General features: G+C 31.9%; 1 pseudogene; it reads right to left on the bottom strand.

Moving 5' to 3' along the window:
• Positions 1-12548: 12548 nt before the first annotated feature.
• Positions 12549-43781, bottom strand: LOC149550853 (agamous-like MADS-box protein AGL66; annotated as a pseudogene).
• Between the last annotated feature and the right edge of the window lie 27177 nt (positions 43782-70958).

Genomic DNA, 70958 nt, shown 5'->3' with positions numbered 1-70958 from the left:
TGAGAGATGATAATTTTTTATTAGTTAAATCATTAAATCAGTGAAGGAAATGATAAATCTGTGCATTGAAAAGGTAATGCATTTTGACTATTCCAACTTATAGACAAGGAAATTGAGTTGAAGGTTGATTAAGGATAAATCATATTGCAACATTGAGAAATGTGAAATGCTTGAGGATAATGAGTTTTAAGATTATGATTTGAATGAATGGTCAAGATTAAGAGGAAAAAATTGATCTTAATAGAACAATTATTATAGAAAGTTTGTAATGAAAAAGGTTATTGTTTTTGCACTTGAGAAGAGATTTAATAATGCTAAGATTGGCATCAAGACATTAATAAAAGAAGATTACAGAGAAGTTGAAGAAGAGAAGAATACTAATTAGATTTGATAGGAAAGGAGGGCCATAACTAGATCAAATATTTAGTTGCTTCCTAACAGTTACAACAATTAAATCCTTGAATCAGGTAAGCCCTAATAGGATCACCATTTGGACCATAATAGGGAGGAGGTTGAGAAGGGTTTTCTAAAGGGAATAATGGGTAACCCACAGTCAATTTTGAAGGAGATTGGGACCCTTAAACAACAAATGCAAGTGATTTCAAAGGATTTTGAGTAGCTTAATAAGATGACAAGGAGGGGGGGGGGGGGGGGGCATGTTGGGCCAACATATTGATAGGCTTTCATAAGTCATTGGTAATGCAGAGGAAGTTAAAAAATTAATGAAAAGGGTGCCTCCAATTGAAACCAAAAATAGGAATTTCAAACAGGTTAATAAAGATATCCAAAAAAGGATGGAGAGCCTAGAAGCTAGAGTGAGCAATATGGAAAAAATGATCAAGAATTTGGGTGACAAAAATTGTAACATTCTTAAAACTATGGCTGATAACTTCAATACATTGCTGACTAAGATGGATCAAGCTAGAGGACTTGACTCCTCTATTGTGAATGAGGATTAGGGGCCAACCAAGTACACTAGGACCAACTCCAAGAAGAATGCAGGTGGGGGAGTGAAAAACCTGGAGGAAATGACAACCACTGCAGAAAATATGAGCATTCTAGAAGAGCAAGTAGTGAACCTGTTGAAAACTCTGCAGCTGTCTACGTGTTGTCCTTTTGCTTTCTTTTTGCTATCTTTTTATGCATAGCTGTACTTGGCCTCATGTTTATGTGTTAGTTTATCTGTTCACTAAGGCCTTTTATTTTCTGAACTCTTTAGTTAGTTTCTCTTTGGTACTTTGTTAAAGGTTTTAGGTCCTTTAAAACCTACTTTTACGTAATCAAAACAAGTTCTAGTTGTAAATCCCCTAATAGGGTAAGATCTTAGAAGAGTTTTGTAAATCCCCTAAAAAAGTAGATCCTAGCAAATCTATTGTACTTCTAACAAGGTGCACATCACTCCTAATAGGGTAAACCCTCATAAAGAGTAATTTTATGCTCCTAACTAGCCAACTCATTTACTATAATAGTGAGCTTGTGGGTATCATCCCCACCATGGTCTTCACCCTCTAATAAGGGTTTCCATGATACCAAAATCATGGTGTCATGTGTGATGAATGTGTAGTGGTTTGATATTGTTATGCTTTATTTAATGGCAGTGACCATATGCTTTATTATTTGGAAGTTAATATTGTATTTTGTTAGATCAGTGTTAAAAGTTTTAAATTACCAGCTTGTACTAATTCAACCCTTACTAGTACCTAATAATCCTAACACTTGATTTCTACATCATTTTCATGAAGATAAGGGAATATAAAATATTAGCATCAAAATCCATAAGAGAAAGGATGTATGCTCTCAAGGGATATGTCATCACTACTAACCATGATGAGATTTTAAGACTAACACATGAAGACAAATGAAAATTAAAAAATAGGTCAACATAGAAGGAGTGCCTAGATGGCCCCAACACTTTGCATCATCCCAAAATATTAGAAAAAAAACACAAAAGGATAAGATGAAAAATAGAAGAAGGTTAAAAATACAAAGCATACCATTTCTAAGTATTAATGGAGTCCTCCAAGAGGGAACACCATTTAAATACAAGTACTAGTGAACACAAACAATCATTCGCTAATCTAAAGGTGTAGAAGTAGACAGTTGCCTCACAAAGTGATCATTACCAATCGTCATCCTCCAAAAATTAATCACATGGAGAGGGAGGTAAAGATTTAAATGGTTTGACCATAGTTGTAGCCCTAGTCCCACCAATAGTAAGAGCCAAGGATGAAGCAACCTCAACATTATCATTCAACAACTCAACTATGACGAGTGAGATAGATCATGTGAAGATCATTGCCAATGTTAGAATATCCTCCAATGAGTTAGAGATACACGCCTCATAGATTGTAGGAGACACATGAGGAGCTACAGATAAAGATGACTCTCCACCAACCTGTACAAAAGGGACAAATACATACTGAAAAGAATATTGAGCTTTATGTACTACAAGGAAGAACACAAAAAGAGGATTTTCTAGAGCATATTTATGATTCCTAAACTTTGGGATAGGTCGCTTCTTAAACTTCCTCTTAAAATATAGAGAAGAAGATCTATGATCAACTGTAGCATCCTTCAAGACATTAAAAGGAAGCTGGCATGATATTGTTGAGATGTGACACACACGAATTGGTTGGAAATTATTGCATTGGATACCACTTGGGTGTGCAACATATTCATTGGTTCAACTAATGGTAAGACATATAGAATAAAAATGATTAAATGTAACCCTGTCAATTGGGATATGAACACTAAGACATGTTTGGATTAGGGTTCAGTGATTACTCCTCCTGTGCAACATGAAGCATGATAAATGTATTAATAGGATGAGGATCTAATGTAGCTTCAATTAAAGTGGGAGAAAATATGGAGGAAGAGGCTAAACTAGAAAAAAAGAAGAAGCTCTTTCTCCTCATGGTGGCCTTATATGTTAAAGTCCTCTCCTATCAATAATGGTTATTCTTGCATGCAAGATGATCTCAACATAGATATAAGTCAACTAAGAATCATACAAGGGTACAAAACCATCCTTTTCTATGGGGGTATCATACATGTCATCATAAAAAATGAGATGGCCCTATTGATGGAGTAGGAGGTGGATTTGATGTAGGCACTTATGGTTTGGTTATGTGTGACCTTCCTCTTTTAGCCATATAGGTAGCTAGAGGAACAAATAGTTCTCTTAAAGGATGAGAAGTAGGTGTCAAAGAAGATTAAATGGTCTCAAAAGTTCTCTTATTTTTTTTCCATAAATAATAGGGAGAGGTATTTGTTGAATTATGGTATAGGAGGAGGCATACACCTTGAGAATAGAAAACATAGGTTCCTTCCTTTTCCTACATTAGATGTGGACATAGGAAAATAATATACTTGTGAAGGATACATGTCATGAGGCATGTAAGGAGGTTTCTCATGGGGAAAACACTTTTCTTGATCCCATGGTGAGGAAGAGAAAAAATATGAAGCATACAAGACCCATGAGAGGGTTGAGAAGGAGAAGGTACTACAAAATTTTAGATTAAGTTGTTTGACCTTATACTTCTAATAAGAGAGGAAAATTAATCTACCAAGGATGTAGTGTTGACAAAATATTCAATGCTCCTTGCAATATTTATGATAAGGTCTTAACCATATCTTATGTACTATAAGTTGAGTGCTTGTACCAGGCACTGACAGATTGATCATTTGGTGCAACAACAACCCCATTCTAATAAGTGGTATAAGATAAGTTCAAATCCTTAGACCCTCAAGTAACATTTAGGGGGAGATTATTGAAAAAATATTCAGTGCTCCCCTTAGGATTTGTGACAAGGGCTTAACTACCTCCTATGTACTATAAGTTGAGTGGTTGTATTGGATATTGACAAATCGATCTTTTGGTGCAACGCCAACCCCATTCTAACACCTAGAGGCCCTATTAAATTAGGACACAAATGGTCAAGGGATAATCCCCATGGGACACCAAATCATGATAATCATGATATAGAGCATCTTGAATGGTATGAATAGTCCCCTCATGGGGAAAATTCAAACATTTATCAATTACTGATGGAACATCTCCCATAAAATTCAACAAGAGGATTCCTAATTTGAACTAGAAGAGGTTTGATTTAGGATTCACCATGAATGTCATGAAAATAATTTTTGGCTCTACTTCGACCATAAAAATGGTGGAACCCAAAGGGGGAATAAACACTTTTTTCATGTGTCCTATTGATAGAAGAATACTCATCATACTTTCCCCAATTTAAGCCATTAACAAATATGGTCTCCTTTGTAATCACATCTATCTAATGAGTAGGATTAACCATAAATTCTAACAAAGATGTCATTGATCAAGTTCATGACATAAATAAGAGAATGCTCTTTGTTGTATGATTCATTAAGATGGGAAAATGTAATAGTCAACATAGACACTCTTCAAGAAGGTGTGAAAATAAGAGTGATAGTCACCATATTCAAGACAAGACTACAGAGGTTGATGGTTCTCATCGGGCTCAACAAAACATGAAGAAGACAAAAGTATACCAACTTAGAGGCTGATTAAAGTATCAAGAGATGGACCCTAGCTTGCACCATCTCACTTCAACTAGCATGCTGAGCTAGGGCTGTATATATTAGAATACAATTTATATTAAATGCAAGTGGATTTAATTAAATAAGAACCAAGTGTAGATAAACGCTAATATTTAAAGTAAACTAACAAACAATGGTAAATAGATTATAGAAATTGAAAGAGATAATTATGGCAAACAAACTTTCAACTTCCCAATAAGCTCACTACTCTAGATATTTGTGCAAGTCATGGATGAAAAAATGGGTACATGGTGATAGTGTAATGAGATAGTGTCCCATATATATAGTGTACATAAACAACTACATAAATTTAATAAAACTAATAGAAACTAATATAATATTCAAAATGAAAAATAATGCATAAAAAAAGTGATAAAGATTGTTATTATACAATGAATATAACATAAAATGAAGAAGGAGACTATGACACAAGATTCAATGTCCAATGAAGTTGATATGTTAAAATTGTTACTCCACAAATATTGCACACCTAGAAATAATGAGAAGTTTTGGGATAGCTTTTTGGAGAGTAGCCTTAGTGAAATCACCTCTTTAGTGTTTCCACCTTTGCAACAGTAAAATAGACATAAAATCAATGATAGATATTTGTATATAGAGAGCATTTAATGATATAATTCAAGAAGAATGATAAAGATATTCTAATATGCTCACAAGACACAAGTGAGTGAAGTAGAGAGACTCCACTCAAAGAGATGGAATCCTAGCATAAATGATAAGACATGACAATAGGATTGAGAATACACCAAGTATGGAGTGATGCAGATGTAGATATGACGAAGGATATCAAACTAGAGAAGACCAAAAATGACATTATATCCATGTAGGGTTAAATCTTACATCGATGAGTGTAGACACCTAAATTTGATACCATCCTCATTGGGAGAGCCATTCCATGGCTCATATTCTCATTTGAGGGTTTCACTTTGTCTCTCATATATGTTATGATTTTTATGCTACTTAATGCTTTGTTCTCTTGATAGATTAGTGTTTCTTGCTAACATATTTCTCATATACAATGAGTAGTAGTATTGGGTGTTAAAATGATAGGTTGGTAATTTTCAATGCCTTTATGAAAAACTAAATGTCAATAGCTTCGTAAATTTATATTCACTATAGGGACTTGAATCTACATGGTGCACATGAATCTTGTTCCATCTAGGTCATTGAGCTAGGATGAAGAAGTAGGCAATGATAGAAAATATTGAATGAATGTGCATAGATGACATGGTTTTTTAGTCTCAGGCTAATATAAGGGTTATTATAATTGTAATTCCCATAAAGATGAAAATTTAAGTCATTATAGGTGTACACTTTCTCTAGTTGGCATCACCATATTCTATTTGTGATATCTTGACATTAAACAATTGGGGATAATGCAAAGCATTGGGGAAAACTCAATATTGTATCCTCATTTGTTTTTCTTCAAATCCAAAATTTTTGGGACCATGACGAGTAACTCACACATACTAATTATTTTTTACTACAATGGGCTTTTCTAATGCCAAATAATTGGATCCCCATACCTCTTTGTATGTTTTGATGTTGAGGATATCATATGCCACCTATTGTAAAGTGTCATTTTATTGGAAACATGTTCTCATATAAACATGCCACAACATATTGTCTCCTCATAATGAGTCATACTCCCTTATGTGAAACATATTCCATTCTCATGGGGCTTATAATATTTATAGAATCTTCATTTCTATATATATATCTTTGTTTCTTTTGTGGGGGTCCACCCAATATCTTGTTTTATCATCCTTTTGTGGGGTCCAAATTACTTCATCCTATTGTATGACTATATAGCATAACTTGCTACCCATACTGATTTGTTCTCATTAATCATTATCTTGTGTGTATCTAACATGTTATTATGAATCTTAACATGATCTCATGAAGGTTTAATTCTTTTCCAGGGTAGAACTCTTTATGAACAAAATATTTTGCCTCTCCTTCGTATCTTAGTATAACATATCTAACCCTCATGTCTCTAATTTAGCTTGCATCTCACTAATGATATGATTTCTAAAGAGGGGGAACAATGTAGTGTCACAAGTTGCACCCTACATAATTATTTATCACATGACATCTGCATTTGATTGAAATGAAATCTCCATAAGTCTTCAGATCACCCCAATAGGCATATTCATCACTTCCTTTGTCTAAAAAACTAACCATGTAGAATAGATGAATTAGGGCATATGCATGTTGTGGAGGCACAAGTGCAACATGCACTCATTTTGCAAACTAGAGGTGGTTATTGGTGCATTATACTTGTTGTGCATGGTAGTTTAACACCTCCTATGATAGGAAATCAATGTCAATATTATTCTTAGACCCTTTTAACCTTACATTCACATCTTTTACCTCTCATTGGGCCATTTTTATTTCTTCTATATCATGTTCATAGAATTGTTGTAGCCCCTTTGTGATATTTTAGTTTAACCATCATCTTTGTGCACCAATATTTTATCACCTTGAAAACTCCAGCTTCTTGAATTCAAAGGGGATTTATCTCACACCTCATACTTTATTGTTTTCATTTGATAAAGCATATCTATAGTGTTAACAATCTTTCATATTTTATTTATATATCACTTTTACCATATTGTCATTTATCATATCTTAATCTTGGTTATTTATGCAGATGAAAACACCAAAATAGGGTTTGATTTCAAAAGATCTCTAAAATAAACAACCCCAATATTTCTCTTGGCATTGTTTGTAAAGGTTAAAGGAGTGGAACAAAGTTACATTTTGAGAGGTTCTCACAAGGGTTGGGAGATCTAGTTTTTTCATTCTCTTATGATTCTAGTATTGTTAGTTTTATCTTTTAGTTTACATTCTATTATTTGTATACAAGTGTACCTTGTATTTTACTAAGCTAGTTCATTGCCTTATAATCCTCCCATAAACTGTTTTGTACCATATCTATATAATATGAATGAATTTTACTATTAGATCCTAGCATCTACAATATTATCCTTAAAACTCCAACTTATCACATCCACATTGTAATCCTTTACCCACACAAGATAGAGAGTTAATAGTGTCTATAGATTAATCTTGATTATATTCTCCTATTTTATTTTTATTTATTTTTCCAGTCTAAATGTTTTTATCATTTGGTATTGTTAATTTATTTTGATTTCTATGATTGATCATTATAGCTACTTATTTTTCTATATCTCATTAAATCTCCCCACTTCATTAGAGTGTAAGTAAGGTGACATTACACTAAGTTGTCTCTTGAGGCTCCATCAATAACAAAGATAAAAAATTTCCTTTTCCATAATACTCCATTTTCTCTTGAAAGGTGTTTGAGTGGGGGGTGTGGGAGGCGGCGGGGGGGGGGGGGGGGGTGGTGATATTAGGAAAATGATGTACCAATATTGCATTTATGTAAGGTTGATATTTATTTTAAATTTGCATTTGACCATGGATCAATTATTTTTTTCCCCAAAGCCCTAGATTAGTAAATAAGTATGTTGGTAATTTTAATTGCAATATGGTGTCTAGATTTGAAGATATTAAATATTTAATTTTAAAAGTTTTTGAAAAAAGTGTGAAGTAAATTTCAAAGTCCTTAGAGGATCTTAAATGCCCCAAAAAGTGTCCATAACAAGTGTCACAAGTTCTAGCTCGATAGAGCACATCATGAGCTTTCATATAAAAATGCATTGGACACATAAATGAGTTGTAAAAGGTACCTACATGTGTTGGTATGTATTTTGACACATCATAGGGAATCTTAGATTGGTGATAAAATGGGTGCCATTTTTGGGTGATTTTAGCACATAGTTTTGTAATATCATTTGGTATTTAATATATTATATCTCCTGTACATTAGGTGTGTGAGATGGAGTTTGTGTGATAGAATCTTATAGCTTTTGAGTTTCCTCCCAATATGTGGTTGGTGATAATCCAAGGATAATTTTTCTCTAGAAGTATATTATATTTTGCTTTTTATTTATAAATAATATTTTTTAGGTGAAAAATGGAAACGTTCAATAGGGTAAGGCCTCCACTTTTTACTAACATTCAATACAAGAGAAAGAGGGGATTCCAAACATAACTCTCAATATAAGTCAAATTAGATTAGCAAAAACTAAGGATACGAAGGGATTCTAATGCTAAACCCAAATTATATAAAGGAAGTATGCAAGTAAGTTCTCTTGCATACAATGTAAGTTTGATTAAGAATGTGTAAATGTAAAAGTGCAATTGAGATAATCGATCTCAACGGAAAGTAAGATAGGTCTAGGTGCTAAAAGTAAGCAATCAAACCAATAAAGATATTGTTAGTTTTAGGTAGCTTGGACAACTATTCGTCCTTATGTGATTAATTGACAAATAATTGCTAAGAGTTATGATAATTATTTGTTAATTAATTGACTCCTTCTAGAAGCCTCTAGTAACCTATTGGTTAGGTTGTTTTAATTGAGAAGCGAAGCAACTAGAAACTTCTTGGCTAGGAAGTAGCTAGAAACTTCTTGGTTGAGTTGTCTTGATCAAGAAGCAACTAGAAACCTCTTGGTTAAGTAGTATAAAAGGAGGTCAAGGGAGGCATTTTGAGAATAGAACAATATAGAGAACAACAAGAGTTGAAGCATTTGCAGTGTTAGCAAATAGTCTTACAGTGTTAGCAAGGGAACAATGATAGCGTTGGGGATAGCAGTGGGGAATATTAGCAAGAGAAATTAGGAGGTTGTCTGAATTTTGCTAGTGAGAGGCAAGGAATTTTATATCTCTTGATTTGCTGAAGTTAATATATTTTCCATCTGCAAAACTAGTTTTCCCATAGGGGTTTTCTAGGGATGATTTGTCCACAAATTTTGTGTTCTTTGTGTTCTAAATTTCTTTCTATATTTTATTGGTGAAGTTGTAGTTGTGTTATTTTTTGATATTAGCTGTGAATTTATTTTTTGCAGTTTAATAATCATTTAAGATAGTAGATTAAATAATCAGTGACTGCAACAGTGTTAATTTTCACAAATATTAAAATAGGTCTAGACTAAAATGAAATAAATGATAAAGTGTGAGCCTTGGTGTAGAGGAATGTGTTTTTTTGTTGTGAAATCATGGATTTGAAACTATGAGGGAGCTTTCAATTGCAAATTTGTAATTACAATTGAAAACCTTGAAAATGCTATTTTATGAGGACCTTAGGAAGACGTCAACCAGGTTACTGTATTCCAAACACTTTACCACAAAGTCAACATGTTCCCAAGACACAATAGCAACTTCAACCCAACTTCTTTGGAAATGGTTCAGCGATTTTTTTTCATATATGTGGTTGTGATTCTGCTATCTTGCTCCTGCACATAGACAATCTTGTTCCTTGTTTTGGGTAGATGAGGTCTTTCTTTGGTTAAGCCCTAGATTGAGGAGCCAACCTTGAAATGGAGATGTAGATATGTAAAGGAAATAAATAAAAATGTAACTATTCACTTTGCTTGGAAAAAACCCTTGTTAGTAAGTATTTGCAAGACTTGTATGTTGATGATGTTGAACTTGCAATAAAGGATGTAGGAAATCTCCACAAATGCAATGGATCTACCAAAACCACATCATGGAGCCATGAATGTAATTGTGCATCAACAAAGAAGATTATGAATGCCTCAATATTTATGGCCAACACAATATTAGAGCTTGAAGAGGAAATGCATCAACAAACAAGAGAATCTAGTCAAGGGTGGAGAGTTGACTTTTGCATGATCCACGTGCACAATTGTTTCCACCAATCACAAATAGTTGACTTTTGTGTTTCCATGTGAGAAAAAAAGAATTTTCTTTTATTTTTAAAGTGGGAAAATGCTTTTATGTGTGCAACTTAGGATAAGAGATGAGTGAGGTCTTTTATTTAATTAAAGGGGGGAAATGTTCCTTTTGATTAAATAAGAACTTAGGATATAGTGGTCAAACCATAAGATAAGATAGGATAGGACAAAATCAAATAAATTGATTTTTGAAGATTTGGTAAAAATAAATGATTTAATAATTTTAGCAAAAATGTTGAGAAGGGGGTTAATAGTCTAGATGACCATTTTTGGGTGATTACAGTTTCAAGGTTCTTTCTCATCTTTATTTGCATGAAACAAATAAATTTCACCATTTCAGGAGTACTTCTAATATAAACCTCTGAAATTACAAAAATACACTTACCAAGGTTAAAAATTTATAGTGCAATTTAGTATGGAAATTTTCAAGGTCTACCATGTTACATGTTTTTTCATGTTTATTGTTCCATGCTACAACATGAAATATATACATGAGGTTTACTCTGATACTTGGTATATGAAGTTAAAAAAGTTTGAATTGGTTTATAATTGTAAAGTTTGATCTGTTTATTGAGCTAGTTGATTAAAAGTTAAAAAATTGTTAAGTTTATGAAAAAGTGTTTAAGGACCTAATGATAATTGATTCACTCCCCCTCTCTCAACAATCTAACAAATGCATCCTCCATTCCATGATCATTGAATAATTTTTTGTACTTGTGCAATGATAGTTCATTATTTGATTAAGAGTACTCCCCAACAAAATTAGTACACTCTCACTCAATTTAAGACTGTCAAAATTGAACAAACCCTTTAGTCTGTGTTTTGTAACTAGCCTTATAAATGGGTTATGACACTTCATTACTTTCAAGGTGAAAGACATCTCCATCTAGTAATGACACAATTCCCACTCCAACTCTCTCTACAAAGCAAGGACTTCATTATGCTTATTTTTGAGAAAAATTATCACATTTATCACTACCTCTGATTGACCACCTTCCTATATTTTCAACATACTCTCCACATTAATTGCAATCCTTCATACTATGATGCCAACTTGCCTACCACCTTCTCTTTTTTAGATTTTAATTAAATGAGTTCCTTTAAAACCTCTTTCATAATTAATTAAGGAGATCTATAGTTAAATTTATGAAGTCCTTAACCTTATTTTCATTAATTTTAAAGTAAAGATCCCAATTAGATAAAGTATCTTCCTCCATATTTTGTTTCCTTCTTACTAAAATGAGGCTAATTCCTCAATGATTCAATCAATTTTAATTTTTTCTAGGGCTCCAATCTTGACTTTTTGCTCTAATTCCTTAGCTACGTAACTAGTTCCCTTTACCAATATTTTTCCTTCACACACAATCATGTTTCCCTCCCAATCCATTGTGATAAATCCTACACTTGAAAAGCCAGGGTTACCCTTTGATGCTCCATCAAAATTACATTTCCACTATCCTTATGGTTCTAAACACTTCACCACATCAAGATCTACTGACTCCATATTCATCCATCTCAACGCATTTACAAGGAAATGTAATAGGTTATTAATCTATAAGAAAATTTATAATTATAGTTTAATGTCTATTTTAAAAATATATTAAAATCTTGAGAGACATCATTTCTTAATTGTAAAAATTCTCTAAACTTTTTGGTAGTTGACAAAGTGATTGAAAAATACTTACATTTAGAATGTTATACTATTAATAGATAATATGTACTAAAATCATTCATCCAACTCTAATTTTTTTTAATAAGGGGAGGAAAATGAAAAATTAAATATTTCATTTTTGTATTTTTTATGAAAATTACATCAATTTATATTCTAGGATTTTGAGCTTGCCATAAACTTTGATATCTTCCTTTTTTAAATCAAAGATTTATGTTTATCTCTTCCTATCATTCACAAAAAAAGATGAGAAATAGAGGGTCACTTGATAATAAATTAAGGTGTACATTTAACATATAGATGAAAGAAAGTCAATGTGTATTTTTCTACAACAAAATATGTAATAGTGAACTTGAATAAATATGTCAGCGTGTCATGTTTAAGAAGATAATGATTTTTTTTAAAAAAAGGTAGTGATAATGATTTAAAAAAAATTGATTGTAAAATGAGAAGATAGTAAGATATTCTAATATCTATATAAATAAGGAGACACACCCACCTTAATTAGTAGGAGGTACATCCCCTAAGTTAGAGTGATAGGGTGCATCAATCCCATTATCTTGAGATGATTCTTCATGTTGGTGTTGATGATGATGTGATATCATGCTTGAAACATTGTCTGACATAACCAATGCCTGAACGTATAATTAAAAAAAGTAGATATTAGAGAATTTGAAATTAAAAAATATGTAAACAACAAAATAAATTAAGAATAAATTAGCAAAGAAGAATTTTGACCTAGACAATAAAACTACTAATACACACACACACACACACACACACACACACACACAGACACACACACACAGACACACACACACACACACACACACACACACACACACACACACACACACACACACACACACACACACACACACACACACACACACACACACACACACAACCAATTACTGAAAGGATGTTAGTTGGAGTGTGAGAGGGTGTAAATTACCGATGCTAAAGAGAAATGATTTTGCACAATTGGTAAAGATGGCATCGAGCTATTTCCAAACATTTATTGCCATTGAGAAGAAAGTGTTGTTGTAGAACTATAGTCATTTCCAGTCATATCATGCTCAATATGCTCATCACTAGTGTTTCCTTCCAAAGAAGGATAAACAAACTTCAAATATGATTTATTGGAATTGATTGCATGGCTTTCAAGCTCCATGTTGTCATTGCCTTGTTGAAGGGATGGACAAATATTTATAGGTATGCATTCTTCCACAACATCTCTTCATTTGAGGAAGTGGAACACATATTTAGTTTCAAATTATTTGAAAACACATTCTATGGATGAAATGAAAAACAAAATCTTAATTAAATTCACATATTTTTCAATCATAGAACATACCTCATTCCCAATATGCCATTAGCATTGTTAGGCTCTAAAAAGTTTTGAGCACTTGTTTGTAGGTCTCTGTGATATCCAACTTAGCATATGACTCTCACTTGATCTAGTACAACTTGGATTTCCATTTTGTTGTTGCATATACATCTGTATACAAGAATAAACATAAAAAATTAATTTGCAATTGAAAAAACACTTTATTATGATATATTATATTAAAAACATTATCCAAATACATCTTTTTTTTTTTTTTGATGAATAGTCTTGTTCTATTAAAAAAAAAATACTTAGAATACAATTCACAAAAAAGGTGTCGGGGGATACAAGATCACTCCACAAGAGAGTTCAAACGGCCTAAGTCAAATCTAAACACACGACATCAGCCAGAAATAGCAACTATTCATCTTCATTGGTGGGTGATAAATATGAAAAGGAAATTAAACAAAGAATTTTTATTTCCCATACATGGAACATACCTATATATTTGATTGACCATGTACATTTGCTTGACCATATGGAGCTATTCTAGATTGTTCAAGGTATTGCTGTAACATATTTAAAATTCCTTTAAAATATAATTATTTTAAATTTTAAAAAGAAAATTATTAATAAAATAATAATAATTTTAGTATTCTTAAAATATATATTTATAAATTTTCAATATTTTTACTTTCGCAGATAAATTTGAATATAAAAATTAATTGAATAAAGAGGAATTATTTACCTTTTTAGCTTGAACTCTACTTAAGGATTCTTGAAGAACTCTCTCATAATACTCAACATCTTGTAGTGAGGTTATCATATGAGAATCTGCTTCCAAACACCTAAATTTTACATGGAAATGGTGAGATAATTGTTATGTGCTAGTTAAATCATTTATTGCTGTTAAAATTAATTGAGTAATCTTTCATGATTTGAAACAAGTGCCAACAACACAACAACAACTTGTGAGCCTTTCATGTGGGAGGTCTTGGGTTCAAATCTAGTCAAGTGTAACATAATAATAATTAATTACAACAAAAAAAAATAGCAATTAATCTAGGCTTCGATCCATTATTGATAATTTAAAAAAGAAAAAAATCATTCATGATCCCAAAAGGACAAATATATTATTCAAATGAACACATGTAAGGTTTTCTAATTTAAAATCTTTTCAAATTATGACGTTTTAATGGAAAGCACACAAATACATTGTTGATAAAGATTGATTATGATATACATACATAAATAAAATTCAAAATATAATATTATAATCAATTACAATTAATAAATAATTATATTAAGTAAAACTTAAAAATCTATATAATAATTAAATCAAAACTCCAATGACATCAATGAATATTTTTAGCTATAAACAAACTAATGGGATAAGTAGTGGGTCTCATCTCTAAACCACCAAATTTCTCTCAACTATCTACAATTTCATTTTGTTTTTCTTCACATTTTGGAATTGCAAAATAACTAGAACTATTCTAGGAGTTTACTTTGTGGCAAAATAACCTAACCATCTCTACTCCTAATCATGGTCAAATCCATGTAAAGAGAAGCAAGTGATAAACATGATTCATTTCCCCAACAAAACTATAAAAGTAATTAATCTTCAATTGCAACTTTTCTTTGTGCACTAGTATCTAAAAGTAAAGAAAAAGATGTTACTATCCTAGAACCTTAAAGAAATTTTTATCTAATTTTTTAATACTTTGAACTACAACTAATAAAAAGTTAACATATTAGTATGGGTACCTTATTAATGCATTCTCTTGAATACATTTCTCTATAGAAGAATAAAAAATTCTATTTCACAATCAAATCATGAATATGTATCATAATTTTTTCATGCCTTAAAATAAGGGTTAATTATGTAATTTCAAAAATTTCTACATGCCTAAAGATACATACATATCTCAAGCTAAGGACCCAATGATGAGTAAAAACATATTCAAAACATATTTTTACATTACTATATTAGGAAAATAATGGAAGGCTTAGGTCATATTATCATATTAAAGGGTCTACATAAATGTTATCATGTAGTAAAATCTATGAATGACTAGTCATTTCCCAAGTTACTTCGTACAAAACTTGATTTTTTAAAAATCTAGCAAGAAATTTAGAAAAGAAATTTCTAATAAAATAATTATCCATTTAATATCATGTAGTTTTCTCACCTAAAGAGATTTATTTTAAATTTTCTATCAAGAAAAAAACACATTTTGGGGGTTCTAAGAAAGCTTCAAGTGAAAATATGGTGTTGAAATTAGAAGATTGATTATTTTGGAGAGCTCTACAATTTCCCTTGTGCGTCCATATGCTAGGATTCTTTTCTACGGTTCCCAAAAAATCTTGTTATACCACATTAATTGTGGTTATCCATTTTCTTGTATGCTAGTGTTGAAGCGTTGGCTCTAAGTGATCATGGTTTGCCTATGAAAAAGACCACTAAAAATTGTACCCAAATTTTGATGAAGCTAGTGAAAGGCTTGGAAAATCTACTTTAATTGGATAGTTTGTGGGTCGTGTCCCTTTTGAAAGTGATTTGAAGGATTGGGTCACCAAGGCTTGGCTCCCTCATGGGGTCCTCCTTGATTGGTTCAAAACTTGACCAAAGTAATTTTCCTTTTCCCTTTTGGTAACCCTTTATATGTGGAAGGTTTTTTTTAAAAAGGCCCTTGGTTCATTTGTTCCTCTCTTCTTATTTTTTGGCCATGGTCTCGAGACTTTGTTGTCTTAGATGACAAAAAAACCCAAAGTTGCAACATGGGTCACATTTGTTGGTTTTCCCTTGCCCCACTAACCTTTTTTACAAGAAATCACCCATACTTTAGGTCAAGTAATTTTTATGGAGCCTAAGCATGTTTTCCAGGCCCTCCCTTAGAAAAGGGTTTGAGTTGAAATTGACCTTGCAAAAGATCTTCATGAAACTATTGATTGTTAGTGTAAATAATTAATTATTATTACACTTTACTTAGGTTAAATGCATTATTTTATTAGTTGTCATGTAGACACCTAGGAGTATGCATAGTCATATGAGTTGTCTTGTTGACAACATAGGAGTTTGCAAATTCAATTGAGTTGTTATGTAGACAACATAGTTTTTCGCATTCTAATTAAGCACATGGTGTCTACAACATCTTTTTACGAGATACACCTATGTAAGCTTATCCTCTCATCATCACACAAACTCTAGTGCTTAATGGAGGATAATCCACTCTTGGTGGACATGTGTTTAGTTGTGAGGCTTAACACTTTGCTAACTCCTAGTCATTCTATATGCCTTTATATATAGACACTTCTAGTGTGTATACATCAATTATTCATTTTCATATTGTTATTATGATCATACATTATTGGTCCATATTGTGCCAAGTTCTTGAGCTTTTTGATCTTGGTGTCATTTTTCCCTAAGGAATATTCTTACATGGTATCAGAGATGAGGGAGAGTCATTTCATAGCCATTGGAGACCATTTTTGCTTCACCTCTTGGAGGACCACAATTAGGATCTCGAGTATCTGCAATTATTGGGAGTGTCTAGAGCCAAAGCAGACCTCACCATTGCATCCAGAGCGTCAATTTAGAGAACTTTTTGACTATAAATTTACCTACCCTAAGCCATAGTCAAAGTTGAGGCAAAATGTTTTTGCAAACCAGAACCCAAAGGCCCAATTTGGGGAATTGGTATGATCTTTTCAGATCTATGTATTTAATTTTTGGATCTATATTTTCTATTTCCATCTCTGCATTTTTTTGAATTTGCAATTATTATTTTTTTCTAAAAATTCTTTGGCCTATTAGGCTTGTAGAGGAGTATTTATTATATGCAAACCAGGCAGTCAAATCTTGGTAGCCCATGGTTAGCATTATTTCTCTGCAGATCTGGCACACATTATACCTAGTGAATCATATAAACTAGTGTTCACAACTAGATTCCACATATCGACACACACATTCAATAAACTAGCAACCTTAAGATATTTTAAACATCGGTGCATCCGAGCTTTTATTCACCCAGTATCCTTCCACATGGTGAATGTGGGATTAAAATCCCACATCCACTGCCGCCAACTTCTCTTCCAATGTTGGCTGCTCTGCTAGTGCTTCGTGGCCTCCGCTAATCTGTCATTGCTACTGTTTGACCGACACCACCTCCACCACTCCTCAGCATTGGCAACCTATGGTGACCTTCGACCATCGGTAAAACCTTTGCGTCGCTGCCAACATTACCCTTCTCAACGGCCACATCAGAACGTCTGTGTCATCTATAATATCAGGTCCCTCATAGTGCCATGTTAGGTGCCAACTCAACCTAAGACATGTCATTCATATGACTTTTCTAGGTCACCATCCATACTACCATGTAAGCTAGGGGCTAATTTTTTGCCGATGTCACCATTTTATGGTCTTAAATTTGATAGTCATTTAACCCTCACAAGCAAGTCATAGTCCACTGCCATGACAACCATTTGGACATCAAATTTAACCTAGTAGTTTCCTTTGTAGACCCCTCATCATATGCAGTTTTGATTTTATAGTCCAACTTCAGGAGGCCATATCTTAGTCAGATGGACTCCAAATCAAGTGTAATGTTTTTTGATTTTGGCTAGAATTTCCTAAACTTTTTAGTAGTGTTATTATTTTCTAGTTTTGGTGCATGAATTAGTCAAAATATTCAATTTTTGGTGACTATACCTATCCAATCCTGCATTTTGAAAATTCAAATGCTCCGTACAAGCTCATCTGGACAAATTTTTAGGTTCCATTTTTTTTAAAGTGCATAATTTTTTATCTAATTTCCAGATCTACAATTAGATTATAGGCTTGTTTGGACATAAATACCACTTTCAGAAATAGGTCCTTTTTTGCATTGTATTTCTTTGATCAAACTTCAACATTTTTGTACATCTAAGCTACATTAATGAGTACCAGATTTGAATTCCAAGAGGAGTTTGTAAACAAAAAAGTTAGAACTCCACTTAGGCCCTAAATTGGCAAGTGGCTATTGTAAACACACTAAGTATAAAGTGCAAAAATCATTCATTTCAGGGGGGGGGGTGTGTCTCTTGGTGTTGTGTTCCCATTTTCTTTCTGTTATCTTTTTTTCCTTGCATTATGGGAAACCTTAAGATTCCAACATTAACACCACATAACTATGCCACATGGTCAGTTAAAAAATGGTGTGAATTAATGAATGATGAAGTTTCTCAATATGTAGATGACTCTTTTCCTAAACCAACAGGTGATTAAGTATCTCAAAGTGAAATTCATGCTTGGGAAATAGTAGATAGGAAAGCCCTAGGACTCATTAGGTTAGGGGTTGATGACAAGATCCTTTATCAGATCATAAATATAAAACATCCAAGGAAACTAGGGATGCCCCTAAAAACCTTTATGGGAAAGTGACTAAGGAGGATGTCTACAAGATTGAAGATGAGCTTATCTCCCTAGATCCTAAGAGCTTTGATTCTATCTAGGATATTATCATTAAGGTGAATGAGTTGAGAACAAAACTTAATGATTGTGGTAGTCCCATTAAAGATGATAGATTGATTTATCTAATTCACAATAAGTTGCCATTAGAATACTCCACATTTGCCTCTTCTTTCAATGCAATAAAGACTACTTTAGGGGCTTCGTATAAGAAAATCAATTTTGATGACTATGCTTAATTGTTAGAAGATGAACAATCTAAGTTGATAACAATGGGGATTCTTAAGTCTTACAGTCTAAGGCATTGGTGGCTAAAAATGAGAGCTCTAAAAATTCAACTGGTGAAAGTTCAAACAAAGGCAAGGGCAAAAAGAAGCAGTGGAAAGATAACAAACAAGGGGACATAGAAAAGTCAACACCTAAATCAAATAAAAAACAAGGCAAGTCTTCTCCTAATACCAACAAAAAGGGGGACAATAATCAAGAAAAGAAGAAGTATGCCTATTGCAAAAGAATTGGTCATGATGAACATCAATGTTATCACAAGCAGATTGATAAGTTGAAAAACATCATGAAGAAATAAAATGTTCCATTTCCTAATGCTTATAAGGAAAAAGGATCTTCATCTTCAGATTCTAAGAGCAAAGTGTAAGCTTTACTCACAAACACTGTTACTCAAGGAGAATGGATTATTGACTTAGGTGCCACACATCACATGGGTGCTTCAAAGAGAGATTTTTCTTCCATGACACCTTCTAAGGTACCTCACATCCTTGTAGGGGATGATACAAAAGTGGAATTTGAAGGAAAAGGTGAAGTTGAGATGGAAAATGGAGTATTCAAGGATGTTCTCTATGTTCCTAATCTTACCTCCAACCTTCTTTCAGTCTACCAAATCACTCACTATGGAGGTGGAAATAAGGTTAAATTTCTTCTAGATTTAGTGGTAGTGAAAAGCATCAAAGATGATTCTATGGTTGCAATAGGTGAAGCTAATCATGATTGAAGGCTTTACACTTTCTCTTCCTTTGTGCCTAAATCTAATGCACAAGCCTTTTTAATGCATTCAAATATAGAAAGAAAATTGTGGCATGAGAGATTTGGACATCTCAACTACATATATCTTCAACAGCTTAGCAGAAAGAACATGGTTCATGGTCTACCTCAAGTCTCGTTTCCAGATGGTGTTTGTTCAAGTTGCACACTTGGGAAGCATCCAGGAAAAATGTTTGACAAGGGGAAGTCTTGGAGAACACAAAGTGTTCTTCAACTAGTTCATAGTGATGTAGTGGGTCCATTTTTAGTGTCATCATTTGGTAAGTCTCGCTATGCATTCACCTTTATTGATCACTACTCTCACTATACTTGGGTATTCTTCATGGCTCATAAGAGTGAAGTGTTTGAATGATTTCTCAGCTTCAAGGCTCAAGTAGAAAAGCAGTCAAAGAAAGCCATCATAGTCCTTCAAACAAATAATGGAGGGGAGTATGTGAACTCAAGACTTATAGACTTTTGTACTCAAGAGAGAATTAACCTTCAACATTCAATACCATACAATCCTCAATAGAATGGTGTTGCTGAAAGGAAGAATAGAACCCTCAAGGAGATGACCACTTGCATGCTACTACATAAGTCTCTTGATAAAATATTTTGGGCTAAAGCAATGAATTGTGCAAATTACATCCAGAATAGAAGTCCTGATAAAGCTTTGGATGGTGTAACTCCTTTCGAGCTTGGACTAGAAGGAAATCTTCTATAAAGCACTTTAGAGTCTTTGGTTGTCCAACATGGTCATGAATACCTCCACAGAAACACAATGCATTGGAACCTCAAAGCAAACCTTGCATCTTTGTTGGATATGCAGACTCTCATAATGCCTACAAGTTGATGGATCCAAAGACACATGACATTTTTTATGAGAGGAGTGTTCACTTTGAAGAAAGTTGTCCCAACTTTACTTCTTCAAATCCTCCTTCTTCCTCCTTCATTGAAGAGAGTGACAATCCTAGAAATGACTTGGAAGATGTTCATACACAATCCAAATAGAGGCATCGGCCAACTGAGGTTGAGGATATCCCTTCTACATCTTCTTCCACATGACCTAAATGGGCTCAGCTGAAATTGGATGCGGCAGGACCATTGGCAAGGAATCCTTTATATACTAGGAGGACAAGATCACAACACAACTCACTCCCTCATGCTTATATTGTAGTTGCTTCTAATCCTCAATCATTCAAAGAAGCTTCAGGAATTCTAGAATGGGATCAAGCAATGGAGGAAGAATATAATTCTCTTATAGAAACAACACATGGAACTTAGTCTTTCTTCCTAAAGGGAACAAAATTGGTTTAGTGTAAGTGGATCTATTGGACCAATTTTGTGGTGGATGGAAGTGTTGATAAGCATAAGGCAAGACTTGTTGCAAAAGGTTTCTCTCAGTACTTGGCATTGACTACACTGAGACATTTGCACTAGTCACAAAAATAAACTCTATTCATTTGATACTAGCTATAGCAACAGCTTAGAGATGGGTTGTTCATTAGATGGATATGAAGAGTGCATTCTTGAATGGTGATCTTCATGAGGAGATTATATGGAGCAGCCACAAGGGTTCATTTAGGAGTCTGCCTTGGTTTACAAGTTGAAAAAGTCTATCTATGGACTCAAACAAGCTCCAAGAGCTTGGTATGGCAAGATGGATTCTTTCCTTCTGTCAGCAGGGTTCACCAGATGTCATTCTGATCTGAATGTCTACATTCTTTAGAGGGATGATTCTTTCTTTCTACTTGTGCTTTATGTTGATGACTTGATCATTATAGGCAGTACAACATCCATCATTGGTAGTGTCAAGGCTACTTTGTAGGATAGATATTTGATGACAGATTTGGGTCTACTTCATTATTTCCTTGGTATTGAGATACATCAGTCTTAATCAAGGATCATATTATCACAACCCAATTATGCTCTTAATCTACTTGCTCGATTTTGTATGAGTGCCTGCAAGGATGCATCTACTCCATTTCTTTTAGAGAAGCAAAGTGTTCCACTCCACTTGTTGATGCTACTTTGTATAGACAGTTGGTTGGAAGTTTCATCTTCTTGACACATACATGCCTTGACATATCATTTGCAGTTGGCATGGTTTCTTGCTTCATGCAAGAGCAACATGAACTTCATTGGAAGGCAACCAAATGCATCTTACACTATATCCAGGGTACACATACATATGGGATATGCTATGTAGCTGGTACTGGACTATAGTTAGTGGGTTATATAGACTCAAACTATGCAGGAGATATTGATTCTCACAAATGGAATTTAGGATGTGTTTCATCTTGGTTTCGGCCCTATTTGTTGGCAGAGTAAAAAGTAGAACACTAGTGCTCTTTCATCAATTGAGGCTGAGTATCGAGGAGCTATCAATATGGCTATAGAGGCTATTTGGTTACAACATATTCTAAAGGAGTTTGGTTTTGACATACCCAGACCCACAATCATACATTGTGATAATTAAAGTGCCATTGAAATCTCAAAACATCTAGTGCAACATCAACACACAAAACATATTGAGGTTCATATACACTACATTAGAGAGCTAATTCATGAGCAGGTCATTGCATTTTAGTAGTGTCCTATAGAGTACCAGATTACTAACATCTTCACCAAGCCCTTCACTAAGGTCAAGTATCTTCATTTGCGAGATCTCTTGGGGGTGCAAGATTTTTCACTAGGGGAGTCACATGACTCTTCTCTTCTTTATTATACTTATCTCTCTTTTTGGGGGAGGGTTTTTCCCATGAGGTTTTCCCTCTTTCTCCATTTTCAAAGAGATTGCCTTGCATTGGATTGCATAGCATTGTATGTAAAGAATTGCATTTGTACATGGGTACCTAACATAGCCTAGTAGTCGGGACCCATTATGCATTTTCATCATAGCTTTTGTGAGCTTAAGTTCATTCCCCTAAGTTGCACTTAAAGGGGGGTGTTAGTGTAAATAATTAATTATTATTACACTTTACTTAAGTTTACTTAGGTTAAATGCATTATTTTATTAGTTGTCATGTAGACACCTAAGAGTATGCGTAGTCATATGAGTTGTCTTGTTGACAACACAAGAGTTTGCATATTCAACTAAGTTGTAATGTAGACAACAAAGTTGTTCACACTCTAATTAAGCACATGATGTCTACAACATATTTTTACAAGATACACCTATGTAAGCTTATCCTCTCATCATCACACAAAATCCTGTGCTCAATGGAGGATAATCCACTCTTGGTGGACATGTGCTTAGTTGTGAGGCTTATCACTTTGCTAACTCCTAGTCATTCTAGATGCCTTTATAAACAGGCACTTCTAGTGTGTATACATCAATAATTCATTTTCATATTGTTATTATGATCATGCATTGTTGGTCCATATTGTGCTAAGTTCTTGAGCTTCTTGATCTTGGTGTCATTTTGCCCTAGGGAAAAATCTTACATGGTACTAGAGCTATACCAAATTCATACATTGATATTTAGGTTGGTGGGAAATTTTTCTTGCAACATGTCAGGTATTTGAACTCACCTAATACATGTTTCTGATGTCACTCTACATAACATAAATTAAGGAGTTCCCTTTGGTAGTGTCAACACTAAGCCTCCTCCTAAGGAATTGATTTCTTCTCGAGGTCTAAATCCCATTAAGGAAGAGATGCTAGTTAGATAATTATTGTTCATAAGGAAAAACAACCCTCAGTTTCTCAACCTAAATAGATTTCACCTACTTCAGCCTACCATCTCAAGACTCTCCATCTTCTAAGGATTAAATGATAATTTCCCCAATGTGGGATCTTTTTCAAACCTTGTTTCTTAGGGGATGTCCAAGTAGTCATAGATTCTCCAACCATTCCACATGATGTTGATTTGGAGGCTTTGTCTCCACAACTATCTTTATTGGGTTCTAACACTATGGGGTCCTTGCATCATCACTCTCACAACTCTCTTAGTCATGTAAAGCTTGATGATGTAGGTTTATATAAGAGGTAGGTGTCTAGACAATTTCTATCAAATTTTCCATCTAGGATCAATTTTTTTGTAAAATAGCTTCTCCTCTCTTGAGGTCAAGAACACCATGAATGGTGGTTTTTTATGAATCTTCTCTCCTAAAATGTTTGAAGAATCACAAAACTCTCTCAAAATTATTTTATTTGAGATGTTCATCATAGGTTTCCCTGAACCAATACATTTTTTTAGCCTCCAAGAGATCAAGATAGTTAATTTTTTTGTTTGTTGTGACATATCATGTTATGTGCCCTCACAACTTAATTTTTTCACCCACTCGTGAAGATGGTAGAGGAGTTGTCACTTTGTTGGTGCCACATTGGTAGAATGCTATAATTTATCATGGTGAAGATCCCATGCACATATTGATGTGCATTCTTATGAAAAATGACAATCTCCATTTTGGGATAATTAATATTTATGCCTGAAATGATGTAGTGGAGAGAAGGTACATTTGGCATGGGATTGATGAATCTTTACTTATAACTACTTGGATTCTGTGTGGGGACTTTAATATGGTTGAGGTGTCTTTTGAAAAGGATTGCACTTTGCCATTATAGAGGATACTTGATGAGCATGAGGCTTGGTTTTACATGCACAATGAATTTGACCTTTTTTTTATTATCCCGATGCCAACTACCACTTTCCACATGCAGTTTGACATATTTGGAGTAATTTTAGGGTTGTTTTTGAAAAATTATTTAAAAGCCTTGATTGTGCCATGATCTCCTCGCTCAATCATTTCTAGTTTTATCATTATCTTATGTCACCTTATCAGATCACTTTCCCATTAAGTTTTAAATAGAATGGTGTGCCACTTTACTACATCCCTCTCATTCTCAATTTTTTAAAAAAAACATCAGTTTTGAATGACCCACATTCTTTTTCTCACATTTATAATATAAGGAATTTATAAGCCTTGGCCCACTCACCCTTGGTTTGATTTTATGCTAGAGTGATTTCATTCTTCGAACCACTAAATTAGTTCATTTTGATGGGAAATAACTAGCTCATTTCCATGGCCAGTCTTATGCTAAAACTTCGAAGGATTTGTGTGCATCTATTAAGAAATTGGTAGATATTCCTTTATCAACTGATTTATAGCTTAAGGTGGCAACTTTGTTTCATCATAATCATGTTGCTAAGAGTTATCTTGCCAAAGGTTCTCAAATTAAGGTACATTTATATTGGATGAAAGTTGGACATTGGGATAGCAAGGAATGTTTTCCTCTTTGCACCCCTACTCGTACCAACTAGTCTAGTAATCATTCTTATATGTATGCTCAACTCCCAAAGATATTTCTATAATGAGACCTCATCTACTCAATACCTTAAGGAAGAACTTATTCTATGGATTATGAAAAATATCCCTCTCCCTATGAATTCTACAAAGCCCTTTAGTATTGTCTTGGGTCATACCTTCACCATAAATATCTTGAAGCATTTCAAAATGGTTCCTTAGGAGTAGAAATAAATAAGGGAAATATTAATTTTATACCTAAATATATTTTCAATTGGCGCACTATTATTTTCTCAATCTTTCTTGCAAAATTAGTATATTTAGGATCACTAGTTGAGAACACTAGTTTTATTATGTCTAGATTCATATTAGATACTATAGCTTTTTGGGAGGTTATGGAATGAGCTCGCCAATCCAATAAAAATACCATTTTAAAAAATGATGTTTCTAAAGCCTACAACCATATTGAGTAGCCTTTTATTTTAGCTATGTAAAAAGCCCTTGGTTCTGGTCCTATTGGTTAACAATTTGTCTTCCTTAATTCTATGGTTTATACCTTGACTCTTAATGTGCCCAATGGTAAATAGAAAAAAAAGAAACTAACAATAGAATGGGTCAGTGTAGTAATCTATCAAAGATCCTTGAATTGAAAGGTATAACTCCCTTGAAACACAAGATCTGCAATGAATTTCTTTTAAGTTTTTGGGGTATGCTCATAACCAGAGAGCAGAAGAGGCAGAACCAAATTTCTTAAAGCTTCAAAAAATCTAGGCGACTTTCAAATATAACTCCTAAAATTCAATCTATTATATCTTAGATGGAAGGTTGAAACCATGCAAGACTACCTACCGTAGTATGAGAGGAGAGAGAGTGATTAATTTAGCAATGCCCGATTTGCTAGAATAATTGAGATTTGACAATACTCGGATTGTCCCCTTTTCAACTACTTCATCAATCAAATATTGAGCTTCTCATACAATCTATAAAACACACATGAACTAACATGCACAACATAGGGGAATAAAGTAATACTTATACTAAGGAAAGTAAAGCTTACAATCCATTGAGATGAAAGAAATAAAACCAAGTTTATTTGCAATCTTTTAGTTTTCATTTACAACACATTCATCCCAAGTACTATACAACAACTAAATGAACAACAAAATCAATATTTAGACTCAGAGTCACACACAATAGTCCCAGCTACAGGGGTTTTCGCACAAAATGATTTGTTAATCTTATTAATTTCAAAAAATGTTACATATATAGGCCTTTCCAGAAGAGCCAATTACATTCAATGATTACATTGCAGAGAATCTTTGAATAGAGGAAGCTAAAAATATGACTTGACTAGTCATCATCTGTTATAGAGTTTAAGACTATTGCCAAAAATGGTTACAAAAGAGAATTTGAGAAGAAAAGAAAGAGTGACAGTTGTCTGAGAGAATATCGAAGCATCAAACTTTCTTTGGGGTCAAAACCTTAACTCTATATGCTTTCATTGCATCCATTACTTTATCCAGTTCATTGACACCTAGGATTGTGATGTTATCAACTTGAATCATCAAGTAGTCATGCAACTCTATTAGCCTTTCCATTCTGGTGACCTTTGATTGGAAATTTTCTGATGCTCATCTTAAGATGGAATCTGCTGATGAAAGCTCCTAGATCTTTGACACCTGGAAGTTAACTGGATTACTGGCCTCATCGACAAATGTTAGGAATTTGGATTTCATTCGTTCAATGTCCATCAATTGACTATTATTGGATACACATGATTATTTATGCATCACCTTTAACTATTCAAAAATCTTTTCAATGACCACCTACACTAAATCATGCACATCCTTAAGCTCATTTGCTGATCTTACAGAGCTTTCCACTATGAACTCCAATGATTGCTTCAATGAAGCAATGGTTCTTGAATTTTTTTGAGGATCTCGTGGGTCATGGCAACATTAGTCTTCATGTCAATCACCACTCGCAACAAGGTCAATTGCTCTATTAGTTTATCTGATGCTTTCTGCATGGTAGTTTCATGACTAGACACTGCTTCCCTCAACTTGTTAGTATATAACAACAAATTTAAAAGATTCTTGATGAGAGGGGGACCTTGGGCCTTCATTTTGATCAATCAATGAGTGGCCAATTTGACCAAATTGCCTTTCTCGTTGTTGCTTTAAAAAAAATTTCTTGTTCTCTTCTGCACTTGGATCAAATGTATTGGTAGAAGTGCTCCTAAGTGTAGCTCTAATATAGGCCATTAGTTCTTTATTCAAGGTCTTGAGTACCTCTTTCTCTACCCTTAATTCTTCTAGTCTATCCTCTATCTTTTCATTGGTTGATTTTCGTATATTAACCATGGAATAATGCACGAGAATACCAATGTCGACTATTTTCATATGAAAGTCATTGGTAATGAGCTCATGGAACTTTCCCTCTTTCTAAGGTTCTATTATCTCCATCAACATATGGCCAGTAGAGGGATTAGTAGCTAATGCTGCTACAAACTTTTTCTTCTTCATCTTCTTTGATTGAGGCTGAGAAGAAGTAGCTTGCATGATGAGGTCCTTGGATGGGGTAACTTCCTCATATCTTCACTTTTTCTGATCAATGGTCTCTTCCAACCATGACTTGGTTGAGAGGACATTTATAATTGATTGAAGGGTCGAAGAGTGTCCTTGCTACTAGGGGTGTCTCCTTGCTCTGAGTGCCAGTGGGAAAAGTAGTCACTTTAGTAACTAAGAGGGCCAAGGTGTCATCATGCTGGATGCATCTTTCTCTTGACCATCCATGGGATTGCTGTCATCATCAAGATTGACTACTTAGATAGGGGAGGAAGGATTGGCCACTGATTTCTCTTTCTCCTGCTCTTTATCCTTCCCCTTATCCCCAACTATTCCTATGCCTGAGAGAGATCCTCCTCCATAAGTAGGGGTAATCTAGACATTCTTCTCTAGAGGTTGATCTCCACCTTGGTCAATGGACTGGGTTGGGCCTGCTGATGTTGAAGTGGCAGTAGTGGTGGGAGGTAGTTGCAATTGGCTAAGCAGTTCCAAAAGCTACTCCACCAATAGAGCTTGTACTTCTCATGCTTTCTCACCCTGGTCCACTCCACCCATTTGTCTGTCCTTATGATGATCCCATGCATTAGGACCTCCATTATATCGATAATAGGACCTTCATGTGGGGTTGACACAATGGGAGCTCACTTGATCTTCTCAAAGGACGAGGGATGCAAATAGGATCCATCATCCGCAATATCAAAAACATCAATAGAGTCATTATATAACTTAATTTCATCAATTGTTAGATTGGACCAATACCTCTCCCTGGTTTGGTATTTATCATGACATCCAACCCAATAAACTTCAATGTTTGGAACATGACTATGAGCATATCCTAGCTTCAAATGATCTCTTGTGAAATTCAACAAGTCATATTGAGGCTTGCATACCTCATAATCAACTAGTTTGATCTTGCTTTCAAAACTTAACTAGATTGTTAGCATCAGATCTAGAAGCATAGGAATAGGGTTCAACTACTATTGGGAAGGAAATTCTAGCTATTTTCTTTACATTAGAACACAAGGTGTTCACTTCTAGTATTTTTTGACATAGTTCAACAAGAAAAACCTTGTCCTTAGGGTACCTAGGAAGCCTTTTGGGAAACCCATCAAAAGCATCATTCTGTAGGTAGGAGAAGCTCGGGAATTGGATGAAAGAGCATCTGAACTTGGCTATAGTCAAAATAACTTCTAGTGAAAATATTTACTTGGGACATCCTTGCAATTCCCAACACAATCTCATAGTGAAGGCATCATTCACTTTCACATACTCTTAGAGGCTCCTTTGCAGCTGAAGGTGAGGGTAGAACTCATACACCCTCATATTCTCATTAAATATGAAGACATATATAATTTCTTGAATGCCTTAGCTGAATTTAACCATGAGACAAGCTCATCACATATGATTTTGGCCCAGTCGATTAGTAGTCCTTTGACACATATGGCTTGCACCAAGAAGTGATGTTCAATGAAATCCAGAATTTATTCCTTTCTTTTCAATCTCAGTAGTAGTGCTAGGATGTCGACAATTTCTCTTTTCAAATTAGTTTCAAAAAGAGTTTTCAACATTTTTCTCTTCTTTAAATGTGGTGTTTGGAACTAGGTTCTCTACATATCCTCTCTTTGCAAAGTCTTCTTTTCATTAAACATAGATGCAAAGAACCCAAAATCAATATTGCAATATTCTTCCTTTATTGGCATGCTGAATGTAGATTGCATCAAGGCCTTATTTCTCGAGAGAAGGATAGACTAATTAGGAATCATTATTTTCTTTGTTTCTAGATTATATCTCTCGATACACTCTCTTACTAGTTTTGGAGCTTGCACAGCCATGGGAAATCCAACAAATTCTACCAATCTGCTTTCCTTCAATTTCTAGGTGATTAGGTGGATGGGTGAGAATTAAGCCTTTTGTGGAGATCATCTAAGTTGTAGAATTTCAATGAAGTATCAGTGAGATCTTTCAATTCACTTTCTAAGCCTAGGAGTCGATCATAACTTGCTACTCTAATTGCTATTTGCTTATGATTTCAAAGAGGGGGAAATTGTTGTATAAATAGCCATTAAAACAACAAGGAAGCAAGTTCGAGGCAATTATGATCAAATAGATGCCAAAATCCAAACGCTGGCACCACATGAACGTAATCAAATACAACCAACTATCATAACAGCGAGATTTGCAATAAATTTTATAATCAACAACTATTTAAAACTTTCCGTTTCTATGCATATAAGGATTCACAAATCTGAAAACCATACTACTCTCTTAAAGTGATATAATAGTGAGATAAGGCACTTACCAAACCAAGGGATTTCAATTTAGTGGAAAGTCCCTTGTATACTTTGGGATCTGAAATAAGGATTCACATGATAACTCATTATATATGGAGGGGAAAGCATCGATCAATCTTTTCATAAGCTTATCTTTCCTTTGATTCGGGATCGTAGTGCAAGCTATAATCCTTCGATACTTCATGCACTTCATCTTCTTATTCTCTGCATCAAGTGATTGATTTTTTGATCTTCTTTATATTGGGAATGCACCCTTATGTTTGACTTTACCGAAAGCATCTTTCTAGCATCTACGCAAAATATTCTCATACTATACTTGTATAGTTCTTTATCTTTCTAGTATTTTGAAAAAGTAGCTTTTTATATTTCCAAAGGATGAAAAACTCCTCTAAAACTAACACTCTAAGGGAAGAACCACTTTAAATAATTTTCCCTTATTTTGGTTACTTACCTTATGTATCCTTGAGATGAAATTTTGAGCATGGATTCACCATCATGAGCTCAAATTTATTCCTTTTTAGCATCACATTTGGGTCCCATTGATGCATAAAATATTTGAATGGAGCATGAGCCTTGTTGGCTTTGGAAACAGAACCAAACAATTTCATTTTCATTAGGTGAGCAACATAAAACATGCAAACTTGTTTCTTTGCATAGAAATGGATTTGACCTCGGAACTTTGGCTCAAGACTTTCTTAGCTGTGACTTTCACTCTTCTAGAAATTCTCATCATAATTCAAGAGGATGTATATATGTGATTACTATCATGAATTTGATCTTTGGGTTCCTTCTTCATGAAGTTTTCCAAGGCGGATAGCTAGCCAGATGATTCAGAATTCAAAGGAAACGAGAATGCTTGAGCAAGAGAAATGTCATGGAAATAAGAACTCATTTCTAATCGGGAAGATGCTCAAACCATATCCCAACCAAACCTAAATCACCTAAGCCCAAAATGCATTGGAATGAGAAGAATCCTGCATGGTGAAATAAAGAAAAGTGGAGCAAGGGAGACTCGAAAAAGACACAAAGTGGGAGTCTTGGAAATTTGACGAGAAGTGAGTCACCTAGGGGCTATTTCAACAAGCAACTGGACAAAATTGCAATGAATTCCAACAAATACAAACTTAAAAAGGATAGACAAAAAGTTGGCAATAGACCCTCACTTTTTTCTTTTTGTTCAAATGCTCTTTGCATATGCTAATGCTTGCATTACAATTAATGGTCACTAGTTAGAAAATTTTGGTTTGCACTAATCCATTTGGTAGGGATTCTCTTTAGCACCTTCATTAAATGTGCTAGCTACTAAAGGCTTTGGCTATTTTCTTTCCTCTTCTATTTCTACAAGTTGGGCTTGTGGCATTTGTCTTTGCAATTCTGACATCCAACTTGTTAATGGTTATTTTACTAATTACTCTTTCCTTACCATAATTGAGGATAGAGGTAATTTCCAACATGCTTTTCATTTCCTAGACACCTTTTTTTTTTTTTTTTTTTCCTTCTAGCTTGGCTATTAATGACATAAAACACTTTTCCATAGGAAATAATTCATGTCTTCTCCTTAATGGATTTATCATAATGATTGGAAATGGATCAAACATGGCTAGGTTTTAAACTTCTTAGGAATCCATTTTTTCTTTCATGGATCAGCTATAGAACTTTGGAATATGGTAGAGACTCTTTCAAATTGAAACCAAATTAGCATACTGGTTGACCAAACCTCTTTCCTTGGTAGACAAGTTTCAATCTATTCTAAGATTCTCCCAACCACACATGTTTATTACTCTTCTTGTTAGCCACCTTCTAAAGAAACTTATGGTAAACTTGAGAGGTTGATAGGATATTTTCTATGGGCTTCAGATACTCAATACTGAGAGACATGGTTTTCATCATATGGATTGGGAAGTACTACTTGCTTATGCATTCTAGTGGCCTTGGTCTTATTTCCACCCATAGATAGGGGCGTGTTCTTTGTGTCAAATGGATGGTGCAATCTATCTCAAAAAATGAGGTCTAGAAAGTTATTTAGCATTACATTTATTTTGGATTTCCCCTACACTACCCAACATGGTGGGGTATTGGTTTTCAAATGCTCTTAATTATGTGAGAACCAATCTAGAGCTAGGGCTCTTTTTTTGCTAAAATCTTGGCATGCTTTAGAATTCATTAAACTACATTAGCATGGAGATGGTTTTAAAGATAAATTATCTTTCAACCATCCCAACCTTTTGTGGACTCCATTAATTTCAATGCAAGGTCTCTCTCTACGGCTTTCCATACTTTTCACTTTGATAAGCATGGAATTAGAACCCAAAAGAAAATTTCCTACAAGACTACTATGTATCTCCATAGTTGGAAGGGTGTTTAGGTTCAATCCCAACTTTTTAGAATCAAGACATCTCTAAGTTGATAGTTTCTCTTTTCCTAGGTGAACTCTTGCACAAAATTAGCATCACTAGTCTAAACCCTTGGTGGAAGGATTGGTGATGGTATCTATACAATACTTTTGAGAGAAAAAAAAACCTCACTAGGGGTATTCATGACTTTCATTATATTTTCCAATTATAGATGTTTTAAACTAGCATTAGCATTTGCAAAATTCTCACTCTACCTGGAGGTTGAATTTCATTACAATTTGGTATGTGATCATTGAGCCTAAAATTCTTCATTTTTCCTAGTGTATCATTTTCTAGGGCTTCCGGTCAAGTCATCATCCATCATTTAGGTATCCCAGATCCTCGTTGCCATTTTCATGACTGCTCTAAGTCCTTCCTTCATTTGTTTTAGTTATACTAATGTGTACAAAATTATTGGATCTGGATACATGATTTTTTAAAAACCATTTTGACCTAGTATGTTTCGTGGCATATGGATCTTTTGGGGGATAACCCTTAACTTCTTTTTCCTTTTCTACAACTTTGGTGAGTTGGAAGTGCACTCATTTTAGGCTCATATGATTCACAACATGGTTTAATATCCTCTTATGTATTCTATAAGTCTAGTGGTTATATCATACATTAATAGGTTTATACTTTGGTATAACAACCACTACTTGTAATAAGTAGTATTAGACCTTGGTTAAAGGTTTGAATCCACATAGGGTGTAGTGAGTGAGACTATTAGATATCTAAGAGGAGGGGGGTTGAATCAGTTATAACCAGTTATCCTACAAGCCTTAAAAACACTTTTCACCAACTCAAACTTTCAGATCATTAACTTAGTAAATAGATCTAACTTGATAAATAGATCTAACATCAAAATTCAAACTGATAAAAAATATTCATCAAATTGTCAACTTTTTGTTCCTTACTATACTAAGTATCAGATTAAACATCTAGCTTATACCAAGTTGCAACATTAAATAATCAACATGAAATAAATATGCAACACAAAAATAATTCACAAATTTTGACACAAGTATTTAATGTGAAAAATCTCTAAAGAGAAAAACCACCTGGGAATTAGCAAACCAAATATTTTCACTCTTCTAAAGCGAGATCTATTAGGAGCCAACCTTGTTAAAGGTTACATACACATTATTAATGTGACCTTGTTAGAGGATTTACAACAAAGATCATCTAGAACTTATCACTCCTTGACATTTCTAATGAGTGGTCTGCTCTAAAGGATTTACACACATTACTATTGAATGTTACCATATAGGATTTCAAAATATTGATAGGTCCACTTGGTTAAGAGATTTTTCTACTACAATGGTAAGAAAGTAACAATAAAATCATTTGTTAGGTTTTAGAACTACCTTTCTTGTTTAAATCTTTAGTTCACTAAATCTCCTTTTTATCCCTTTCTGGTTGATTCTCACACTTCACACTTAAACTTAACACTTTTGTTTCTTGATCTTTCCAATATTGTTCTTCTTGGTTCACCTTATTCTTTCTTCAACAATCACCAACATCAGCATCAACAATAATAAACATCTTTCTCATCCCTTTAAATAGAAAACTTTTTCCAGTCCAAAATATTCTAAGTTTTTGACTTAATCACAATCGTAGATCTCCATCAAGTTCAGATTCATTGAATCTAGATGCTCGAGAAATAGATTTCCACCTTGAACTTTGTGTTCCATTTCAAATTGATAAATCTTCTCCATTAGGTCTTCTTTGAATTTCTCAAGCTGTTGATCTCATAACTAACTTTGTCATTATCCTTGAAACTTCTCAAAAATTCTTAATTTTCATTAAATTTTGGCCTCAAATTTAATCTTTTCTAAAACTATTTTTCATATTCATACTCGGTGAAGTGCACAACTATCTCGATCAATACTAGACTCATTTAACACTAAAATCACTTGATTAACACTTTGTTCCTTCGTTTCTTTCTCAGGTGCTCAGTAAAAACTATAGTAGCTCAATTAATATTTTATTCCTTCATTCATCGACTAAATTGTCTTGCTTATACATCTATGTTGAGATCATGTAAAGAAATCAAACCAACAATATACTGTCAGAGTCTAACTCTCTTCAATTCATCTTTATCAATCAAATGATATGGTACTCTACTAAATTAGCATAATGTCTAACCAATTAAGGCTTGACATCAATGACAACATAACAACTGATATGACTCTTACACATACATTAAAAATTTTATCAGTTGGGGCTAATAGAGACTGGGAGGGGGATTTTTGTGAGTGCACCAAAATCCCTAGAGATTCATGACATGGTTTAACAACATCACGTGGATTTTATGAGCCTAGTGGTTATACCAAACATTGATAGGTCGATATTTTGGTGCAAAAATAACCACTACAAGTGCAACATGACACACTTTTAGACTCCAAATTCCTTTTTCCATTGGAAACACAAAAATGTGAAAGTTTTTCCAACATAATAATTAATCTAATGTTTATATTTTTGCTAGATATTGCATATGAAATAATGTAATGCTACATATACAATTTAAAAAAGATAAAATATCCCTTGAGGTGGCTCTTTTTTTCGTATGCTAGGGAAATTATCTATGCACTCTTGCATGGGTTCCTCTAGAGGATTCTCTTTTTGGAAGCTTCTTTACTTCTTGTGGTTGTATCTCTTCCTAATATCATAAAAATACTTCCTATACTCAGCCTCCTCACCATCATTCTTACCACATATCTCTACTATTCCACCATGCCTTTGGGGCTCTCCATCAAGATGAGCTCCAACAACCAATCTTGCTTGGGCTCCACTAGCTACCACTAGTTTTCCACCTTGGGAAGATGAGTTGGGTTGGCCTTCATCCTCCAAGGGATCTCCTAGATTTGGATTTTTCAATATTTTCATTGTGTCACAACAAGGAGACCAAGGAAGATACTAAAAATGGTTGGACCTTACCAAACCTTGAATTAACTCATGAGGTAGGATGAGCTTGAGAAATTATGAACCAAAGCCTTTCCCTTCACTGGATATTTCTTTAGCATCTTGAGGGTGTTTCTCTTCTAGGATAGGCTCCTTTTTATTTGGTTATTACTTCAAAGCTTCACCCTTTTTTTTATTTTTTTTTGGGCTAGGCCCATATGATTGTTTATGTTTTAGGGATAGGTCCTTGATTAAAAGACTTTTGGGCTCTCTCCACGTGACCTTGCGTGAGTTACTTTTCCTCCCACTTTATATTTTGATGTAATTTTTTGGATGTGTAAGTTAATAAGTAGTACTCTTTTCATCCAAAAAAATATAGTGTTCATTCACTTTTATAATATAAGTGAATAATATTAACTAAGATAAAATATTTCTAAACCATAATTATATGGACAGTATAAGATTCAATTGCCTGATCCTTTAATTTTAAAGATCGTGGCATGGGGATGTGGAGAGAAGATGTAAATGTTTTATTTTTAGATGTTAGTTAAAATCATATATTATTAATTTAATAATAGTTTAAAAAAAATATATAGTACAATAAAGAATACTTCACATCATCTAAATACTACTTGTGAATTGCTTCTCTTCCTCTCTATTATCTTTTATGTTTTCTTTCTTCTTTCCTATTCTTCTATTCTTTTCTTCTTCTATAGTAGCAAAGTATAAAAATGGGTGCAAGTTTCAAAATTATTGGACAAATTTTTAGGACTTTTAAAATTCTATGATTCTTTTAATCTTTTTATGCATTTGATCTAGGGGATTTTATGACTTACTTCTAATGTCCAAAGAAGTTGGGAAGTCTATGGATTTATTTTGATTAAGATGGTAGGGAGAGGGCCTTGAACCTAGAAAACAAAAAATCACATTATAAGATAGAACATAGGACTAAACTTCATGATATTACATCCAAGACACCAAAAACCATCAATAAGAAAAGTTAATAAAAAATAACTATTCAATACTATCCATTTTCCCTAATCTAACACCAACATCACTATAGTCTATACTATTCTCTTTCATCACCTGAACATAATAGCAAAATAATCATAAAGAAAAGTTTAACAAGAGAAACCATAAACATATCAACATTACAACCGAGTTTAGAGAAAGGAAAATAAACTACTGAATTGAAATTAGAGATATCATCCTTCTCCTAATCTTTGTTATCAATTACCTAGGGTTCCTCTTTGTCCTTATCTTCTTGGAATTATTTCTCATCTTCCTCTTTCTTGTGGCCACACCAAAGTTAGTCTTCTTCATAATGCTTCTCATTAATCTAAAAAGAGAAGAGATAGTAGCATTGAACTATTCTTTAGTAAAATTAGGAGAATTCTCCAGAATTGCCACTCTCTTCTAAAGTTCCTTAATTTGGTCTAGAATGTTGTTATATTTTCTAAGATCTAAGTTAGTAGAAGGGGAAATATTTTTCATAAGAGCTTCATCAAGAAGAATAGGGGGTATTATCCACAATATTCACCATCTTTTCCAAATCATTAAGATTCACCATGATCTCCAGGGATTTGTCATTTTACATCTTATCCAACACCTTAGTTTCTTTTTCACAATCCTTATCCTTTGAATTGTCGGAGTCATCACTATCTTTAGGTTCATATTCAAAGTATGCTTTTAGGACAACTTCCACAAGAAGAATTTTCCCTTTAGTATCTTTTTTATTCCTTAGTTGATCCAACCTATGTTCGCCAAATCACATCTCATATTTTTGTTCTCTAGAGCTAAAGTCCATCTTTTGGCCTTCTTGAAATTCAGCGCCCTCTTCCTTATCCTCTTTATCAACATTAATGGTATTATTTTTGGCTCCAAAATTAGCTTTAATAGACTGGGAATGTTAGATTTAGCATATGGAGATTTCTTTTTGTTGAGGTAGTATCAATGAGGGCTTCTTCAAAATAGATTTTTGGAACAAGAGGAGGTTTTTTTTTTTGGCTTTCCCTTAGTGTTAGGGTTTGAGCTTTGTGGGAGAGGTTTTTTACCTAACAACTCAATTTTGACCAAGCTATGAAGAGGTTCTTCAACTTTTTGGCTTTCTAGTTAGGGGAAGGTAATGTGACAAATATGAAGAGGAGATTTATCAAACACAAATTGATACAATAAATAGAATATTCCCTGATGCATAGGAGACTTATCTTTAGCGATGTTATTACTCAGAGAAGAGAAAAGAAAATAAAGAGCATTAATTTTATCACCATGCTTAATATGGTTCAAAATAAGAAAATAATATCCATGAAAGGAACTAAAACTACCATCTAACATAAATTATTTCAAGTCATATAGAAAACATAGAGCATAGGGAGGAGGAATGAAAGAAGACTCATACCCATTTCCATTAGAAGCTATAGCTAGCTTCTCAACCTTCTCAAATTATTTTTCATATAATTCTTGCAATTCCCCTATACTCTCTCTCCAATTTTCCCCTTCACATCTTAGACTTTTCACCTCAATAATTATCTCCACTGTAACATTAAATTTGACACTTCCTATAGCTACATTACCCTTGTGCCGTGAATTGTAGAATTTTGTTGAAAGGGTGTTGTCAAACTCCTTTTCATACCTTGAATGTACTAGGTCAACCCAACTCTACTAAATTCATACTAAAACTCTCTATTATACAACATCTCTTTACAATCCCTTGGATCCACTTTATTAAGAGGCTCACCCATGATTCTAACTTCCTTAAAATTGATTTGGGTGGTTTCCTTGTTTCCATTCTAATAGGCCCACTATAAAAAAATAAACAATAAATTTTTTATTTTATTTTTATGTCTCTTTCTATTTAAGTGACAAAGGTTCTTGAAGAAAGAGATATCACCACTTAGAATTAACCTATTGTGATTATTGTCATCATCTTTAACAATGATAAAAGAGTCTAGACAACTATACAAATAATCATGTAGAGATTTGAAGTAACATTTACCATTCAAGAAGAAGATATAAACATTTTGATTATCTATGCCAAAAGATTTATTAATTAAGACAATGCCCATATTATTAATACAAAATTTGGAAATTTTATTATGCCCACCTTTATGCCAACTAGACTAGACCCAATTGCAAGACTAGCAGTGACTTGAGTGCAAAAAAATTCCACCTCAAAAAAATTTCAAAAATGCCTTTTTGAGGCATTCACCTTCCTACCTATAAAATAGACAAGCCACAAGATCCACCTTTTCTTTTTTATAACCGTATTTATAATATCACTACAATATCCCCTACTCATTAAATTATTAAAAATCATTTCCCACATCTTCTCTATGTGACCATTGTCTTGCAAGAATTTGAAATAGTAGTTTTCTCTTAAAAAAATGGTAGGATATTAACTTCTCACCCATACTCTACAACTAAACATTGTTATCTGAAGGAAAAGTTCCAAAAATGATCAATAGATATTCAATACAAATATATAGCTTCAACCAAATTTGAAGTATCACGAGACTACTAATTTTCTCTTTCATTGGCTAAATTTTTTTTAACCTTTGAGGAAAATCCTCAAAGGTAATATAACATTGATCTTGGGAATTGAGACCCTAGTTAGCCATAAAATCCATAGAGCTATTACCCTCTCTAAGTATGAAGTATCTTGAAATGACTAAAAGTGGAGAGAATTTTTTTACAATCCTCCATTAGAATCAATATATACCAAGGATAACTAACATTACCTTGCAAACAATCCATGATCATTTTAGAGCTTCCATCTAAGATTAATTTTTTATAATTTGGCTCTTTAAAACATTTTATTCCTTGCTAGGAACCCATAGCTTATGCATGATTATTAGTTACAACTCGAAGATTTTTCCAAATCCTTTAATGAAAAACTCATTCTAGTCCTTTATAACTCCTCTAGTAGTAGAGATCCTTAATCTTCCTTTAGTGCAACCATCAACATTACACTTCACCCAACCCATCTCTAGAGTAATCTATCAAGCTAGCCTTCTTTTCCAAATGTTAGACTATTTAATATTAAGAAGATTGTAGTGAATACACCAATTTTTTCTAATACTCAAGTCATATAAAGCATGGAGAATTTTCTCTTTTCCATAGGAATTGTTAGTAATATTCTTGGTAACTTGCTACTTAATAATCTAAAATAGGGTGGAGTTGATTCTAGCTTGGTCCTTGAAAGTCCTATTGTTTCTTCGTTTCCAAAAATTCCATGTGAGGAAAGGGGAAATTTGGGCCCATATTTTTTTAATAATAGGGTGATTGAGAAGATACGATCTTTATTAATAAATAAATAAATGTATGGTACTAGGCATTATATAGACCACCTTGAGAGAGGAAGGGACTAGGTTCTAGGGTTCAATAGTGTAGTGATAGTGGATAAAGATATTATCAATGAACTCACATTCACATTGAGAAAGAAAACATCTATTAACAAGATAAAACTCATGCCTATTAATATTGTCTAGACAATGAGAATCCTCCCATAAGAAATAACCCACTAAGAGAAATTAATTTTAGGGATAAGATTGAGAATACATATATACCTCCATAATTGCTCATTATCTTCCACCCTCTCTATAGAATAGTAACTTGAGATAATATAGAAGGAACCTAAAGATTTTTTTACTATAGGTCTATCTATCAACACTAGTCTAACGAGATTATAGAAAAAAAATCTCAAAATTTTTAGAGCTTGGTTGGTAATATTGGGTAGGAGAGCATCACTTTATTGTAGATATCTTATGAAATCATTCCATTTCGCTTTACCTTCTCTCCAATTAATGTAGTTATTCATATAGGTGTCATATTGACTAGTGAGCCATCTTTTAGTTTGATATAAGGAGTTTATTTTAGCCAAAGATTTATCTTGATTCCATATATCATCAAAATCTTGCATTTTTACCATCTCCTCTAACCAATTTGCTTCCTTTCCTAAGAACATTCTTGACATTGATTATGCATTTCCAAAGAGGAGAACCCATAAAAGAGGCCAATTCATATAAGAAGGAATCAACTTGTAGATTACCAAGATACTTCACTTTTAAAAATTAGCCCACTCCTTATTCTCAATAAGCATCCATCCAATTTTGGAAATAAAAGCTTTGTTAAATTGTCTTATTCTCCTTATTCCCAACCCTCCCACTTTCTTAGAAGTATGTAAACCTTTTACATTTGACCAACCAAATTCAATCAAGAATTTTCCTTAATGTTCATCTAAAGGAACTTCTTTCAACAATATCAACAAAGGATCCTAGGATTTTGAAAAGGGAAAGAAAGAACACACAAATATTTTGCAAAAGGACTTGAGCAATTAAATTTCACCAGCTTGACTTTAGTGGTTTCCCCTTCCATCCAAAAGTTTTCTTCTATAATCTCTCTATAAAATTATTCTAATATTTTGGAGAAGGAAATTTGATAGTAAGGGAAAGCCACGTAAGGGTCTCAAAGAGGAGTAACATTAAAACCTAAGACCTATGTAATCTAATTTTGGAGGGAATTTTCAACATAAAAAAAATAGAGTTTTCTCTTGTTACAATTTACTATTATCTAGATACCTTAGCATAAATATTCAAGATCTCCTTGCACCCTCTATCTCAAAAAATGTAAGCCTCACTAAAAAATATGGTATTGTCAACAAATTGTTGGTGGGGAAAGGCTAAAGTTGGGAACCAATCCTCACTCCTCATTAAGCATTAGCTAGAATCTTTTCTTTTCTTAATATTATGTCCCAAAACTTCAACCACCATTATAAGGTAATGCGAGAGGGTATCTCCCTACCTAAGGCCCTTCCCCATAAAAAAAGAATCCTTTAGAAGTGCCATTGAGTAGGATAGAATACATAGTGGTTGTAACAATTTATGATCATCTTAATTTCTTTTCCCTTGAACCCAAACTTATTCAACACAACATTAATAAAATTCAACTCAACTTTTTCATAGGCCTTGGATATTTCTAGTTTGAGTAAATCATGTACCAACTTTTTCATTGACTTTCATTAAGTGAACAATATCAAGTGTCATTAGGGAGTACCGAATTTGTATTTAATTTTAAAATATATACATTTAGAGATATCATTCCCTAAAAAATTCCACATATTTGTGAAAATTTGTGATCATTCTCACCATTCATACCCACTTTATTTGAGAACAAACTATTTCTATTGTCTTTCTTTACTTCTTAATAGATAAGCCATCCTTGTGATACTCTATCTCAGTAAACTTAATTAGATTATATTTCACTAGATTTGGACATAAAAAATTGTAGAGATTGTCTTTAAGTTGGAAACCAAATTGAATAAATAACACATTAATTTGAACCCCTTGCCTTACCACCGATTATGCTTATAGCCTAATCATTGTCCTAAAACAAGCATATATTTCATTCTTATTTTGTTATAGAGGTTGTTACATGTGTGCTCTTATATTTAATGTGTCCACATTTATTCTTAAAATAACATATGCTATCCTCTTTAATTATTTTGATATATTTCATTTATAAACCCAAAATCCTCAAAAATATTTTAAAAGATGTAAAATCATAAATAAGTAAATAAACATTCCAAATACATACATCACAAGCCTTATATAAATATAAAATCAATAGAAATTAAATGGTTAGTATTCATACACAAATTATTTAAAATGATTAAATAATTTTGAACTCAAAGCATTATAATAGAGAAAAACAATTTGATAGTGAATCTTTTTATAAAAAATTATCGTGGTCATAAATAATTACTTATATTTTAGAAAAAGCATAATTCATTTGAATTATAATATTAAAATGAATGAATTAAGTTAATTTAATTTATTTATTAAAGTAGTAATACTGCAACTTAAAATTAGCACCTACAAAAATATGATTACTTGGCTAAAATTTTATGATATAATAATGACTAACAATTATAAATGAAAATTTTATATATTAATACTTAAAGAAACATAGTGAATAAATGAAAGATTCAAAAGTTTAATAAAACAATCACACAAATTCAACAAAAATGATTATAAGAGACTACCTTAATCTTGCTTCTGCATCTTCTAGTTGCAATCTCCATACATTGATCTCCCTTTGAAGTTCCTACACAGTTACAATTATAACCATATATTTCAAATTAATAATAACTTTATAAAGTATAAATGTGTTGCATGATAAAGTCAAGCATACCTCAACATTTGAAATGTCCTCGGGACTGATTATGATCATGCATAGTCATATATAGAAAAACATAAACAACTATCAGTTTGAGGTAACACTTGTCAAGAGAATTTTACAACAAAAGAAAAAATACTAAAATAAAATTGTTATAAACCTTGTTAAATGATTGGAAAGTTCATTGTCGCGCTTCAATTTCCTCAATGCTTTATTTAGAAGCTGTTCATACATATATAGATTAATTTTTTTGATTGCATGCTATTTTCTAGATTCAATTTTTATAAAGATATCATTCTTTCAAAAAAATTTAAAAATATATAAACAACACTAAAGAAGAAAATCTAGATAAAAGAATGTTTAACTATGAGACTTACTTCTTGATTATGAAACCTGAATGTTTATCATATTTGAAGAAAAATGCAAAACAAAGGAGAAAATATTGTTATGATATTATTTACAAGATTAAAAAAGGTATGCATATGATTTTATAAAAAGTTTAATAAACTAATTTAATTCATTTTGTTGGAAAAGAAAAAAGACTGTGACTATATTTTTATTATTAAATTGATAACTCAATTCATCTATATGTAAAAATTCCTTATGAAACTTTTGTAATAAGAGTGGAGCAATGCTCCTCTTATGAACTATTTGTATAAAAAAAATATAAAAACATGTATTTCTAAAAAAGATCTATGTGAGGATATATTGAAATTAAAGTGCAATATATTATATAGACATTGATTTTTTAAAGTAAAATATCAATATAAATTTATTTTCTATTTTTAAAGATAGTACAAGAAGCATATACCTTGCCTTCTCATGTTCTGGTAGATTAACGTAGCGTGTTATAACATCCTCTATCCTGTTACATTAAATAAAAATAAAAATCATGTTACTGAATAAAAAATAAAGATGTTTTCATTACATGTTCACTTATTCAACATGTTTATATTATTAGTATATAATAAAGACAATCCAAATATATATTCAACAAACCTAAAATCATTGGAACAAAAATACTCACTATGCCCTTATTATAAATGAAAATATCTATACATGCACCACATTAAAGGCAACCTACATCCTACCTAAAGATTGAAAAAGCTTTAAAAATCTCCATATTGTTAACACAAATATGAGTCTTTCTAATAGAGATCACCTTTTCTTTGAAAATTGACTCAATCTCCCAGAAGGTGAAAACACAATAAGTGCAATATCAATATCGCAAAGAATGGAAAGCTCGTATGCCTTCTTAATAAGTCCATTTCGCCTCTTGTAGTAGGTAACTTGCCTATTTGTGTTATTTTCTATTTTCTTGATCAAGAGTTTAACTCTCCCCATTATTTGCAATACTTCTCATCCTCAACAATAATATGAGTTTGAGTTAAGTGGATGCAAAAATAGAGGATGAATGGATAGATGATAACCAAGTGTGAAAAAATAAGATAGGAACTTATTTATTTGCATTTTTCCATTGAAAGATATGAACACCAATTAGTAAGATACTATAAAGAATATTTTAATAGAAAAAAGATATAAATCTCTTTTTACAACTTATTAGACAAATATATATTATATATAGAAAAATTAACAAATTAGATAATTGAAATATTTATAAAAAATCATATCATATACAATGATACTGACATAAAGTTACATGATTTTCATAAATAGATGTTTGAATCTCTTTGTTTTAAATAATAATGATAATGATTTCAAAAAAAAGGCAGAAATAATGATGATTTCACAATGAAAGCTAGACTATTATCAAAATAAACATAAAATTTAAAAATTAGTTGCTATTGAAAAATAGAATAGGATTGAGATAATGAAACTATAAAGAATTTTTGTACCTTTCTCTTTTTCAATTAATATGATTTATTCTATAGATTAAATATCTTATCAAATTGCATTGTATTCTTACACAATGTGTATTGAAAAAAAAATCATATCCTCAAACAGTAGGCATCCATTGAAAATATAGCTGAAAAATATTTTACAAAACAAAAGATATAAATCTCATTTATTCAGCTTAATAGATAATTAGAATATATATATATATATATATATATATATATATATATATATATATATATATATATATATATATATATATATATATATATATATATATATTCAGATGATTGTATTAAAAAATATGCAGTAAACTACAATAATAATTTAAAAAAAATGTAATATCTGATTGCTCAAGAGGAAAATTCATATTATATAGATGGAAAGTTTCACTGGTTGACAATCAAGAAAAACATATAATTGAAAAATTGGCTATTGGAAACATATTATTGAAAGAATCAATTATTATCCACTGCTTTCTATATATATATATATATATAATTTCAAATTGAAAATAGAATGGAACTGTACCATTTTTCTGTTGAACTATTGCAACAACTAGAAATAATGATTTGGTCAATAAGTTGAATATTTAATCAATTTAATAGTTGTATTCATATTGAATGTGAAATTTTAATAGATTCTGATGATACAGATCATAAAATATAGATCTAATATATTCATTAGAACTAAAAAAAATCACTAAATAATTAGGAATTAGATGTCTCCAAATTGTAATAGAATAACAAAAAACATGACTGGAAAAAAATGAATTGAAACAAATTAAAAAAAAAATCTTAATTCAAAATTGCATCATTTGAATGAAACCGTTTTTTAATTCAAAATTTCTGCATGACCATCTAAATAACCAAATTTTCACACATTACAGCTTCCCTAATACAGTTTCATGTTGCCAAAAAAATAGATCTAATCTAATATTGCTCAGAGTATTTAATGCAGATATAATAAACTTGACAAAAGGATTTTACAAAATCAAACTGAAAAGAATATAAAAAACAAAATAGAAAATAAATTATATTGGACTTGAGTTGATATTCAAGTCTCTAGAAGTGATATTTCCATCTAAAAAAATGTGAAAACAACCAACTCATGAATGCAAACAAAAATAATAATGTTTTCAAATTGAATTTTAAGTTTTTTTCAATTGTTATGATTATAGAAACATGCAGGGTTATCCATTAAAACCCATATTCAAAAACAATATTCCCATTCATACCTAGATTCAAAAGCAAGATTTTTCAATTAATTCAGCAAATCTAAATCAAATTCACAAACAGAAAAGGGCAAAACAAAAAAAAAAAATTCAAGAACAAGAAATATATTTTGCATACCTTGTTAGATGGGGTTTTTTTTGCAGATCTTTATGTTGTTCTATTAATCTTTTTCTAATTTATTTCATATTAGACATGCAATTGCAACTTTCTCCTCCTTTAGGCTTCTGAGAATCTATTTCTTCTTAGACATGTCTAAATTCTGATTTTTATCAGACATGCAGCTCCCTAAAAAGGGAATTAAAAAAATAAATTTATTAGATATGCAGCTCCCTAAAAAAGGAGAAAAAAAAAACACTTGTTCCAATCTAGAAACACACCGACAAAGTGAGCTTAGATTGGGAAAAATGATAATTTTTCCATTCTAGGGTTTATCTGGTTTTTCGGGTTGATTCCAATCTGTCTCTTGAGAAAACGAGGAATACAAACTACACAAAACTCTCTCAATTGTAGCGTGACACAAAGATTTTATGTGTTATAGCTATCTTTAACTACATTGGATAATAATAATAAATATGTGTTATTGCGGGTTTAGGTTTTTGCATTTTAGCTAGCAATGATAGCTATAAACTTTGTGCCAAATGGTCTAGCAAACTTGTGTCACTTGAATATTGAATAAGCTCCATGGGAGCCTCTTTATCAATGTAAGATGATAAATGGAAACCGAAGTAGATATATTTAATTGGTCCCAAATATGATTAGACAATAATTTTTCATGCCTTCCAACTAGCTTAAGTGTCTTCCTAATGAAAGATGGAGAAAGTGATTTCAAATAAACACTTCTAGATGGGACTTTACAAGATGTGTAGATGTTTACCATGTGAGAGAGAGATGACAATAAAAGACCACCTTTCTATTGCTGCATGGATCATTTAAAATAGAGTCGATCCTTGAAACTTAGGCAAAGATCTTAAAATAGATTTCAGAGTTAGTATAGACCTATCAATGTTGTAAGAAAGAAAATGATTGGTTTTAGTGTTTTCTAAAATTAGTTAATGCTTAGATGGAAATAGATGTGCAAGTTAGATATGGTTTGAAAAAAAAAGAAATGAAGATATATCGAAGTAGAGTTATCGAGAGAATGGTGCACATTCATAGAGAGGTGATGTTCATACAAGTTCAATCATAACAACATTATTTACAATGACATTTGTGTAATAAAAGGACTGAAAATTTCTTAAAATTGATTTCACAATAAGTATATTTCTACTAATTTAAATGGGACAAGTAATATTTAAAAGTATCTTTGCTAAGTTGTTGTGTTTAACCAAAGAAACAAGTAATTTTCTTTAATCAATGTCTAGACATATCAAACACATTGAAGATAGAAACAAGTTGTATGCATTGTGTAATCTTTTCCATTGCGCTAAATCAAAATTTGTCACTTTATTTGCTTCAATGCTCTCTAAGACAAACACTTTATTTTAGTTAATTAAAAAAACTAATAGCATGATTATATTGAATATCTTAAAATAATAGTGCTTAGTAGATCGAATTGCATCAAACATGGTGTGTTTCATTGGCTCAAGGTAGGAGGGTAAAGGAGATTCCAAAACAAATTTAAAATTGTAGTGATGAATTGGGAAAGATGATTATGGTACCATAAAGATAACCCCATGAGTACTAATACAAAAAGATAAGCTAATATCATAGTGGAAAATGTGTTTGTAAGAATAAGTACAAGAATGAGAGTGACATATTAATGAATGAATAAAATGTATATGTATGTGTCTACACATAAGATAAGGCTAGGTGAGTAATAAAATGTGATGAGTATAAATGGGTGATGAGGATAGAGAAATAAGTCTAGCTTCTTACAAGATCATGTTATTTAAATTAATAACTACACATGTTTCAAGATATTACCTCAAAATAAATAAATAAATGAATGGGAGATGACATGGATATGAATGTTTCACCATTATATTTTCTCACTACTTTGACTTGCACATGAATCCTAAAATGATAATGTGTCTCAAAATGTATGAGTTGCAAATATGTATGTAAAGAAACTATTGAAACACTCAATAATATCTATAGTAATGCACCATGTGAGGTAATGATCATGTGTATTCACCTCATGTATGTTATCTCCAAAATATTAGTCTCTATATATATTTTCCTATTTTTGCATCTAATAAAATAGTATAATAATTAATCTAGACTTTGACTTGTTATCTATAAAAAAATAGAAAAAAAATGGTGACTGGTTAAAAATATATGTTTATAAATAGAATATGATTGAGATCTTGAAACTATAGACTTTGTACCTTTCTTTTTAATCTAATAATTAGAAAGAACTGTATATATTTAAAAAGGAGGAAAATAGACTTTTTGTATTTTTTTATGTTGGTAAACAGATTTGTCACAATAGAATATGCCCAACGGAGTGTATGTGGCAAACTGTTCACAACAGTTGGATAGGCCCTTGATATCCGGCCTTCCTTTGCATTTAGAGGGCTCCCTCGTAAGATGAAATTTTGGATTTTTCAATAAAGATGAATAAAACTTTAAAAAAAATTAAAAAAAATAAAAACCATTGACAACGAATGCACCACACGCCTTCAACGTTTTCATAAAAATGATGTAAACTATTAATGAGAGCAATCAAGAACTACGCTTGAGAACTTTCACCAACATGATGCTAATTTAACCATTCATGAATACTCACACCATACCATGAAAAATACTCATAAATGAATCAACACCTCAACAATTCAGACCCCTGGAGAGAGAACACCAAATGTACTTCCTTTTATTTCTTGCACCAAGAAAGAAAGAAATAACTGATTACACAAAAATAATAATTGTACGCACTTTCCAAAAATTGCTTTGTTATCAGAGCATAAGTGTTCCTTGTATCCAAGTCCCAAAAATCCCATATTACAATGATTTTCAGGAATTTATAGCCAATCTAGAACAACCAACTTTTCGGGTTCGTAACCAACCAAAAAGTTAGAGTTTGGACTACTTGAAGATGGTTCATAACCAACTCTAACCCTTAAAGCTTAACTACAGTTAGAAAAACCCAACTAGAGTTGATTCTAAAGTTGATCTTTTTACAAAATACATCAATAAAATTCTAAGACAACTTTAGACAAAAATACTTCTAACTTTTGATTCCCTGAACTCATTTCATGATCTGTAGGTGCTGCCAGCAACTCAGTCAAGTTTGCCTTCCAATTCCACACATTGAACTGCGAGCGGATGTACTCCTGCATGGGCTAGACCGCTGTCTAGCATTCGATGTACTAGGGGTGATTTATCTTCTTTGCTCATCATTTTCTAGAAGTATGCAACTTCTAAATGCCCCATCTTTTTGTTAGATATTTTGAGAAGCGTGATTTTCAATATTACAGGAGGTTCTTTACCTTGAAATTGATACCTCATATTGTCACCTATCAAGGGCTATCTTGGCAATAGTGCGGAGTCAATAGCCACTTTCCTTTATATCAAACTTGATGTTAAATCTTCTTCAATTATAAAACTTCACCAAAATCTTTACTTCACTTTGAGAATCCAACTTTTAGATGCAGCAAAGGCATTTCGTCAAACAATATGAGCACACCTTTGACTTGGCATTTTGTCGAATAGTTTACATGCATTTATATTTCCATTGGAATTTTGCCGGCTATAGACTATTTCAAATTTTTCCAATATGCATTTCCATCTAACCTCTCCATCTCTTATACTCAGATAGACGCTTGTATTGCCAAAAATATGCCTTCATCATTGCCTTGAGTGTTCACAAGATGTTTTTCAATCCATTATCAATGCCATTTGTTTCACTTTTTCTAGACAATGCACCCGTCTTATATGCGATAGAGGTATTTTGTCAAACAATTCAGTAGCTCTGTTTGATGAATGTAGATGTCCCTAGACTTGGCATTTCGTCAAACGGTTAGACACATCTCAAAGCTTCACATTGAGATGTATTGAGATTGACTCTCCAACCGGCTTTTCTGAATAATATAAGAATATGATCAATGTTCAAACAACAATCTACGCATTGCCCTCTTAGAAATTATGAATCAAATCATTCATATGTATCTGGGAGAGCAAAAGATTGAAATTGTTATATTAGCTCGAAGTGACATCGATGAAGAATGGGAAGATTACTGACTTCTGTTGTCACCACACATTAAATTGAAGCATGTTTTAAACACAGCTCTTCTCTCATCTTAGACAAAGGTGCAATGTGATCAAAGGCTCCTTCATTGGTCAAGCTATCTCCAAGTCTATAGGTGATTCTTTCAAATTATTAGCAAGAAGCACCTTTGTTTGAAGCTGCACCGTAGCTTAAGGCTTTGGCAAATATTTCAGACGTAGTGAGAATTACTTAAAAGCTCCACTCTCCATCTGCGGCTTGTTAATGCATTCTTCAAACCATTATTGTGTTTGTTGTATCTCAACACCATCTACGAGTATATATGTGAGATACACCCACGCTAAGCATCAGTATTCCCTCCTTATTGCATGCAGGATGAATGAGGACATTTTCTCAAACATTTGGAAGCTTCCTCTGATCCTAACTTTCCTTGTTTGTAGCTTTATCCTTGTATGGTTCTCACTTCGGCTGCGCTATTTTGGATCGGTTGCTCTTCACTATGAACAATAGATAGAATGTTGGCATACTACCTTGCTATTATTTGAGTTGCCAATAGAAACAATCTTACATTTTTGGGGTAGTGATTCCACAAGCTTTTCTATGATTGCCAATTTTCAATTGAACTTGTTCAGATATAATATGGTGTATTGTCCTTATTGAGACCATGTAGTTTCTCTGCAGCAAGACATCAATAGGATGACAATGTTACTTTTAAAACCTGCACACGTATTCTGGTAACTCACGAGACAACTTTGATGTGAATTATTTTCTTTCATTCAAGAAGCCACCACCTTCCATTGCTAATGATATTAATAATTTCACTCCATTGTAGATTGCATCCTCATCCTCGTTTGCACGGATATTATAACTGCCATTTCATTTTCGTGAAAATACAGGAGTTTGGGTTCTTACAATTTTGGGGTTTCTTCAAACTGGCCTCCAATGAAACAACATACCTAAATTATTCCAAACATCTGTGAACTTAATCTCCAGCCAACAGTTATGCTCAAATTGAAGTTTGGGTTGGGAGGTTCGGGTTAGAATTAGGTTAAAAAGTTGGAGTATGGGGAGAGAGAAAAATTGGAAGAGAGAGAGTGAAAATCGAAACCCAAAACCAAAACCCGTACTTCTCTCTAAAAGTTGGAGTACATGGAGAGAGAAAAGTACGTGGAGAGAGAGGATTGTGAAAAGGAGAGTGAAAATCTAACTCAAACCCCGTACTTCTCTCTAAAAGTTTTAGTACGTGGAGAGAGAAAAGTATGGAGAGAGAGAAAGTTTAATTTTTCTTGAGAACTAATCTGTCTCTTTCTGATTAATTAATATAATTAAAACTCTCTATAAAATGCCTGGGTAACATTTTATCATAACAATATTTTCTCTTTTTTACTATAAGTGTAGTATATTTTATTCTACCAAGACGTGAACTATAAATACTTCACATCTTAACAAAATAGATATCATGACATGAAAAGTATTTTAGAAAACAAAAAATATATATCTCATTTATGCAACTTGATATAGATGATTAGAATACATGTTTTTGAATTAATTAAATACTCAGACGATTGTATTAAAGAATATGCAGTCAACTACAATAATAATCTTAAAATAGAAATGTAACAACTGATTTTTCTAGAAGAAAATGCATATTGCATAGATGTCTGGATCATTTTATTTAAAAGGTAGGATGAGGATTTTACAGAATAAAGTTTGAAAGTTGGCAATCAAGAAAAACATATAACCTAAAATTGGCTACTGCTTCAAAACATATTATTTAAAGAATCGATTATTATCCATTACTTTCTGAAATAAAACATTATATCATTTCAAGTTGAAAATAGGATGGAGCTGAGATAGATGCTGTACCATTTTTCTGTTCAACTACTGCAACACCTAGAAATAATGATTTGTTAATTTTGTTCAATCAATTTGATAATTGTATTCTTATTGAATGTGAAATTTCAATAGATTCTGATGATAGATTATAAAATATAGATCTAATATCTTAATTAAAGGAACCAAAAAATGTGTCTCCGAATTGTGATAGAATTCATAAAACTTGATCCAAAGAAAAATAAATGTTAAAAAAATCTTAATAAACATCATTTGAATGAAACTGTCTTTTCATTCAAAAATTTTGAGTGATGATCTGAATAGCCATTTCACACATTACAGCTTCCCTAATACAGTTTCCTGTTACCAAATATCAGATTTAACCTAAAATCGAGCAGAAATGAACATAAAAAACAAAATAGAAAATTGATATTCAAGTCTCTAGAAGTGATAATTCCATCCAAAAAATGTGAAGACAACCAACTCGTGAATGCAGAAAAGAAGAAATAAGAGATCCAAAATGAAAGGAAATCTGGTGCCAAAATAATAATGTTTTCAAATCAAATTTTAATTATTTTTTCAATGCATTTGAATTTTTCTGTAATTGGACACCTACAGCTTGGATTTTTTTCATTTGTTCATAAATTTGACTACTTTATCCTCTACATTTCATTTTGATTAGTTAGAGGTTGTATGAGATAAGATTGATAGATTTTCTAGACTGTGATGAGTGAAAATACAGTCTTGGGTTTTGAACTCAGTATTTTCTATATAAATATTTTACATCTTCCAAGAACAAAAGATGTTTCAGTGATCCTAGCCATTTTATATGAAAACATGAAATCATGATCCAGATTTTTAACATAAAATCGAACCAAATGGCCAGCCAAAAATCTATTAAAAAAGGTTGGCAAGATCTCAAAAAATTAAAAAAATTGCGTGAAAACGTTAAAATCACATCGCCATCAATTGAAATCATTCAATTTCATGCAGAGCAAACAAAACAAATATGGCTCAGGAATTGTTATGATTATAGAAACATGCAGGATTATCCATTAAAACCCATTTTCAGAAACAACATTCTCATTCATACCCAAATCCAAAAACAAGACTTCTCAATTAATTCAGCAGAAATACGTCAAATTCACAAACCAAAAAGGGCAAAAGAAGCATAAAAATCAAGAACAAGAAATATATTTTGCATACCTTGCTAGATGGGCTTTTTTTTGGCAGATCTTGTGCTATTCTATTAATCTTTTTTCAAATTTATTTCATATCAGACATGCAATTGCAGCTTCTCTTCCGCTTCCTCTGGGCTTCTGGGAATCTATTCTTTTCAGACATGTCTGATTTTTTTATCAGACATGCAGCTTCCTTAAAAAAGGAAAAAAGAAAATTAAAACCCTATTCCAATCTAGAAACACACCGACAAAGCGAGCTTAGATTGGGAAAAGATGATATTTTCTATTCTAGGGTTTATCTGGTTTTCCGGGTTGATTCCAATTTGTCTCCAAAGTAAACGAGGAAAACAAAATACACAAAACGCTCTCAATCGTAGGGTGACACAAAGATGTTATGATAATTTAACTACATTGGATTATAATAATATGTGTTATTCAGGTTTAGGTCTTCACATTTTAGCCAACAATGATAGCTATTGTATTTGTGCCAAATGGTCCAGCAAACTTGTGTCAATTGAATAATTGAATAAGCTCCATGGAAGACTCTTAATCAATATAAGATGTTAAACCAAAACCTGCCTTAAAACATGATTAAAATAGAACCGATCCTTGAAACTTAGGCATGACACCACCGTTATAGTTACCATAAACCTATCAATGTTCGAGGAAATAAAATGACATTTTTTTTTAGCGTTTTCTATAGTTTTAGTTAATGTTTAGATGGAAATAGATGTGTGAGTTAGATATGTTTTTTATTGTTTAGACTAACATTTGTGTAATAATTTAAAAATAAAAACTTTTAAAACTCATGTCCCACTAAGTATATTTTTACTAATTTAAAGAGAACAAGCAATATTTAAAAGTACATATGTTAAGTTGTTGTTTATCCAAGGATACTTTTCCTCAATCAATTCCTACATATCAGACAAATTGAAGATACACACAAGTCATATGCATTTTGTATTTCTTTTCATTGTACTAAATCAATATGTGTCACTTTTGATTACTTCAATTTTCTCTACTTGATGAACTCTATAGTAGACATATGAATAGATTGAATGTCTTTAAATAATACTACCTAGCATATCAAATTGCATTAAATTTGGTTTGTTTCCTTGGCTCAAGGTAGGAGGGTGAAGGTGATTCTCACCCAAATTACAAATTGTAGTATTGAATTAGGGAAAGATGAATTTGTGACCATAATATAACACCATGATCACCAACTTGTCTTGATACATAAAGATCTAATAGGTTAAATTCATAGTGAAAAATGTGTTTGCAAGAATAAGTGCAAGCATGAGAGTTATATAAATAAATGAATGGATAAAATGTATATGTATGTGTCTACATGTAAGATAGGGCCAAATGAGTAATAAAATGTGATGAGTATAAATGTGTGACAAGGATAGAGAAAAGGGCCTACCTTCTCATTACATCATGTTACTTATTACTAACTATATATGTTTCAATATATTACCTCAAAATAAATATAAAAATGAATAGGAGATGGCATGGGTGTGAATGCTTCACCACTATGTTTTTTCACTACTTTGATTTGTTGCATGTGAATCCTATTAAAATGATAATGCATCTCAAAATACACTTGAGTTGCGAACATGCATGTAAATAAAATATTGAAATACTCAAGGATATCTCTAATAATGGACAATGTGAGGGTATGATCATGTGTATTCACCTCATGTGTGTTATCTCCACAAGATCAGTCTCTATAAATATTTTTTCTATTTTTGCATCTAATAAAGTAGTATCAGAGGACCAACTTATGCCCCCTCTTAATGTTTTTTTTCTATCCACATAACATACATAATAGTTAAGCCTGAACAAGTAGAATATTGGACTGGGATGTGGCTTTTCTACCGATGTGTCAGCATGCATTTGACTCTAAGGCATGGGTGTTGAACATGCCAAATTATTGAGAAGAGGCTGAATCAATTATTCCCACACAGTTGTTAAAACTTTTGATATGTTGTTTTGTGCTTAATAATAAATAAACACCACTTAAGATTTGTTGGTTATAGCATAATAAGTCACAATAGTAAAGATAAGTATGAACACATAAAAACACCAACACAATAAACGACATGATTTACATGGAAACCCCAAATTGGGAAAACTACAGAGAAGCTAATTCTCATAAAATAAAAAAATATCGATTGAGATGACACTAGCTAAGGTGATTTTGTACAACAAGGCTAACTGCTTGAAATGTTTATTGCAATATGAAAATGTTTTGTTGGTAGGCTTAACTACCATGATAGCTATACCCTAGAAATACAAAAAAGCTCACTATTAATAGAATACGGCTCACTTCCAATAGGATTATAGCTAGTACATAAAATATTAAGTATGAACTACAATAGAATAAAGTTGTCATCTCTCTACAATTCTAGTCTACATCTTATGAAATCAACTAAGTAAGTAAGTTAAAAGTATGACCTCATTATAACTTGCATCTAAGAAAAAAGATCACATGAATTGAAATAAAAAATCTTGAATTCATGAACTTGCATGCATCACTGTTGAACTAATTGTCTCTATATATATTGGATGCACACCAAAAATATATTACCTAAAATAGTTTTGAAATAGGACACACCACCTTGAGAAACAAAATTATCCTTGATCATAACAATATGCTACTATGATCATCAGTATCGACAATTGAAATTAGACATACTAAGAATAATTACTGGGACTGAAATTGAACCATACACATCACAAAGGTTCGATCCAAAAATGCAATCCACTAGAATGATACATAACATCACTGAGGTACAAAATGATAAAAATAATTAATGTTCAACCAATGATAAGACACATCACCTAATCTAGGCAATTGGTGAAGCAAGATATACAATATGAAATCAACTGATCTACACAACATAAACACCAAGATCTTGGTACACATTTATTGACACACCACAGGTTGAGATAAGAATATTGACATTAATGACAACCATCAACCTCACATTCTAATAGTGGGTCCTCCTGATGGGCCTAAGTTGCAGGCTTCTTGGTCCATCTCCAAGGACTAGTCTCACCTTAGCTCACCCCAAACTAAGTACTAAGCTAGTTAGTAAGGATACCATGGGCAACAAAAAAATTTAAATAATAAAAATAAAAAGTACATAATAGTTACATTAAGGAGAATAGCTAATAAAAAAAAGTGTAATTTAAGAATGCGATTATATTATCATGCAAGCATATATGAGTATATATAAAAAGCTATAAGTTTAGAACTTAATAAGCGACTTGAATATATTGTGTAATCACATGGAATGATAATATCATCAAGGAAAATTTACAATATGGGAAATGTAATGGTGATATAAATTTTAATAGAAATTGTGTCCCTGCATTTAATGGAAAAAATGTAATGTACAAATAAGTCATAAAATTTTCTCAACTTTATTTCTCTTAGACTTATTACAAGATTTATTAAGGATATAGTTCACACTCAACTCTATTGACTCTTATCATAAACATCGCAGCATATGTGACTTTCATCATATTTTCAAGTATGTAATCAAAATAACATAAATAATCTATTTACAATTTTTTTAGTTGCAATAATTTAGCTTATTTCATGTATTACTAGATCTTACAAAAAAAACCACATATTTTAGTATAAAAGGTACTAGGATAGGCATATTTTGCTAATGTAGATTTCAAAATCATGAGAATAATTAGGTAGACCAACAATGAGTCCCTAGTATTGTTAGATAAGAAAAGGTTGAAAATAATTTAGGAAGCTCTGGATCAATTATAAATTGAATCTAACAAAAGGACAACATCACATAAAAGTGAACACATCAAAACGAATGATTACATGAAGAAAATATATTAGGTAAAAACTCCATGCAGAGGAGATGAATGATTACAATACAACACTCTAAAATCCTCTAAAGAACTAAATCTCACAACATAACCCCTGCAAAATAATTTTTAATAAGATTTACCTTACCAAGTTAACACACATCCCCAATAGGGTAAGTGCACCAAGATGGTGTGCAAAGCTGGGGGTAAAGGTGGCCACTTCCCCCCCCCCCAAAAAAAAAAAAGGTAAACCTAAACTTCAAAGCAACGTTTGAGGGTTGTGCACTCAAAACTAGGAGTTGTGTAAAGAATAAAAATTATAGTACTTTAGGAAAGAGCCTATAACACAACACTAAATTGTAAGCCTCTTATTTAGGAGGTCTTTGTTTCGAATCTACTCAAGATTAATAAATAATAATAATTAACCACAACACATAATAAGTAATTCGGCCTCTTACCGATAAAAAAGTGTAGTACTTTAAAGCTAGTTTCAAAACTACTTGAGTTTTATAAAAATGGATAAGATTAATAGGGTCAAGCGACTTACGCATGAAAGAGTTATTTCTTATTTTTCTAGAAAATCATAACATAGTTGTTTTTGTATGCTTCACAAAATATATAGTTAGATTTAGTATTTTACAAAATCATTTTGTAGGATGATAGGTAAGAGTGGGATATAGAAGTTGTGTATTTAAATTTTTTTTTTTTGGAGTATTTTGTAATGATTTTTTAAGTGACTGCATCCTAAAAATTTGGTTCTTGGCATCAAAATAATAAAAAATGAAAACTTCTTTATTCTAAAGTGTATAGAATCTAGTAGAACAGTAATATGTAATTTATTTTGAATTTAGTCAAGTATATCCAAAGTTATTTAAAAAAATGACAAACATATATCTATGAGGACCGTTGAAGACATTGGTAAAGAAAATGAAAGTTTACTCTTCTAATGTTGTCCAAAATAAAACAAATTATATCTTAGAAGACCTATGAGATTATAATAGTAATTTTTTAGATACTCAGTTAGTCATATTATATCTTAGAAGACCTATGAGATTATAGTGGTAATTTTTTAGATACTCAGTTAATCATTTTAAAAATTTATGATGATAGGGTCAAAAAATCATGTTGGAAGACTAAAAAACATTTAAAGGGACAAAAATGGAGGGAAAATAGGCTTCCATGCCTTAGAGTCATTTTCCAACTCTCTACCAAGCCAAAACCCGTATGGGTTTCAATGTGAGAAATAATGCATTTGGGATTTGGAAAAACAAAAAGTGCATTTCCAAATTATTCATAACTCGTACAGGTTATAAAGACATAAAAACATGTTCTTTTAAATTGAGAATACACTATAGATACATACATATTTAGATATATAATATGTGTTTATGTTTGTATGTATGTAGATCTACAATTCTATATACATATGTTGACATAGATATATGTATGTCTACATGCATTACTATTCTCATTTCCTATTTCTCTAATCTTTCTTCCCCCATCAATGTCTATCTCTCATTTGAGCCTTAATTTACCTCCTCTCTCTCTCTCTCTCTCTCTCCTTCCTTCCTTGTTGTTTCCTACTTATACATAACTTGTGCAATCTATGTAGAAATAAATCCATAAGTTTTAGTGCTACAAAACCTGAATGAGTAAAGAGAAAATAAGATTTAACACATTTTTTAATACTCTTTTTCTTCATAACCTACACGAGTTTTTGAGGTTTTTTATTTTTTATTTTTTTTATTCCTTATTTGAGGCACAATTTTAGCATACCAAAAGTATTTTGAAATTCAAATAACCCATATAGGTTGTGAATTATTTAAAGTTTTTTTTGCATATGGCTACTTAATTGATCAATGTTTTGGTGTAATTTTCCAATATATAGAAGGTCTTGGGAGTGGTAAATGACCATTGTATCAAAAACCAACTTACCATAATTTTAATTGATATATCCCATGCCAACTTCCTTGGAATCATCAATTCCATTAAAAATGGGCACTTACATTTTTCATAAGGAATATCTCATACATGGGTGCATATTGAAGGAATATTTTTTTAATATGGTGTCATAATATATCATGGTTATACAATATCCAATCATAGTTTTCATAATCCCTAAAAATAGGTGATTCCCAAGGTGGGTGTCAAAACTAAGTAGCTTCACCATTTTATCATTAGAGTGGCACATGTCTAGTGAAATGCAACTCAATGAATCCCTATTAGTAAATAAATAGTTAGCAAGATCAACATCAATATATTTACCATACTAATAAAAAATTAATTACCTTTGTCAATGAAACCATCCATCCTTAATGGGTCATTTTTATAACAATATTCAAGGAATAATTAATTATATGGATTTAAAAATGCTGATGACACATAAAAGACCAAAATTCTTCCATTTAACATCATACATTGTAAATATACATGTATAGGAGCACATACAGAATTAACTAACTAAAAGCAACAATTCCCATTATCTTCCTTCACCATGTAAAAAAAATTTCTCATGAGTTTGATATTTGCATAAATGTAACATTCCTTTTAGTGTTAATCTTCTTCAACTTAATTTACCTATTTTCAACAAGAACATGAAATAATCATCATGAATGCACATTCTTAGTTGATGCATGATACATAAGATTCCTAGATAAATGAATTGCATTATAATTAACACACTTTATTTTAATAACCTTTCATTAAAAACCAATACTTGTATATAAAATTTATAACCAAAACACCTCCTTAGATAGTTAGGTGGAATTAATCATATACTCTTCTTTATTGGTGTATAAAGAAATTGTATCCTTTATTTTACTCATCCAATTCACTTTTTTGCTATATGAATTAAATACATACTTATTAGTGGCCCATTGAATATCCAAGTCACTTGGCCTATTTGCATCAATAAATCCATTATTTTATCCATATTATCAATCCTTGGATATTCTAAAAATTACTTATAAGTTCCTATAAAATACTTAAATACCCTCTTAAGACGATTTAAATTCTCTCTATCAGGGTTAGTCATAAACCTACTTAAATCGTTGGTCTAATGCAAAACTTACATACATTTAAAATTATTAAATACTAACATGTAAGGCCACTAGCCTAGCTTTTTACTTTTCCAAAGAATTATTTGAGCTCCAAATTTATTTTTCAAATGCCAATGGATTTTGCTTATGAAAATGAACAATATCCTAAGTATTAATTGATTCTAATGTCGTCATATCCTCTAACATGGTTTATTTCAAAGGATCATAATAAACTTCCAAAATATATTCCCTATGTGATTGAGATTCAACATCAGTACCTACTAAAGAAAATAAACATCATAAATTTGTTGGGTTATACCTATTGATTGAAATTTATTGTCTTCTAGATCTTTTGAGAATATAAATATGGGGATTTTTTCGATCTTGATCTTGTTCAAAGTCTCCCTATTAATCATTTTGATCATTAACTACCTCTAAACCCACATCATTGTCTTCTTAGTTTTCACCCTCATATACATCTCTCTGTTCTTCCTTAGATTAACTTTCATGCTTGATTTAAAAATCCATTTTCTTTTCCTCAATATTTTTTGGTTATCCAAGATAATAATAAAAATTAACACAATAAAACATCTCTTTAAAAGATAATATTCTTAAAATGCACTTTTCATCTTTTAGATTCAACTTAGTTCATTTTTTAGTCACATGAGCACAAACCTTACATCCAAATACCCTTGACTGTGAAGAGAAGGGTTCTTACCAACACTTTAAAACATGGTGTTTCAAGAGCCTTGCAAGGATATATACTTGACAACTTAGAAGCATACCAGGACTATGAAAATGATTGGATTGAACCCTAGCCCTGGGCACTCACTACATGCACACATTCATGAGTTTTGGGATCAAGTGAGCCAATTAGTATAGCTATTATAGAGGGGTGGGGGGCCTACTATTCTAAGGCTAGCTAAAGAGGTAGGGGCCCTTCTCTAGAATAATTGTACAACTTCTAAGTTCAAAAACTTAGATCTCAAATTGTGAACTATTTACATACTTGTAAATCCTATTTGTATTATTTTTTTAGTCATCCTTTCTACCACACCATTTTATTGAGGAAAATGAAAATTAGTTTTGTGTCTAACAATTGTTGCATGCTTAATAAAATTCCTTATAACAGTATTCCTCTCATTTATCAAATCTTAAAAATTTAAATTTAGAAAAGAAAAAATATTTTCAACTAATGCCTTAAAATGTACAAATATTAGTGAAAAATCCATGTTTATACCTTATCAAATATAACTAGGTTTATGTAGAAACATCATCAATGATAGATACAAAATCTTTAGATCTTTTGATTAATTCAATACCCACATGTGTCTAAAAACATATGCATGAATAATTTCCAATTTACTCTTAGATTTATTACTTCACAAAGAAATTGATTTTCTATTTGGTATACTAGACATACAAGATTCCCCAAACTCATTTTTCTATTAGAATGGGATGTTTCTAAACATTTTTCCCATAGTACTAAAGATTGACCTATCAACGCCTGATACAAAAACCAAAGATAAATCGATTAGGAATGCCAAAATATTGAAGAAGAATCTTGGCAATTAGTCCAATAATCCCCACCTAACCACCTAATGTCCCCCGAGAAGATTCAACTTACAATACAACTTTAATACCAATTGTTATAAAATATTTATTTTTAAATTAAAAATTTGAACTATTAGTGCATAATACAAATGCCAAAGATAGTAGATCCATGAAATTATATCTGTCCATGTTTCAAATATGGAGGGTGCTAGAAATTAGTCCATAATAGGAAATAATCATTATTTAAAACAAAATTTTATTCAAGATTATTTTTAAATAATTCTCACTAATGTGGCCCAATTTATGAATCTACAAGATACACATATTTATTTTAACAACAATAATGGCTTCAAGCTAAAATAGAGACCCCTTCCTTGTCCTCCTTACTACCACCATGTTTCCTCTTACTAATCTACAATTATGCCTCTACAATGTCATGTATCTAATCCCATATCATTCAACATATAAATATAAATTAAATTTCTTCCTAAAAGTAGGACATGCAAAACACTTGTAATAAAATTTATTTTGTCATAACAAAAACCCACCTAAATATTACTTGTTCTAACAATAAGATATAAAGAGTTATTGTTAAGGTAGATTTCTCCTCGATCATATTTATCATATGTGGAAAATCACTCCTTATAAGGATTCGTATGGTATGATAATATTTAATTTATTAAGGAATTTTATCAAGTCATAACATGAAGAGAAGAAACCAAAACATCATCAATCAAGTTTGGCAATTTCTCAGTGGATAAACCAAACGATTTTTTTTAAAGTTCTCGCACTCCTTAAGAATGTATCCTCTCTTTCCATAGTTTCAACACTTCACTTTATTATTTTTTATCAAGAGTTTTAGATATTCTTTTTAGATTTATTCTTAGGCTTGTTCTTATCTCCTTTGACCCTCTTTCTTTAGGTCTTCCCTTAACATTGAGAGTCTCACCCAAAGTATCCATATATATTTTCTCCTCATTTATTAATAGAAAAAATCTACAATAATGCATCCATCTTTGGGTCTCTGATGTTACTAGTTATAGAAGTATTAGAAATTTCCCATGAATTAGGTAAAAAAACAAGAAATGTGATGCATTAATCCAGTTCTTTTGCTTTTGTATGTCTATATGTATGTACGTATGTATGTATAATGTAAAGTTAACTCCAAATTAAACTAACATAATTATAATTAGCTATCACTTCATCTTCCTTATTCTTAACAATAAACTTACATTTTTGGTATTTACAAAATTTAAATAACATACAAATATCCTCATAAAATCAGAAATATCAAATTAATTCAATTAATTAAAAGATCCAAAATAATATACTAACATGTCGACCTAAGTCAAAGTATAGTTGACCTAGTCAACAAGGTCAATTGTCGCTTAGTAATCACGATTCTAAAGGGATGATTCGTGACAAAATAGTTGATGAAATTGAAAAATACCTTATTATTGAGTAAATAGTTAATGAATACAAATTTCAATGGTATTGCATTGCACATTTGCAATGCTCAAATTTAACATTGTGAATTGCGGAAGTTCGATAGATATTCATCCCATTGCAACCCACATATGAGTCATCCCATGTTGTAACCAAAAATGAGATATACACACCTAAAATCTACATAAAACATAGTTCCAATCACTAAAATACAAACTTATCATAACATTAGAAAACTAAAAATTAAGATCTAACCAACAAAATAAGTATGTAGACAACATGACTCACTGACCAAATCAAAATTGTTTTAATTTTCTAAATATGACCATAACCAAATGACATAGTAAAGAAACCAAAAAAGTAATAAAAAGTAATAAGGAAATAAGAAAATATCTCCTAACATCAAATTTTTTTACCACCAACCCACCACAAACATAATCATTCCATGTTAATATAAAATTTTTACATGCATAAATATGATACCATAATCATCATCAACATTATTCCCACAAACCAACTGTCATCCATATGAAACTCCAAATATCAAAGCATGTCCAATCATGTTCTAAAATTGAAGACAAGTTGTGTACTTTTCACCATCAAAGCCCAACTATAAAAAAAACTATAGCATAAAAGATGATAATTAGTTATAAGATCATAAATATCTCATAAAAACATGCACTCCCTCAAATTTTTGCCTATTGAATTGTGTCTAGATGCTACATCTTCACACATTGAATCTTAGACACCTATTAATGATCAAACATGTACAAAATTATTGATAGTATTTAAACTCATAAATTAACAACACCATTGTGTATCAAAATAAACATACTCTCCAATGCCTATTTGAAATTAAAAAAATATTATTTCATGTGTGAAATCTATGAAAAGAAGAACATTTGATTTCATGCCCCCAAAATTTATCAAAATGAAAAGATTAGGGAACTAAACCTATACCATACCTTATCTAGAAATCCACATTCTAAACATATACAAGAAATCAAAAAATGTACACACTAGGTGAAAGTTATGGTAGTTGGAAGAGAAAGTCCAATTTAACTATATAGGCAATTTGTTAATGGATTAAAAATAAAAGTTGATTTAGATTCTCAATGTTAAAGCTTCTCTCTCTCTCTATATATATATAGATTGAACACACAATAGGATTAATCGAGGGGGAAGGGAGTTGAATCAATCTAGACAAAATAAACTTTAATTCACATCTCAGTATACTTCAAATCAATGCAAGCAACTTAAATGAAACCATAAAACACAAATCATTAGTAATATAAGAACACTTGATTTTAGTGGAAAATCCAAAATTGACCAAAAAAAAAAAAACTATGGTGAAAATTAAACTCACAACATTAATATCTTTAATTACAATGTTTTAGGCTCACTTCTAAGAGGAAATAACACTTGAATGAGTCACACAACTAGCACTCACTACTTAAGGTAAATTTACAAAGCACTTGTGCGACTGAAAATCAAAATCCACAACTAAATACATAAAAGGAAACCTGTAGACTCATTGTCATCCATAAAATTAAACCTTCTTATTCAAATGAGAAGAATCTAATGGACATGAACTTGTCCTCAAACATCAACATCAAATGACAAGATTCATGGCATACATATGTCACTATCTCTACACACTATTTGTGAATGTATTTCCTTCAAGTTATGACTTATGAATGTCACACACACTTCACTTCATTATTTTATTTCCTTTACATAACATAGTTTATTAATACTTCCATACTTACCCATTACATCTTTAACTTTGAATGATATATTTCATTAATATATCTATTGAAGGCTGGTTGTAGCCAAAAGAAAAGTCATTATTATATAAAAAGGTCATTTGAACCCAAGATACACAATGTGTTCCGGTCTAGTAGAAAGGGGGGGCCAAAATATATCACACCACACTCTTCTAAGGTGGATAAATAGTTTTCATATCAACCAGATTCATCTCCAAATTCTATCATGTAGATAGGAAATGAAGCTTGGAGAATAGCTAACGAAAAAAATCTTCCAAAGAAACTTGAATTATATAGATTTCAATTTCCCAAGGTGAGATCCAAATTAATATTACAACTTCATCTATAAAGAGTATCTAAACCAAAATAATAATCTCAAATAAAGTAATAGATCTAGACACATGAAACCATGACATAATTGAACACATGGATATATAGGTCACCATAGCTCACTTGCAAAACATAAATATCACCAAAAATATACCATATGACCAAGCATGATTACAACTATCCTACAAGGACATAGTTTCCAATATATTTAGAGAATATTGAAGATATATCAGACTAGTTTGATAGAACCATATACATTTAGAGAATAGAAACAATGCCAACTTATTAAACATAGCTTCATTTGTAACAAAACTAATATCACAAAAATACTAATACTCAAACATCAATATGAAAAATTATGAGTAATAGTAATATCAAATCATCAACCTTAGAAGTATCAATAACACCAAGCAACTATACTAATACTGCAATAATAAAAATCCAAACATAATATTTTGAACAATAGTAGCTAACCAACTAATATCGTTTTGACCAAAGTAACTACAAGTGTATAACATATTCTAAATCATATCCACAAAAGGAACTTCCACCATGATTCTTTATATTCTTACCTTTCCAAACTAATTTGAATATATCCCAATCTAATAATAATAACACAACCTTGAAGTACCAAAAATTAATCACTAATACTCCATCCTACTAAGCTATCATTGATAACTAATCCTTCCAACAAGTGTGACATTAATGAAAGAAAATATCTATATTTTCTACAATTATCCCTCATATCACTAATGTAAACACTTGTCAACTTAAAAAAAAAAACCTTACCTCTTTGACATAAAGGAAAAAGGATAACATCTTGGCCTTCTACCATATCAAAATTCACTACTCTTCTTGAGAATATCAATCTAAAATAATCCAAGAGATACTAGATAAATCATTAAGTCTAGCCTTAGAAAGATACATATCAAAACCATACTTAACACATCTTCTTTTCTAAAAATACTTTAATCTCTTTAATGGATCTTCTAAATTATTCCAATTGTAGAAGGAATAAATAATTTTTTTTCAAAATATTTGGTATTGAGAGCAATTTCGTAGCCAACAAAGACAGGGAAAAAAAAATTCAATTAGTAATCCCCCTCAAACCATACACTATCTCTTATTTAGAAAAAGATTCAACACCATCTGAGGGTATATATCCATCCCCAAAGCTTTCTTCCATCTTATTTTAATTTTTTACCCAAAACTTTTGCATCACTTCCTTATTTTTAATAATATTTATCTTCTTTACCAAAACATTATTTTCTTCAGTTCCCCTTCTATAGAAACTTGCAATATGACTGGAACTATGCTATAATTATAACTTACCATACCAACCTATGATCTTCATTTATTATGTCATTGCTTCTTTTAATATTTTTGTTTATCTTGCACTCATTGTTAGATTGTGGTGACTGATCAGGAAAGTACTATACATACTTCATAAATTCTTTGGGCCCTATTTTATCAAGATTTTGGGCCTACATGTAATTATTAATTATAACCCTAATGGGGTTTAAATACTTGTATAAAAGGGCTTAGGGTTAGGGATTGTTTCATAAGGTGTGATTGCAAATTGGTTCTTGCAGCGGTATTGAGCTGTAAGGGATTATAGATTGTAATCAAGTTGTAATCACTGGATCATAAAAATATTGGACTTGCTGTTTGGTGGAAGTAGCCTAGGGATTGGGTGAACCACATTAAATCTTGGTGCCTTATGTTCTTTTATGTGTGATCTATTATTTTATGTTTTTGGTTATATTTGCATGTAATTGTTATTTTTGTTTATGGTTTAATCCTAACAAGTGGTATTAGAGCCTAGTTGTTTTTCAGTTATCCTTTGCAAGAAAGTTTCATAGTTGAGTGGGAGCAATGGTAGATGAGGGTAAGCCGAGGGTTGATAGGTTTAATGGGTAGAACTTCTAGTTATGGAAGATGCAAATGGAAGACTATCTTTATCAGAAGGATTTATTGAAGCTATTCGAAGGCAAAGCCAAGAATCAAGGATCTATGTCAAATGATGAATGGGATCTTTTAGATAGAAAGGCACTTGGAAGCATTTGATTATGCCTGGCACCATCGGTGGCATTTAATATTACAAAAGCAAAGATGATAGAAGAATTGATGAAAAACCTAGCGACACTGTATGAAAAGCCCTCCGCTTCAAACAAGGTATTTCTCATGAAGCATTTATTTAATATAAAAATGGCAGAAGGTGGATCTATTATAGATCATTTAAATGAGTTTAATACTATTTCTAGTTAGTTATCTTCTATGGGTATCAATTTTGAAGAAGAAATTAGGGTTCTCTTGATTTTGTGTTCTTTGCTTGAAAGTTGGAATGGCTTGGTGATGACTGTGAGTAATTTTGTTCCTAGATCTAGTACCCTAAAATATGATGATGTGATCGATGTTATTTTGAGTGAGGAAACTTGTAGGAAAACCTAAAGTGGATCTACATCAAGAAGTACTTTAAATGCACAAAGCAGGGGCTGAATGACTGAGAGAGGAAGTAATTCTAGAAATTGTGGGAAATCAAGAGGAAAGTCAAAGGGGAGGAGGTCTAAATTGAGAGGACCGAATGACTATTGGTACTATGGGAAACCAGGGCACAAAAAGAAAGATTGCTGGAATCGAAAGAAAAATGAAGGAGATAAATCAAATGGAGACAAGGAGGAAAATGTGGTAAGAAACAAATCCGAAGAGGATGCTTTGCTTCTATCTTTAGAAAGTGTTGATGATTCTTGGGTTGTAGATTCTGGTGCTTCATTTCATGCTACACCTCATAGAGCTTATTTTATTGATTATGTCTAAGGGGATTTTGGGCTTGTTTATTTGGGGGATAATGAACCCTGTCAGATTGTTGGAAAGGGAAAAATTAAGATTAAGTTGTAGAATGGGAATCATTGGCTACTACATGAGGTAAGACATGTTCCAAGGCTAAGTAGGAATTTAATTTTAGCAGGACAACTTGGTGATGAGGGTTGTGTAGTTACTTTTAATGATAAAAATTGGAAGGTATCAAAAGGTTCCCTTGTAGTAGCAAAATGTGTGAAACTAGGCACCTTATATATTTGTACAGGTCATATTGTTCCTTCTACTTTAATTATTTCAGAGAAAAATGAATGTTTAGGAACAATTGCTACAATTGAGTAGGGAGAACAAATAGCTGCTGTAGATTCTGATACAGCCTTGTGGCACAATAGACTTGGGCACATAAGTGAGAAAGGTATGAAAGTACTTCATTCAAAGAAAGTTTTACCAGGTTTGAAATGTGTTAATATGGATCTCTGTGAAAGTTGTGTGTATGGAAAACAAAAGAGAGTGAGTTTTGCAAAGATTGGGAAGGAAAATAAAAGGGAGAAATTAGAGCTTGTGCATACTGATGTATGGGGACCAAATCAGGTATCTTCCCTTGGTGGATCTCATTACTATGTTACATTTATTGGTGACGCAACTAGAAAAGTATGGGTTTATTTCCTTAGACAGAAATCTAATGTATTTCAAACTTTTAAGAAATGGAAATGCTTGGTTGAAAATGAGACTGGTAAAAAATTAAAATGTCTCAGATCTGACAATGGTGGTGAGTATTGCAGTCATGAATTTGAAGATTATTGCTCCACTAATGGTATTAGCAGACAAAAAACTATTCCAAGGACTCCACAGGAAAATGGAGTGGTTGAATGCATGAATAGGACTATAATGGAATGTGCAAGGAGCATGAGGTTACATGTTGGGTTGCCCTTACAAATGTGGGCGGAGGTTGTCAATACTATTGTATATTTGATTAATAGAGGTCCCTCTATTCCTTTGGGTTGTGGTATTCTAGAGGAAGCATGGACTAGTAAGAAGGTTGTTTAGTGTGGAGCCTGATTAGTCCCCAAGTGGGAGATTGTTAGATTGTGGTGATTGATCAAGAAAGTACTGTACATACTTCATAAATTCTTTGGGGTTTGGTGCATCGCCTTGAAAAATAAATAAATTTAGGCCCTATTTTATCAAGATTTTGGACCAACATGTAATTATTAATTATAACCCTAAAGTGGTTTAAATACTTGTATAAAAGGGCTTAGGGTTAGGGATTGTTTCATAAGGTCTGATGTGAAATTGGCTCTTGCGGTGGTATTGAGTTGTAAGGGATTACAGATTGTAATTAGGTTGTAATCACTGCATCATAAAAATATTGAACTTTCTGTTTGGTGGACATAACCCAAGGATTGGGTTAACCACGTTAAATCTTGGTGCCTTGTGTTCTTTTCTGTGTGATCTATTATTTTCTATTATTGGTTATATTTGCATGTAATTATTATTTCTGTTTGTGGTTTAATCCTAACACTTAGATGCTTTGTGTCCATACATCTTATAGGTATAATAATACCTATTAAAAGTTCTAACATTTTTAACAAAGTGTTCATCTAAAAATACATTTTTCTTTATGTAACTCCTACACTCATCTTCCATATATCCACACTTATTACAAAATTACCATCTAATAATAATTCATTGGGTTTTGATTCAAGAGTTCTAAATTCACCAGCTCTATGATCATACTCATTACATTAAAAATATTGATAAGTAGGAGACATTTTCCACACCAAGTCAATTGTGATATTGCTATCAGGATTATTTGTGTAGTTTTTGAGTTAGATTGATTGACCCATGATTCATGATTAGTGGTTCACATGAACCCATATCTTGTGAAAATGAATATAAAACTTAGTACTCATTGCATCTAGGCAGTGCTGATAGAGGTGAGACACTTATACTTCTCCAGTTGTCATTCATCCTAGTACTACTCCAGCTCAAGCATACTTAACTACAACATTTCCTTGATGGTTAATCCCACTCAAGTTGACACCTCATTTGCATGAAAAATATTTACCAAAAAGATTTGAGAAGTTCCTACAATACACAAAAGAAGAGTCCAACTCCTAAATTTTGAGCCATATTGGGTTCACTCTTAAGTCTTTTCATCTAGGATTGTCCCTCGATCCACTTAGATCATGTTCTTTCTTAGTTCTTTGATTATTTCACCCCTTATATCATCTTTGAGTACCTTGAACTTGTCAATTTGTTCTTTTGCACTTTTAACTAATATTTTAACTTTTGTACTTCTTGTTCATAAATAATACATTTATTTAATCAATTCTAATACCAAATTTAATGTTTATGTTGTCTATTTTTGACTTTATTCTTCTCCAACTATCTTTTCCTAACTCTTATCTTCTTTTTACTTCCTTTTTAATTTATCTTCCAAATTTCATACTTGTTCCATCAAACAATTACTCTGCCCATTATCCCATTATTACTAATGTAATAAAAAAAATCATTCACTCTATCACCTTTAGCAACTACTCTCCCATTTTTTTATTTCTTATTGTACATTTGGATTTACTTAAGGAAACTTTGTAACCTTATTGTACATGTGAATTACACTTAACATTTATCTCTCAAACTTCAAGATAATAGACATCATCGTTTATATTCTTATCATCAATTAAGACACTCCATATCTTTAATGTAGAGGTAACTTATTCTCCAACAAATCTCACATATCCTCCATAGTTCTCAATGTATGAACTCCTCCTTACCCTTTGTCATATGGTTTAAACATCTGGAATATATAATCCATGAAATATGTTCTAATTTAGCATGCAATGTGATCATCTTCACTTCCAGTCTTCTAGTTATTTCTTTGTTACCTTTCATTATAGCAAGTATTAATGATTCTTCATTCAAGTCATTATCATCTTCATCCTTAGAAGAATATTCCTCTATGGTGCATAAGATTATCTTCTCTTTGTCTCTTTTAACCATCTTATTTCTCTTATCTCAAATGTCATGTCTATTTTTATTTTCATCATCATATCCTTTGAAGTCTTCTGGTTAAGTATAAATAGAAAAAAATGACCACTTCCACCATATTTAAAGCATTTCAAAGGTAACTTGTCTTTGTATTTTCTAGTTCCTTTCTCCATCCTTCTTGTAAATGTTAATTCAATCTCATCCATGTCCTCTTTAGCTTCATAGAATTCTTGATTAATGCTTTGAATTTATTTCAACAATATCAAATACACATAGTGAACCAAGAAGTTGATCCAAGGTTTATGAATTTAAATCACAACTTTCAACAATTGGATATTTCTTATCCTTGTAAGGTTTAGGTGTAGTTGTTAATTACTTTTCTTAATTCTTTATCTTTAATTTTTCCACCAACTCCCTTAATGTGGTCCACAATCTGATTTCTCTATAAACATATCATTTGATAAATTCATC

This window comes from Cupressus sempervirens, chromosome 6, assembly GCF_028749045.1.
Source record: "Cupressus sempervirens isolate cs-2001-9-10 chromosome 6, ASM2874904v1, whole genome shotgun sequence".
Taxonomy (NCBI): domain Eukaryota; kingdom Viridiplantae; phylum Streptophyta; class Pinopsida; order Cupressales; family Cupressaceae; genus Cupressus; species Cupressus sempervirens.
The sequence above is the reverse complement of the archived record's forward strand: the minus strand, read 5'-3'. Positions and strand labels throughout refer to the sequence as shown.